At 50.8% G+C, this 60,948-nt stretch overlaps 1 protein-coding gene across 6 annotated transcripts; it reads left to right on the top strand.

Moving 5' to 3' along the window:
- The first annotated feature begins 862 nt into the window (after positions 1 to 862).
- AXIN2 (axin 2) lies at positions 863 to 37,515 on the top strand. Of its 6 annotated transcripts, XM_074608028.1 has the most exons (12): positions 863 to 3,825; positions 3,942 to 4,321; positions 13,081 to 14,019; positions 19,937 to 20,077; positions 25,664 to 25,766; positions 27,654 to 27,794; positions 27,999 to 28,495; positions 28,631 to 28,813; positions 29,098 to 29,316; positions 29,924 to 30,019; positions 31,222 to 31,389; positions 35,633 to 37,515. In XM_074608028.1, exons 3-12 carry the CDS (start codon positions 13,196 to 13,198, stop codon positions 35,757 to 35,759), a joined length of 2,499 nt encoding a protein of 832 aa, XP_074464129.1. In that variant the 5' UTR covers positions 863 to 3,825; positions 3,942 to 4,321; positions 13,081 to 13,195; the 3' UTR covers positions 35,760 to 37,515. The 6 variants fall into 6 exon arrangements, with proteins under 6 accessions (XP_074464129.1, XP_074464128.1, XP_074464127.1 ...); XM_074608027.1 differs by lacking the exons at positions 863 to 3,825; positions 3,942 to 4,321 and adding an exon at positions 11,674 to 11,953; XM_074608026.1 differs by lacking the exons at positions 863 to 3,825; positions 3,942 to 4,321 and adding an exon at positions 11,674 to 12,238.
- Positions 37,516 to 60,948: the final 23,433 nt, after the last annotated feature.

Here is a 60,948-nt window from a genome sequence, read left to right as displayed (position 1 = left end):
AGAAAACAACATGGAAAAAAAAATGTATCTATGTAATTCCAACTATCTTTATCCGTATTTAAACTTGCCTGCTGGGGTGGACGGGTAATTCTCCCTGAGTTGTATCAAACTATGTGGCTAATCATCTGTTTCTCTTTGGGCATTCGGAGGTGGCCCTTTCGTTGTCCGTGCATGAGGCATTTAAACACAAGAATTTGGCAATAGCACATGAAGGAACAGCCCTGACTCAGCTGGGAGGGGAGCCACGCGAGGTACACGTGAAAAATACACTTATAAACTGAAAACACAGGAACTAAAATCAAAATCATTAAAGCACACGAGAGTCCTCCCATCTCCAACCCCTGACAGTCATAGGAAAAATAGTCATCTGTAGACGTCGAGCTGTTTTACAGCCAAAGGCGTGTTGTCCCCCGCTGTCAGCGGGCTGTGCCCGTGGTCACCCCGGCCTGGCTTGGCCGGGGCAGCTCCTGGTGCCATCCCCGGTGCCACCCGTCCGGGGGCCGCGCGATGAATCAGCCCCAGGAATTGATCCAGGGTATAAATAACCTTTTTCTTTGTCTATTTTTTTGTATGTGTGTGCGGGGGAGGGTTATTTTTAACGGGCTGGGTTCCCTGAGCTAACGCGCAAAGCATCCGCAACGGAGGGGGTGGCCCAAGGAAACGGGCTGTCCCTGCTGCCAAAAACCACATCCCGGCTCCCCTCTGCTGCCACTTCAGGCTGGGGTCAAGGCTCCGAGCATCTCCAGGTAGTCAGGGAGAACCTCCCCAGCTGCTCCAGCCTCCCTAAAGTCACCAAGAGAAGAAAAATCGCTTGGATTTTTTTGTTTTTCTTACTGGTTTATAGTGGTGTACGGCAGGTTTTATGCTGGTGTAATCCTTTCCTCCTGACCTACACCAGCGCGATGGCAGAGAGAAGCGTTAGGCGGATTATTTTGGTTTTAGTGCGCTGCAGGACGAAGGGCTGGGTTTGAGTCCGGGATGTTTTGCGGGTCTCCGCTGCCGAAGGGGGTGTCCCAGTGGTCCTCCCACCCTTGCTCCAAGCCCCCTGACAGCTCCAGCTCGGGAACGGCAAAGCCAAAACATCAGCGGCTCCGAAGCACCGGGGCTTTATGAAACCTGCCGAAGGCGAGGGCTGGCGGCTGATTAACCCCGGGGATCTGGCCCACAGGTTTTTGTCGTTTCACTTGCAGCGAGGGATCAGCATTTCCAGTGTTGTCTGGTGTCAGGTGTATCACATAAGAGTCTCGTTATCTGTGTTCACTTCAATAGCAGATGTGAACGTGTATAAGCTTGTGGAAACGGCATACTTGTAAATGTATAAAATAACCTGGGTTTTAGCCTGCACTGATATTACATTCTTTATGAACTGAAATCAATTTAATATAAGCTGTTCTTTCTGTTCTCATGTTGGGTACGTACCTGTGTAATGAAAGAACAATGGTATATTGGTTAAATCTATGGAATTTATGTTATTGTCTGAAGTTATGGCTAGAATAATGAGCAGTTATTTCAGCATTTCTGTTGCACTTTTAATGAGTCTATTATCAGTTGCACAGACGGGGTGGATAAATGGGACCCAACGCTAACACATATGTTAGAAATGCCCAAGGCAAGCCCTGACTTGCAGGTCTGGATCTGTACAAAACGTGCTCAGAAATCGCTGCCTCCGTTGCCAGTTTGTTTCTGCCTCTGCCCACTGGAGCTGCCGCCCATTCCACGCCGTCCCGGGGCTGGGCATCCCGCCAGGATGTCCTCCACACCCGGTGGGAGCGTGGACATGGAGGTGCTCCTCAGCGTTGGCCATTGTCCCCAACTGGCTGCAGTGGGAGAGGCGTATCATGGCGTTGTCATGGCAGTGCTCTCGTTCAATTTAACCACCCGGCCACGCAAGTGGGGACCACAGCCCTCGCCACTGTGGCAAAGCTCTATTTCCATAGTGCCCTTTCTGAGCCAAACCCTTCCTGCATGATTCGGACGATAGGAGTCCTCTCCTTTCAGCCTGCAAGGGGTTTGCGTGGAAGCTCTCGTTTACACTAATGGGCATTACATGCACAGAGGTAAATAGACCCATAAATACATTGCTAACAAAATCCTCAGAACCAGTATTTTTTATCGAATTGAAATACCGCAGCAGCGTGGTTGTCCTGTAGCCCCCACAACCTGACTCCGCATTAGCCACGGGAGGATTCCAGCTTTTACTGCTTTCTAGGAGTTTTCGGAGCTTCCCCCCCGGTGGAAATGTTCCCATTACAAACCAAACTCATCGCAGGAAGAAGCAGCTGGGACTCAGGAGGTGACAGCAACCTCCCGTTCCCCTCCGTGCTTCCTGCCATGGCCACCATCCCCTACCAGGGGCTCCCGCTGCGTCATCGCTAATGACCTGATCTGCCTGTTTTATTAGAAGACCTTAGAGGGGGACATGGGACACGTGGGAGGGAACGTGCCGACCTTTTCCAGTGTAATAACAGCAAGCTCGGAACTGCTTTGGCCCCCAGAGGACCCTCTTGGGGATGGTTACGTCTTGTACAACCCCATGAGCTGGAAGGGCCCTCGGAGGAACAGGGGGACCGTGGGGAGTGGTCATCCGGGCAAATGGAAATGCTACGAAAAAGAAGTCAGTGGTGACGTGAAAGGGGCAGGAATATGCCCTCAGGGTAACAGGAGACTCAAATTAGATTTGTTCTCAAAGGGGGAAAAAAAAAAGGTGTCTTAATTTCAGCCACGCTGGGAAGAGAGGGAGAAGCCCAGAGCCTGGTTTCAGCGGCTGTGGTCGGGGACTGCAGAAGTGGGGATCTGGTCTGGTAGCACTTCGTTTTCTCCTGATTTTCAGTGATACAGCGAGGCTCACAGTCCCCCCAGTTTCTTATGGGGAGAAAGGATACCGGGTAGGTGATTTCCAGGCTTCTATGAAAGGATTAGAAAGCATAAGTAGCAAAAGGGGAAAAGATTAAAATAATATTTGGGTGGTCTGTCACACTGCATGATGATTTCTACTGCAAAGAAAAAATCATTAATGACTCTTAATGAAACGTATGTCCAAACAGCCATTTTTGGGGACTAGTCTGGAGAGAGATTGACCTCCGACTTCCTGAGCTTCCCTTACATTTAATAAAAAGGCAAAACAAATATGCCAATATTAATTGTTTAACTTTTCTTGAAAGGATTATGGTGGAGGCTCCCACAGTGGAAGAAAACACCTTTTCATACAACCGATAGGGCTTTGGCAGAGGAAGATCTACTAAAAAAAAACAGGAAAATTAGATAAATTGGGAGAAGGGAGAGCGGCACAACCTGATACTAGATGAAATGGTCCCAAAAATTGACGCTTTGTGCTCCTTGGGCAGAAAGGCCCCGATGGACCCAGTGCCACGACGCCCGGGTAAAACTCCCACGCAGCGTTTGTTTGAGAGCAGGGCGGCCCCACGGTAAAAAATAACGTTTCTGGGTGTTGCTGCCCCTCCGGAGGACAAGGGCTGGCAGCCGGGTGGATGTTGTACCCCAAAAGCACAACGAATTTTTTTCTGGTTCTAAGTTCTAGAAAATTCTGTCAAGAACTGTGTCAGTGCTGCTGTTGGGGAGCGCCAGGTCCTACAGCACGAATCCCGGCGGCCACTCGTTGCTGGTTTGAACGAGGGCGTACGCGAGAGGCAACTTCTGGGGCTTTTCCTCTGGTCCAAGGAGCGAGGCAGAGCTTAGCACTCAGGCCGTCCCCATCCCCCCGCCAGCGGTGGCTTTCGCGAAGGAGAAATCCAACCAAACGGAATTTGTTGTCTTTTGGGGGACTGTGCTGATTTCCCCTACACGATGGGAAGTCCCATGCCAGGTGTAGGTTCTTTTTTTTTTCTTTTTTTTTTTTAAATTAGCTATCCACCGTTTCCTCTTTTAACTAAAAATATCTGCCTTCTGGTTCCTCTCTGGTTATTGTCCCCTCTGTCCGATAGATACCGGGGATATTCTCAGCGCTGTATCCAGCGTCGAAGGGTCTCAGATACGGGACTTGGTCGTGCAACGCCGTGTACAGGAATCTCCAGCGACTTCGGGGGCCAGGTCTGCGGCTGAGCACCCAGTGGGCGACGTGGGGATGAGACTTTCTCCGTGCAAAGTCTCCTCCCTCCAGCCCCTATTTCCCACCTGGGAATACAGGCATCCTTAATAAAAGATAATGTTTCTTTCACGGCCCCGATACTGGTCCAGCTCGTGAGAGGCAGGGTGGAGACATCATCCCGCTCCTGACAGCACCGTGGAGGCTGGAGTTTCATACCCTTCGCTATCCCCCCTGATGCTGGGAATTGAATCGACAGGCAGAAACGGACCAAAACAGGTATAATTTTAGGGTAGTCAACTTTGACAGCGCGCCTAAAAATAACTGTGCATAAAGGGTTTTTTGCGTTTGTTTATTTTTTTTTTTTTTTTTCCCCCCTGGAAGTGAAGAGTTTTATTTGACTTTGTGATCTAAAAGTTTTCCAGTAGTCGGGAAAGCCTGTTCACCCGTACGCGTTGTCTCTCTCTCCTCCTGTTTTTTCCATTATCATCATCATCCTTTGAGGGCTGCGTGGATCGGGATAGTCAGGGTCCTGCCGTGTGGGGGGGATGCCCAGGGGGTCAAAGCCGCGCTGTGCCGGGCGAGCGAGCACCCGGCTGCGTGGGAAGGGTTAAACTTCGTGCCGCAGCTGCAAAGCCCAATTTCTTTATTTCCTGTTAATGACATTATTGCCTACATAAAACCATTGAAACATGTTTCTTTCATTTGTTTAATTTCAAATTCTGAGCACACTAGCTGGAAACTATGTTTAATAGTTAAACTCAAAACATTTGGATTTCCTTTCCTCGCTGAGATTTGCAGCGAGTACACTTCATACTTAGTTGAGTTTTTAAGCAACCATTTTTACACAGCTATAGAAGCCAGCCAGAAAACAAAAAGGATTATATTGCAGAATCAAATCACATCAGTTCAGGCTAGTAACACATCATATATTTCACTTCCTCCGCAGTCGTGCCAAGATACCACCAGGCCTGACTCGTTACCAAGCTGGCCACGTTCTCTTCCAGGGGCGTCCAGCCTCTGCAGAACGAGAGCCAGCACACCCCGCTTGCTCCGGGCACGCGGAAGGACTTCCCTGAGCGTGCATGGAAAAAATGTTCCCCTTTCCATGAAAATATAGGATGGAATCTACTTCAGGCCTTGCTAGCACTGACGCTTCCATCACCTCCCCGTGTTTCTCCTACGTCCTCCTGCTGGACCTCACCAGTGCCAGGTTCTTGCTTCCAAGCACTCCCTGGGTGAGGGTGAAGTGGGGGTGCAGAGGAGGCAGGGTGAGTGCACGTGTAGGTGGACCCGAACCACCTCAAATTCAAAGGGAAGTCCTTAAAGTCCTTAAATCGGAACCCGTTGGGCAGATAAAGATCCAAGCTGCCAGAGACACGTTGTCTGTTGATGCTTTTAGCGAACTGCCACAAACTCTGCAAGGGGCAGGGGGAATTTAGCCCTCTCAGGGTGATGGACGCCTACAAGCAGTTGTGTAAAGCTTGACTGCTTGCGTGGTGGAGTGTCTGAAAGTCACTTTGTAAGTGCTCACGCGATTACTGCATGGAGAGCCCCGATGAAAACTGGGCTTTAAACCGCTTTAGATTCAGATTCTCCTTGGCACGTGTATCCTATCTATGAAGCAAACCCAGAATCAATATTATGCCCAGCAGGAGCAGTGAGCAGAGATGGAGCAAGGAATGGGACTCTCTAAGGAGTTATCACCTGGGCCTCACAAGAGGGACACGCTCAGGGCCTCGCGTCACGGCTATGTCCCCGGTAGCCACAGCAGTGCTCGATTTTCCATCCGAAAAATCCGTACTTGACTAAAAAAATTCATTAGGGCTTAAACGTTACCTTCAAGGGCAAAATTTCAGCTCCATGGTTGCCCAGCAGACCCTAGCCGTGGGGTTTGCACCCCTTATTTCCATCCCAGTGGTGCCCATCCAGGCAAGCAGTTGCCCATCGGAGCAGTCTTGTAGAGCTGGTCTCCTACCAGCTCCTTACACGAGAAGCTAGCAGAGACGCAATGGCTCCTTCGTGCACAGTGAGGAAAGGGGTTGTGGAAAAAATGTCGTGGGAAGTTGGTCATAAATATCCTCATTCGCCTCTTTTGCCCCCACCCTCTTTCCAATCACTATTCCGTGCAGGTGAAGGAAGCAGTTCAGAAATGTTAATAGATAGCAAAGTGCTTATGTGTGTTTTATCAGCTCTCGTAGAACGGTTAATGCTGATACGGTGCCCCTTTTAAGTCTAAAAAATCTGGCCAAGCGTGTGCAGATAGCAGGGAGTGAGCTGAACAAAACATCAAGGAAAAAAGTCTGTAGGGGGGAATGGAAATGTTAAAAGGATTATAGGAAGAGAAAATGTATCAGACTTATCTGGCAATGCTCGGTAACAAAAGTATGTCGGTTTATGAAATGAACTTCAAAACCCATAAAACTAATTGTGTGTTTTCTTGTCTTATTTTTGAGTATCTCTGGCAGTGCTTTTTTTTCCCCACTGCAAAAGTGTATCTGCATGCGGATAATACTCTCTCCTTGCAGTATATAGAGAGGTTATACAGAGGATCGGTTTTATACCTCTTAAACTAATGATGTTAAAACAATTTATGAAAAAAAAAGGGGGGGGGCAGGGGGAGAAAGGAAGAATAACTTCAAAGGTTCACATGTGGGTTGCAAACCTCTCATGTCTTCTGTATACAGGGCCTTCCTCTTATTTTGATCAAGACTGTTCCCAGCACTTCTGTTGAAATACTCGCGAGCCTTTGATCTCGTTATCAACATGACCACCAGTGAGAGCACCGCCGCTCGCTGAGCGTGTGACAGGGCAGGTGACGTCAGGCCCCGGCTCTGACTAACGCCGCTTTTGGGTCGAGAGCGCGCTGTCGCGCGGGTCCTCCTTGGCCTGCGCTTATCACAGAGGGGTCTTTCCTGCCGGGAAAATGATTTATATCCCAAGACTCCTGCCCACCACGGCTGTGCATTTTGCCGAGGTGGGATGAGTAAATAGCGCTGCTCACCCTCCCCTTGCCTGGGGAAGGGATGGAGCGGGGAGCCGGGAGGGGACAGCTTGGAGGGGCTTGGGGGGGAATTGGCCCCATGTAGGGGTGGGCGAGAGGTGTGCACGGAGAGGAGGGAGCTCAGCGTGCTCCTTTCATCTTTCCTCCGTATTTTCCGTCTATGTCTGTGTGATCTCACTGTAGTTTTAGCAGAGGAAGCGCTTGTGAGTTGCATTAGTAAAACCAGTGTCCTCTGCCCTGAGCGGTGGGGGCCGGCCGGGCGGGGGGTGCCATCTCTCGGCATCCTCACTGCTTTGGTGTTGTCCACAAGGAAGGCGCTTCCCCGGCCCTCGGCATCTCCCTGCGCACAGCGGAGGACACCGACTTTGACCTCTGGTATAGGACTTGTAGTTCACGAAAAGCGCAAACTAAAATTCAGGCATTACTATTCTTATTATTTGCTGAGGCTGTTCGATTGGAGCGTGCTCCTCGTACCGCTGTCGTCGCCACAAGGCTGCATAGAGGGAAGAAGAGAGGAGCCCCGGCGTAGTCCTCAGAGCCTTAACTTCCCTGGCGCTTGACCTGGTTTTCTGCAGGAAGACAAACCACCTGGAGACGTCTCTCTTGGAGCAAGACACCAGCGAAACGTCAGCCTTGTGGGTAGAGGAGGCAGTGATGGAGCCGGGTCGGTTGGGTGCAGCTGGGGCAGGACGGGGCGTTGCGTTCCGAGCCCGGTGAGCGTGGGCTGGGGGCGATGCTCTGAGACCAGCACTCCAGTCCTTAATGGCTCCCACTGCTTTTTTCTTTCCGACATTTTTTTTATTACCTGCTCTAAAAAAGTTCCCCCCTCTCCCCCCGAAAAAAATAAAAAATTTCTTTATTTTGTAGCTTCACTGTGAAGTGACTCTTTTCATCTAAAGTTATTCCTTTTTGGTACCACGATCTGACTTCAAGCTTCTTTGCGCTGCCTGTGAACGTGCTACATTAAATAGCAGCAAGGAGGGGACGCGTCTGGCCTTTGCAGCGGCGCCGCGAGGGCACCGGCACGGCCGGGGGACGCTACTTTGTACAGCTCTTTGCAGTCATTTTCTCACACGTTTACTGAATTTTTATCTAAAATGCAGAAGGGCCAACAAATACAATATAAATAGTTAATTCTCCTTCTGTTCAGCCTGGGAATTCAGATTCAAGTTTAGACTGGAAAATCAGAAGGAAATTCAAAGATACTCTGCTTTCTTGATGACTGCAGCTGCTACCTGAACACAGAGATTCCCTGTAGATCTGCGAACAAGGACTTCCAGAAACTGATAAAGATGAAGAAAACTCTGGAAGACCTTCTTGTACCTGCCACCGCCTGCCTAGTTCATCGGATTGCTTTCAAATCTCAGGCACTACGTGACTCTTCCCTGTTGGCAGGAGGAGAAAATAGACTCCCTGACTGGACATGCCGAAAATGAACGGGGCCACCGCGGCTTTGGGGAGGACAAACCGCTCCACGGGCACTTCCACACAAAGCCACGTCCCCAGGGGCTTGCCCTCCTCTCATTTTGTTCCCAAAGCATCCCTTTTTGGTGACTGCCGTAAAGAGGAGGGTGGGCTAGGCAGGTCTTTGGGTGGGCTGCTCTTACGCACGCACGGTCCCAAAGGATGCGGTAAATGAAGAACCCGGCTCAGGAACTCCCAGGGCATCGGTGCAGGGCAGTGGTGTTGCACAACGGGACCTGCAGAAAACTAGCTGGTTAAATGCCATTTTTATGAAATATAATGAATGATACTTAATGAGATTTCCTTCCAAAGTGGAAAAGTCCAAGGCTTTCAGCCTCCATCATAATGGCTTAATTTTCTGCGCTATAGGAGTAAGTGGGGCTCAGCTTTTTATGCCAACATCGTTTCAAAGCAAGTTCAAGGTATCAGTACCAGGAGGTGATCAACCAGCTCCTGGTGGTTGGAGGTCCTGGGCTGGAGGTCTTCTCACCGTCACCATCGCAAGGGGCCCAGGGGACACAGGAAAGGATCCTTTTGTGTGGCTCAGTGGCATCTGGCACAGTGGCATGTCGATACTTGGCATCATCAGCAGCAAAACTAATAGTAATTCTCATAATCCGTAACTGCTTGTTGTGCCTAGAAATGGCTTTTACTGCTCAGCTCATGGCTTTGGCAGAAAGTTTGCTTCCCGTGCCCAGTGGTAGCCATTCCCAGGCCTGAAAACTGTGTAATTGGGCAGCAACAGCAAATTATTACACGTTATTTCATATTATTAGCCCAGGTTGACCAGTCCAGGCGCCCAGCAATATGCATGGTTAGCTCCTCGCCACTGTGCCGGGCGCTGGGATGCATCCAGCCACCCCAGAGCTGATGAAATCCCAGCTTCAAAGGGTGCCACGTCCAGGGCCACCGTGATGCGCAGCTTCACCGGTGTTTTGCTTGTCATCTCAGTGGAGACGGTGGTTTGAGCAGGGCCTCGAGGAGAGCAAGAAACGGGGAGCTCTTGAGCGCGGGGTGAAGCCGAGCACCGTGTTTAGCCGGGGTGCAAAGCCGTTGGTTTTTCAGTGGCGCACAAAGAGAAGGCGGCTTGGGTGGGAAGGGAGATGCGCGGGTTTGCGGCCGCGACTCTGCTTTCTGTCCTCCCATTTAGGATCAGGTCAAGCCCCTGGGGTTGGGGTTTCCCAGCGTGCTGAGGTCCCGTGCGCCCCGTCATTCCCTTGGGGTTTCACCGCAGGGTCCCCCCCTCGCTGCGGAGCCGCCGGGGGGCTGGCAGGGCAGGAGGGACCTGGGGAGGCTGGTGGGGACGAACCTTGGTGGCGGGAGCAGGGTCCGTCCTGGCTCTGTTTCCTGGGGCTGTGGGTGGTTTTGCCCGTGCTCGTGTGCCCCCACAGGGGGTGGTGGGGGGGCTGGTCCAGTGACGTGGGACATGGTTTAGTGGTGGCTTTGGCAGTGTTGGGTGGTTGGACTCGATCTTAAAGGTCGGTTCCCACCTAGACGATTCTGTGATGCACAACTTTGCTGTATTTCCCAGGAGATGCCGTAAATGATGTTCAGGCACCCACAAATGGAAGGTGCCATTTTTTTTGCCCTCTGGCATTGCCACATGCCCGGCCCTGCCCAGCCGCTGTCACCTCCCTGGCTCCTGCACACAGCAGACCCCACAATCGAGGGCAAGCGGGCTCATTTTCCAAAGCTTTTTCCTAGGAAAAAGTGGGATCGTGGGGTGCTGATCCTGGGGGACAGGAGACAGGGGTCTCCTGAGGTGGTGGTGGCCGCAGCGGTCCCTGCCCAGGGGCTTGAGGAGCGGGGGGACGGGTACAGGGGGTCTTCTGCTGACCTGTAGAAGTGCTTTCAAGAGCAGGGCTTGATCCCAAAGTCTTTGCTCGGGGATATGGCAGAGAGAATCCCCTTGGGGCCTCTGGAAGGACTTGCAATCTAGGGATTAATAATATAATAATGATCAAAACGAAGCAGAGCTCGACTTCAAAAGCTCGCCTTGCTCTGGCGTTACCCTCCACCCCGGTTTGAGCTCCGCGACGGCTCACCGAGCCCGGCCGCGTTCTCTGCGCTCCCGTCCGCGGGCAGCGGGGCCGGGGGGGCCGGGGTGGGCGATGCCAAGGCGGGGGGGCAGAGCCCAGCTCGGCCCCGCCGAGCCCCCCCCGGCCCCGTCCAGCCTCGGGGAGGAGGGCAGGAGGCGCCTTGGATCCGGAGGGCAGGTTTGGGGGCCAATCCCTAATTAAAACCTTTTGTGCGAAGTTAAAAAAACTCCATTCCGTGTCTGTTTAATATTTAACAGATGGGGGGGGAAGATGTGAACACAACTGCAGACGGCGTTTTGCTGGTGTGCCAGTTATATTGCAATCAGATATTGTTTAATTAGTATGCAGAGCGAAAACATGCCTTCGGATTATTATTAAAAAAAATAATTAATAATAATATGGGGACCCGCCCCGTTTTTTCCCTGGGATGAAAACTTTTCGCCAAGTTTTGATGCCTGGGAGTAACCTCCCGCTCTGCAGTACCCCGGCTGGCCAGGGCAAGAGGCTGCGCCGTGCCGGCGCGGAAGGGCGCGGAGCGGCGCGGAAGGGTGCGCCTGCCCCTTTAAGGCGGCGGCGGCGGGGCGGGGGGCGGTGGAGCGGCGGCTGCGATCGCTTCCCTTTGATAAGGTCCTGGCAACTCCGTAGCCGCTCCCGGGATGCCGAGAGGCGGGGGCAAAAATAAAAATAAAATAAAATAAACCCTCCCCAAATATATATATATATACAATTATTTTCCTCACGAGTGGGGAACCCCCACCCCACCACCCCCGGGTAGAAGCTTGCCCCCGCGCACTCCTTGCACTCCCCGCGGGCGAGAGCACCGGGCGGGGCAGGGGTTCCTCCCCCCCCCCCCCCCCCCCCAGTTTCTTCTTTTTTATTTTTTAATTTTTTTGGGCCTGTTTTTTTTTGGGTTTTTTTTTTTTTTTTTTTTTTTTTTTTCTGAGGGTGTGTGTGAGAGAGAGCGTGGCGGGCGGCGCGGAGCCGCGCTACCGCCCTTGCAGGACCGCTCCGCCGGCCTGCGCTTTGATGCGCGCAGCGCTGGCGGGGAGAGCCCGGGGGGGGGCGGGGAGGGGCGGGGGGAGGAGGAGGGAGGGGGAGGAGGCGGGGGAGGGACCAGCGCTTTTGTATTTAAAATAAATAAAATAAATAACCAGGGGAGGGAGAGGAGGGAGGCGCGGATCGGAGTGGGCTCCTTCCCTCGCAGCGCCCCCCCCTCCCGCCCCCCCCTTTCCCGATGCTCTCCGATGCGGTTGCACCGCCGGGGAGGAGGAGGAGAGGAGGAGGAGGAGGAGGAGGAGGAGGAGGAAGGACAGCGAGGGGCGCGGGGGGAGCGGGGCCAGCCTGCGCGCTGCCGGCGGCGGAGAGCGGCGGGGCCGCGGGCGCGCAGCGAGCTCCGGCTCCGCGGTGAGTGGCAACTTCGGGGGCAGCGGGCTGCTTTTTTTTTTTTTTTTTTAATACGGATTGTTTTAAAGATTTTTTTTTTTTTTTTTTTTGCCTTTGGTGTGCGCGCCGTGCGGTGCCCGCGCTGCGCGGGCGCGCTGCCGCCTCCGCGGGCGCGGCTGGGCTCGGCTCTTGCTCGGGGCTCGGAGGATCCAAGTCGCTCCGGACTTTTCCCCCCCCCTCTCTTTTTCCTCCCCCCGCCCCAGCTCCGACCTCTCTCCTCCCAGCCCGTCGCCATTTCTGGAGCAGGTTTTTTATTATTATTATTATTATTATTATATTATTATTATTTTGCACGCCGCTCCAGCGCCGGGAAGCCCGGCCCGCGGGGGTCGGCGCCGCCCGGGGGCTGCCCCCACCTCCGCCCCCCCTTTCGGTGCTTCTTTCTATTTGATTTCCCTCTTTCCGGAGCCGGGTTTGATGGCTCGGGGGGGGCGCGGAGGGGCGCGGAGCCGCCCGCCCGGCCCGGGATGCCCCGCTGTGCCCAGGTACGCGCCTTAACCCGCGCCCCCCTTGGTAATTTTTTTTTTTTTGGGGGGGGGTGGGGGGAGGTGGGTGTCCCTGCTTCAGCATCTGGTTTCCGCAGAGAAGCGCCCCAAAAAGCCCCCCGGGAGGGACGGGTGTGCGGGACCGGTCGCCCCCCGGCTGCGCGGTGCTGCTGGGGGCGCGCAACGTGCGCGCTGGAGGAGGGAGAGGGGCTGGGGGGGGTGCGGAATGGAAACCAGATGCCGGGGCAGGGACGGCCGGTGCTGCCGGGAGCTGTCGGGGGTGGGGGGGCAGCGATATTCCCCCCCCCCCCCCCGCTCCCCAACCCCGCTAAAAGTGCGCCGGGAGTTCAGCGGAGCGGATCCGATAGTCGCGATCGGGCTGGCGATAGAGCCGCGCTCCCTCTGCCCGGCCTTTCTCTCTCTCTCTCCCCCTTTCTTTTTTCTTCTCCTTTTTTTTTTTTTTTCCTTCCCCCTGAATGTGAAGAGTTGAAAAGCCTGTTTACTTTTTGTCTTTGATGTTGGGAGGATCTGGTTTTGATTAGATCAATACTCCTTTTTTCTCTTCTTCCCCCCCCCCGCCCTTTCTCCCCCCCCCCTTCGCAGAGAGGAGGCTCAGCCGATCCCCCGCTGACTGCAGGCAGCGGCAGGCAGAGGAGCAGGCAGCTCCCGCAGCAACCGGCAGCCCCTCTTCCCCTCCCCACGCCGGGGCTCCGGAGCCATGAGCAGCGCCGTGGTCCTCGCCCACCTCCCCGACCCCAGCAGCAGCTTCAGGGAAGACGCCCCCCGACCCCCTGTCCCGGGGGAGGAAGGAGAAGCGCCATGTCCCCAACTCGCCAACTCGTTTCTCCCCAAAAGCCAAAGCTTCAAGGCCATGCCGGTGCCTCCTGCCCCGCGGAGGAATGAGAACGGGCTCGGGGAGCCGGAAGGCAGCGCATCTCCAGACTCCCCCCTGGCCAGATGGACCAAATCCTTGCATTCCTTGTTGGGAGATCAAGATGGTGCCTATCTTTTTCGGACCTTCCTGGAAAGGGAAAAATGTGTGGATACCTTAGACTTCTGGTTCGCCTGCAATGGCTTCAGGCAGATGGACCTTAAGGATACCAAAACTTTAAGAGTAGCCAAAGCTATATACAAAAGGTACATCGAGAACAACAGCATCGTCTCCAAGCAGCTCAAGCCTGCTACCAAGACCTACATAAGGGATAGCATCAAGAAGCAGCAGATAGATTCGATCATGTTTGATCAGGCGCAGACTGAGATTCAGACTGTGATGGAGGAAAATGCTTACCAGATGTTTTTAACTTCTGATATATACCTCGAATATGTAAGGAGTGGAGGAGAGAATCCCGCTTACATGAACAGCAATGGACTGGGGAGCTTAAAAGTTGTCTGTGGCTATCTCCCGACCTTGAATGAAGAAGAGGAATGGAGCTGTGCAGACTTTAAAAACAAAATCTTGCCTTCGGTAGTTGGACTATCCAGCAAGACGTTGAGGGTTACGGCGAATGTCAGAGCTACGGAAACGATCGAGAACGGATACAGGTAAGGGAACCCCTGGAAATTGTGCTTTGTTTTAACTTTAAGGACTTTGGGAGGGCTTTTCGGGAGGCTGGTGGTGGGGCGTGCTGGGGAGCTGGCAGGGAGGACGGGCTTCCCGTGGGGCTGGGAGCACGGGAGCTTCCCTGCACCCCCAAACACTGGAATTTGGGGGGTGTTGGCTGGGTTTGGGGTTTTTTTCCCCTCTGTACAGAGGAAAACAAGATACTGTGGTGTTATGCCCTATTGGCTCTTTCAGTTCTCTTATAGATCAAAAACTTCATAGCAACTATGTCCTCCGGACATACGTTAATTGTTGGTTCAACTTTCAAACCTATTAAGAGGAGTAGTAGAGTGGATCATATAGACGCATGAATAATGTAACCTGCTAGTTCCCCAGCTCCACCATCAACCAGTGTTTAACTATGTTGGTTGTGTGGGAAGCAATTGTGCGGTCATGGAGGAGGAGATGTATGCACTTACTACATCAGACTCTGCAACTTGCACAAAATCTGCTTTTATTTTGACCGTGTGCCTGTGATGTACAGCCTCTCCCATCGCGTTGGGTGTTGGTATCGTGTCAAAGCCATTTAGGATGGCTTTGAGCCAATGCGTACAGGAGGATACTTCAAATTGGGTACTTAAGGTAATGGAGACATTCCAGGTAGAGGGTAGCAGTAGGTCCTTGGTGCTCTCCAGTAGATTTTTTTGGTGCTCTCTCGTTGGCCGTGTGCTTAAAGTTAAACTTTTTAAACTGCGGTTGTGTCTAGCGGCAGCTTGTGAGGATGTGGGGAGCGTTGTGTGGTGGCAGGGTTGTCTTGTGCCCTTGGCCTGAGGTGCATCTGTGTTGGCGAACCCTTCTCCTTTGTTGGAAATGGTGGTGGCACGGCAGTGCGAGGGTGCAGAAAGTAAGAGCCATCTCGAAGTGAAGGGGGGGATGGGAAAGAGAGTCTCTGATGAGCAAATGATGAGTTGTATAATCCTCTGAAAATGTATTCTTTCCTCTCCCCACCCTTGCCATAAATGTGGATTGTTGAATCAGGGCTGAGAGGAGAGGGCTCTGCTGGCAGATGGGTGCTCTCCTCTGCTGGCCCAGGAGGCTGGGGTTTGGTATGGTGAGTGTTTGACATCTCGTTTACAGGAATTTTGAGAGCGTGTCTGTGATTCATGGACATCAAAGGGCATCGGGCTTCTCCTGGGGAGGCTTTGGTGGAGGCGTCCTCCTCTCCTGCCCTGCGGAGAACTTCCAGCTGTGCCGGGCTTCCCAGTACCGGGAGCTGGGAGGGTCCTCTTGCCCGTGAGGGAGCTGTGGAGCCAGAGGCCTCTCTGGTCCGTTCCCTCTCCTGGAGGGGTGGTGGGCGTGGGTGCAGGCAGGAGGGATGTGCTTCGTCCGGCGTGGCCTCTGGACCTCTCCTGCTGGGGGCTGCACCGGGGGGGCACTCGCTGGCAGCTGGTCTGTGGAGGACTTGGGCTTTGGGATCCTCATCTCCTGCCTGAATGTTGCTGTCTGAGCATCTGCTGTTCTGCAGAACCTGGTTTGAACTGCTGCCCTTCGCTTGCTTTCCAGGAGGGGGATGTTTGATGCTTTTATCTCTCAGCCTTTGTTGGTATTCAGCGCTGGAAGGGTTTGGCTGTAATGTTCTACCAGAGCTGCAGGCCCTGCTAAAAACCCACATGTGCCTTGTCCAGGAGAGCTCTCGCAGAACGGTGGCTGCTTGCCTGATTAGTGCTGGGTTGGTTTTTTTTTCCCCTTTTCTTTTTTTTTTTCTTTTCTTTTTCGTCTGGGGATTAATGCAGCTTGCTCCTCACATGTCAGATCTACCCTCCTAGGACATTAGGTGGTGCATTTTGCTTTGATCACCTTCTGTTGAATTTCCAGGAGCTTTTGCTCTCCATGGGGCCAGGAGATCTCCATGCAAAGAGAGGGAGGTCAAGCTGAGATGCTTCTCAGTTCCTCCCCGAGCTATCCAGTTGTGAAGCCAGTTGTGCGTGCATGTGCTAGAAGCTGATGAGCATATGGATGGGTTATCTCTCATCACTCGGCAGTTAGGATTGCGTTTAGGATTGGAGCTGAAGCTCGCACAAAGTCTTTCCTGGTGAGTGGCCAAACCACACCTCCCTCCTCATGTGCGCGATGGAATTAAAGAATTTCTGCTCAGTGTGTTACGGTTTTGAAGCGCTCGTGCAGGCTCTCGCCACTCGTTTCGGTGGGTTTCAATGTGATTATACCAGCGCAAGCCGGGACACCTGATGGCAGGAGCAGAGCAATCTGGGGCCAGCCCAGTGTTTGGATGGGAGACCACCTGGAAATCCCAGGGCACGGAGTCACGGCCAAAAACACGGCAGACGGGAGACCGCAGAAACCGTACGAGTTGAAAGACTTCGGCCCCAGCATCAGTGATGGACGTGAACAGAAGTCAAGTGAAAACACAGTGTTTGCACCTGGCTGCAAAGCAGGCGTCTGCAGGCAAACTGCTGGTTGCCTATTGGGAGCCCTAATACAGGGTTTTGGGTTTTTTAAAATGTAGGACCTCCCTCTTGTCCTTCAAAGCGACTCCCCTCCCCTGTAGGTTGTGGTGTGGTTAAAACTGGCCTCCCCGCGCTGCGCTGGACCTGGCCCCGTGCTCCAGGAATTCCAGCTATTATTTATATGCACTTCTAAATTTATCACGCGCGACTTTGTGTACACAGAGCGGGCTTCTTCCTTTGCAGTGCCACTGGGTAACGTGGTTTTGTTCGGTCCAAGGTGGACTCATCTGCCTCCCATTAGGCTCTTAACATCAGCGGGAATGGCCTTGCTTTGGGAAGGCTGGGGCGTGCAGATGGCCTTCTGCCGGCTCCCAGCGCTTCCTGGCCTTTGAAAGGACCTGCCGGTGGAGCTCCTTGTGTGTGAAGTTATTGGAACCAAGTTTGGCTTCAATTATCAAAGTAAATGATGCCATTGTAAAGCTATGCTCCAAGCAGTGTTCTACAATTAGAGCATGGAAGCAGTGATTAACATAGTTTTGTTAAAATATACTTTATTTCCCCCCCCCAAGTCTGTGCATGCCTTTTGTTTTCTTTCTTTTTTTTTTTTTGTGTCTTTAAACCCATGATTGCCCAGTGATGTTTGTCCCAAGAAAATACTTAATGAGATTCGGTTTTGCCTCAAAATGCTCCTTGTAGATTTTCTTCTCTCTCTGTATAAATCTGTGGTTTGAACTGCCAGAGTGCGTTTGTTTCTAAGAAACGGAGTTTGACAATAAAAAAAAAAACCCCAAAACCAACCCACACTCTGAAATTGCACCCTCATAACAGGGGATGCAACCAAGACCCCCTGAAATTTTCATGGCATTATAAGACCTCTGGTGTGCCCATCGCCTAACATAGCGTAGAGAGAGTTACATGCTGTGTGTCATCGCATCAAGATAAGAATAGGCTGAGAAACATCAGACATTCTCCTTGAAGCTCCAGAGCAACTGCTACCTGACAGCTGAGAACACTTTGCATATTGAGTTTGGAGCCGGGGTGTGTTTGTGTGCGCAGCATCTGCGGCAGGAGACCACCGCTTTCCACTGGAATTTAAAACCCTCCCAGGCAACTTGATGCAGCTGGGTGCAATTACTCTAGTAAGGTGGTTAAATTAAAAAAAAAAAAAAAAATAGAAATGAAACATAGCAAAACAGCCCCCATTGGTTTTCTTAAAGGATGTGGGGCAGTATGTTGGAGGTGGAGTGGGGGGGCTGGCTTCAAAAATTTGGGATTTTTTTTTTTGGTCTGTGAGGTGTTGGTAGGTGAATCAGTGCTGCAGTCTAGTGCTCATGGGAAGATGAGTTAGTTCTGTCCACTTTCTCTAATTATATCTTTCTAAGTGCTGTGTTTGGACACACCTCCTCTCCCTGTGCCATATTCATACGGAGCCGCTGCCTCCGCCCCCACTCCAGCCTCTCCAGCAATCCCATCTGCTGGAGGAACATGGCAGATCAGCCACCAGGGGTGACACAGCCACCTCCCGGCAAGGTGGTGGTGCTGTGCTGGGGAGTATCCTGCACCCCTGGGCTGCCTGGTCCTCTCGGATGTGGTCCCAAGACCTGAGGTGGTTTCAAATGAAACAGTTACAAGAGCTGCATCCCTTACACAGTTGACCCAAAAGCCCACCAAGGATCCAGGAAGGGTCTCTTGGACTGCACATCCCCCTGGGTCAGAGTAGAAGACGACATGGTCTTTAGAGGAACTTTTTTTGTAGTAGTAGTCAAATAATTTTGCTTTCACCCACATGTGGAATTAATCTATCTTGGAAGATTTAACTTCTTTCCTGTGGCATTCCTTACTATCTCTCTTTTTTTTTTTTCCTTTTTTTTTTCCTTCTTCCCAGATATATATTTTTTAACGTCTTGATCTCCCCATCAGAAGTGCCTTGGCCTCCTTCGGAAAGGAATGCAGCCCCGGCTGGGCTGAATACCTGCCTGCAGCCAGCCCCGCGCCTCTCATACCAGAGAGGCCCATCTTCCCCACCATACTTCCCCCTCCTTTTTTTTTTTCTTGTTTTTCAAACTTTTTTTTTTTTTAAAAAAAAAAAAACTTAAGCCTTTGAGGAGGCTGGTGCTGGCGGAGCAGGAATGCGTGGCGGCACGGGGTGCCCCGGTGGGTTGTGAGGGATGGAGAGCAGGGCGGTGGGAGGACATCACTGCTCGCTTACACCCAGCTGGTCCCCTCCGACCCCCGGGGGGGGCGGCAGGGAGGTGGAAAGCCCATTAAAAAAACCTGCCCAGCCTGCTGGCACATTCCTTAGGCCCCCAAGTCCTGAGTAAGTGGCCCTAATTATTAAAATCAGCAGTCCTTATCAGATGACAAGGCCTTTTGCTTTGATATACAAAGGCAGAAGCTTAACAACCCCGTCTTTCCCTGGAAGAGGAACAAAATGTGCACCTTAACACTCTGCTTTCAAGCCTCCCTGCATAATCCCCTTATCGCCTGCTGAAGATATGTATATTGATCCTGGCTGGGAAGTTGGAGTAATGGGAGGTAGCGGGCAGGGGGACGCCCAGGTCCCCCCCATGCGGTGACCCTGCCACGCTCCGTCACAGCTCATGTCACTGCCCATGAATTTTTCATGCTTCTGCTCTTGGGTACTTGACTCAAGCATCCAGGCTGGGCTCTGGGTTTGCTTCTCCAAGTGAAGCCGAAGGTCTTGGTATCAGTAACCCACATGCCCATTAATACAACCTGCTGCTCCTGTCCTCATGTCCCCCATCCTCCGCTTCCCCACCCAATTCTACGCCCAAAAGTTGAACAAGTATGAGGTTCTCCTAAAAACTGGGCCTTTTTATTGCGTATTTTTATAATGCCAGGAAGATGACACCCATCTTTGTGAGGCCAAGCCTGAGACAGGGGATTTCAGCCCTGTCCATGCCTCCTCTGACACATGGTGGTCCTGCTCCAGTAGCTTCAGGCAGTTCTCTTGTTTTAGGCAACACAGATACCATATTGTGTATTCCCAAAGGGGCCCTAACTCCTGTCTTCAGAGTTGACTTAAGCATTTATTAGCTGGTGCCTCAATGGCTTTCAATGGGACTTGAGCTATGACCTGCATCTTTTGCCTGTTGATGCCAACAGCAAAACTCCTGCTGGCCTCAGCAGTGCAGCATCAAGCTTCAAGGACCAAGTTTTTGAAGGTATCAAAGCACCTAGAGGTGCTTCAAAGGACTTTCTAAAGTGTGCTTCCAATGTCAAAAGCAACATCTTTAAAGTTGGACTTCGGGTGCGTTTAGACAGAGCATGTCCTGGTTGCTGCTGGCCTGAGCAATGGATGGTTTGGTGCTTCTGGAAAGGTTGGGCAGCCAGTGTGCATGGTTCCCATAAGGAGAGTGCTACCATGAAACCTGTGTGCTTCCTCTAGCCCAAGACTGGCTGGTAACTGGATTTCTGTTTTGCCTGTCCCTAGGTCCTTCAAGAGGAACGATCCCGTTAACCCATACCATGTGAATTCAGGCTATGTTTTTGCCCCAGCAACCAGCGCAAACGATAGTGAAATATCCAGTGATGCCCTGACGGACGACTCCATGTCGATGACGGACAGCAGCGTGTAAGTACCTTGTGTCGGACGGGCCCTTTTGGGATGCGCCGTTGGTGACTCAGCTGCGCCGATGCACCGTGGGGGCTCACGGGAGTGATGGGTCTGGGGTCATCGCCCTGTTTCTGCTCGCCCTTGATCAGTGGCTGCCAAAACTGAGGTGTGCCCCCAAACCCAGAGGTGTCGCAGGGCATGGTGGCCTCGCTGCTCAGGCAGTCGCCGGAGGTATCGGATGGAGGAAAATGACGAATCCCTCTATTGCCATTTTGCAACTGCAGCTGAGCAGACGTGCTTTCCCCTGTGCTAATGGTGCTGCCTGACTAACCCAAGGAGCATATCTCCCCGAGCCTGTGTCTTAAGGCCAGGCTTCCTTAGCTAGTTATCAGTCATCAAAGAGGAGGAGATGACTTCCTGTAGGAAGTGCTTTCTGTAATTAAGGTTTGTCATTAATGTCAGAATGTACATTCATAGGGCCGGTGACCTGAAGGGGCAAATAGCTGCTCATCTAGTGTGGCTGGGGCAGTCTTCAAAGAGCCATTTGAATGGAGCTGCATGGATCAGGTCTGGGTGTTTCGGGCGCGTAGAGATGAGAGGCGATGCTGTGGCTGAGCCCAGGAATTGCAGGATCTGTCTTTTCCTCCTGGCTCTGCTGAGAAGTGTGCAACTGGGAGCAAGTCCTTTCACCGTTCTTCCTCGGTTTGCTTTCCCCAGCGGGAGAGAAATGGTGCTTTTGTGTCTTGTAGGGGAGACAGTAAGGCTCACTTAGTGCTCTTAAGGAGCGTTTTTTTCCACTGGGCAGAAGGCAGATGTTGCCGTTTGTGTTTCATGAGCCTCACTTAAGTACAAGTGGGTAGAAAAGCCCACCTGTAAACAGGGTGCCGCAGTCCTGGTCTTCATCTCGTGGGTGAAACTTCTCCAGTGTCTCTGTCGGACGTGTCCGGCGATTGCTGTGTACTCTGCAGAGGTTTGCATGCTGGGTTTTTAAAGTCAATAGTGCTGCGTGATGCACTACGGAAAACAGGATTTACCAAAAATCCTTGATGTGTAAACAAAAGCTTTTTTTTTTTTTTTTTTAATGCACATGTGTGTTTTGAACTGATATTATGGAAAAAAATAGTTTGTTGTCCCACCAGATTCCCTTATTGAACAATATTGGCATTAAATAAAAGAGCTGAATCATAGGGTGACTTCTTTATTTCTTCTTACTGGCTCTGGTTGTATGTGATCATGTGTCAACAGAGCATTCATTGGGTTAGTCATTTCTGGACCAGTGTAGGGTCACTTGGGATTCACAGGGCTAGGATTATACCCTCTCTTCACAGCAATGCCAATTGTAGGCCTTATACAGATGAGAGCACTGAGTGAGAAATAAAGTGCATGGTGGATGAAAGGCTTAACTGAATCGCTTTCAGCCCATTGTTAGTCCAGGGGAGCTTAGCGGGGATGAGAGGGCAGCAGCCCGCTTTGAAATTTGCTTGAACAAGTGAATAGGAGCTCCCCATAAAGCAGCGCGTGAAAGGAGCCTGCCTGTTTTTTCCTGCCGTAACAATAGCCCGCGCAGGCTGGGAGAGTTTGGGGAAGCTTGGCTGATTAAACTGCCCGCAGCTCCAGGTTGGGGGGCGGCAGGGAGGGCTTTTTGTGGGGGGGGGGTTGTGGGCAGCGGGATGGCGGAGGTTGGAGGAATATTTCCTGCTGCAGAACCGGTCCCCCGGGCATCCCCGCAGCCACGCTCCCTCCGTCCGTCCACGGAGCCGGCGGGTTGTTGGGTGTTTTTGGAAGCGGGAGAGGTAAATTGGCAGTTTTGGAGGCTGGGCTTAAAGTTAAGGCTGATGTGAAACTTCCTTTGCAGAGGCGAAGGGCTGCTGCCAAGATTGCAGTAAAACATGGGGGATTTTTTTTTTTTTTTTTTTTGCCTTTTCCTGGCACCTGGCTCTGCTGGTGCCGAAGAGGCTGGGAAGGTGTTCGGGCACAAACCCCCTGTGCTGCCATGGGCTGAGCCCCCGCGCTCGTCTGCCTGCCAGGTTTTACCCCCCCTTCCACAGAGGACCCGGGTTTATTCCGTTTTCGTCAGTGCGAATGCAAATGAGTTCTTTTGGCTTATATTGGTATCAACTGAAGAGGAAAAACTTGTTCTGGAAAAGTCTGTCAGACATAGCAGTAAAGTGAGGGTTTTTTTTAAAAAATAAATCTAAATCTGGACTGTGCTGGAATTGGGAGAGGTCTACAAATAATGCCCAATCTGCCTTTTTTTTTCTTATTATTATAGATGCCAGGGATCAGTCTGTGCTGATATATTTTGTAATAGCCACAAAGCATCATGCAAATTTATATTTCCATTACTTGATTGGGGGGGGGAGGAAAGGGGTTTTTTTTTTATTTGCTTATATCTTATTTATGGATTTACTTTGGACACAGGGGAATGCTGCTGAGCAAACTTCAAATATTACCTTATCTTACAAACCAGGCTTTTGATGTTGGCAAGATCAGAGGCTTGTTTCAGAGCCGTTGCCAAATGAAGATGGGAGTGAATGCATATGCGCATGAGTCTGATATTTCAAAGCAGCAGTAAAACTACATTCAGGTTAGGTCAGGCACATCTGAGTCAAAAGGCTAAGATAATTGGCTCAGCTTAAATGGCAGCTGACTGGGTAGAAGACTTCAAACTAGTGTTTCCCCCAGAAACAGATTGGCTTAGCCCCAGCCTGGTTAGCTGAAATGTTTATAATTAAACTCTACTATTTAGTGCCTAAACTCTGTAGCTCTTCAGCCCGCAGCTTTTAGTAGCCAAGAAAGTGAGTGCGAATGTTTGCTGCTGGAGCAAGGGGAGAGGTGGCACCTGGAGAGCTGGGGTTGACCTTGTCCTGCCCCAAAACCCCTGGCCCAGCTCAGCCTTTTCATTTCAAAGGCACCTTCTCCTGGTCGGGGGGGAAAGTGCTTCAGCATCAGTATCTCTTGCCCCTGTATCCCGCCCCCTGTATCTCTTGCCTGGCTCCAGCTCCGTCCATCTGTCCCTCCTGCAGTCAGGGATCACCCGTTGGTCACCCCTTCAACCCTGGCGTTGTCCGTTTTCCCCGTTTTATGCGGAAGGCCCAGGTTTAGACAGCACTCGTCAGCGTGGCTGTAAAAGTCCCTCCCCGTTCCCCAGGCTGATTTTCCCGAGCTGCTCCGTAGCTTTCCCATCCCAGTGAAATAACTCTTCTTTTTAAAAAATCTTTTTTTTTTTTTTTTTTTTTAATTCTGCATGTTGTTACAAGTTGTCAGACTCCTGAGAAGGCAGGGCTGTAGAAGCAGGGAGCGGGAGGTTTGATGTGGGGCTCTCCAGTGCAGCCGGAGGAGTTTTAGGGGGAAGGAGCAGCTTTGGCACCGGCCTGAATGCGGGCAAATCTTAAATAAAGTGAAGAGCCCTGCTCTTGGGTCAGCGTTGCTTTTCCTTCTCCTTTTCAAGCCACCCCGGCTGGGAACGGCGCGAGTCCCCATTCCTGCTCCATAGGCTGCCCAGGACTGTCCCTTTGGCCAGAGATGGTCCCCCAGAGCGGGGAGCTCGGGGACACCCCACAAGGAGAGGTGCTCACAGCTCGGTGGCCACAGCAGGGGAGCTGGGGACAGCATCTCGCCCTTGCAGACCTGGAGGGAGGTGGGGAGAGCAGGAGGGCTGTGGGGCTCCCTGTTGTCCCTTGGTCATGTCCGTGGGTGCCTCGTGTTGAACGCACAGACCTTCATCTGCCTCCCTGCTCTTCCCCATCTGGCCTCTTGGACTGCCATTTATAGAGGACACCTCCTCTTTAATTGAATATGTTAACGGGATTAGTCCCGTATGTATGCATGCATGTAATGTGCTCATGCTTGCATTTTTACTGCCTTTAAAATGCTTATTTTGCTCCTTATTCGCTATATTGAAGGTCTTCCCTAAGAGACCCTTATCTCAGTAAGCCGCAGCGAACAAATGCTTCTCTGAAGGTACAGATGATTTGGTTTTCACCTTAGATTTGCTTTTCCCCCATCCTCCCCCAAAGCTAAGGCATGTCATGTGCCCCAAGCCCTGTTGCCTCATGGGTTTGTGGAGCAGAAATGATTGGTGGCCACCAGCGGCTGCAGTCAGTGGCCGTGGCCATCTGTGATGGCAGTGGGTGCTGGGCTGCTTCCCCAGAAAGCGCTCCAGGGCCCTGTGTTGTGCAATAGGGACATTAGGACAATTAGCTCCTTTCACTTGTAGTGCACATTCATGGACCGTGTCTAGAGGAGGCTGATGTTCATCTTGTGACATCAAGGACTTTCTCTGCGGTCCCAGCGTGCTCTCTGTTATTGTAAAGATATTTCCAAGTTTGTTAAGATGAAGTTGTTCCAATCTTTCACTCCAAAGTGAAAGATTGCAGCTTAATCTTGCTCATTAAAACAATTTAATGGCAACTGAATGCTTTGACCAAGACCTTTACAAAGCCCGTGTGATAGCGTGCTTCAAACCTTGAGCGTGGAGCAATGGCATGTAGTCATCCTCCTCAAGGGGAGGGACCTGGTGTCTCCAGGAAGGCCTTCCCTTGTGCCTTGTCTCTGGCTGGGTGTCCAAAACATGTCGGTGCGTGTCCACCACCACTGTGGCCACAGGAGGTGGCATGAAGGGGCACCGTGCCATGTCAGCTCCTCTGGCAGCAGCGTGGGGCCACCGCTGTCTGCTCGGCCGCCGCCGTTCCTCCTTGGGCAGGAGCTATTTTCTCCGCTCAGGAGATGAGTCAGGTGTGGGGGCAGGTGGATGAAAGGGATGGGACCGGAGATCAAGGTTATTCAGCCAGTCTGAGGGAAGGGGTGGAATTAGACATTCAGGATCTCCAGGCATGCTCTTCCGGCTGTCCCCACTGTCTGTAGAAGGCCCTTTAATCCTAACTGAGGTAATTTTTTGCGTGGCCGGATGAAAACACCCTGTGTTGCCTCGAGCGGGCTGTGCAGGGGGCTGTTCCCACCGGTGCTCCTCGCCTGGTGTCTTCTCATGGCTTCCTGGCCGTGACCTGACGTGGCCAAGGGGAGCAACGTCGTGCCTGGAGGGTACGGACTGGCTTTGCCCGTGCCTTGCGGTGGCCTGCCTGTGCCAGCCAGCCTCAGGGCAGGAGAAACGTCCCAGATCTTAAGTAGGGAGCAGCCTTTTGGTGGCCATCCATCTGCAGCCTCTTCCTTCTTGTTTCCACCGTGCCAACACTCCGTGGGTGTTCCAGAGGTTGAGGAAAGTTGTGGTCTTAAGAGAGTGTTATTCGGTGGTGAAAAAGCAACAAAAATAAAGGGCAGAAGCAGAAACCTAGCATTGGAAAGGCCCTTCTGTAAGATGCCTCAGAAGTGAAGCTGATGGGATCTTTGGGCGGCTTCCCATGCGGAGTTCCTTTCAGCTTGCTTTTCAGCTTTTGCTTAATTGCTGCACATCCATGTAGATGGTGACACAGGCACTTGCCAGGCCGCCAGATGTTTGAGGCTTCAGGTGACATCCAGAGGGCTCAGCACCTCTAGGAACGTGGACCTGTGGCGTGCCTGGGTGGTTTCAGAGGTGGTGGAGAAGCGTCTTGGTTAGAGCATGGGGAGAGCCCCGACTGATGGTGACCTCTCTTCCGTGTGCAGAGATGGGATCCCCCCGTACAGAATTGGGAGCAAGAAGCAGCTCCAGCGGGAAATGCATCGGAGCGTCAAGGCCAACGGTCAAGTTTCTCTACCTCATTTTCCGGTAAGTTCAGGTGGGAGCTGCAGGGTCTGTGTTGACCATGGGAAATGCTGGGACTGGGGATGGGCACACGTGGAGGGAAGGGAGCAGGGGAGGGGGGCGTTTCCATCCCTACATGACGCCAGAGAAGAGATGCTGCTGCTTGATGTTGGGCAGGAGCCACGTGCTCTCTGCATCCTTGCAAAAACCTGCTTGTGTACAGTCACATTTTGGTCCTTCCCTGACAACGAGGTGCTAATTAGGGCTTTTCAGTGGCACTGGAGTTGTCCTCTTGGTCCACGTCCAGGCAGAGATACCCCGGTTGGGTCTAGTGAGAGCCTTGTCTCTGGCCACCACCCTGACACCTCTGCTGGTGCCGAGCAGACCGGGGCTTGGCCTCGTGCACATCGCTGGTGGCCTTCGAAAGCACACCGTCTGTAAGCTGGTGGGAAGCAGGATCTCCCAAAAGAGAGACGTTTGCAGCAGATACGTGCTTTGCTTTGAGGGGATCTGATTCGCGGTGTTGCCGTGCTCTCGAAAATTAACTCGCTGACGTGCTAATTCAGTTGACTTGCAGACTCCCGATTCCTGCAGTGAATAAACTGTTTACACAGACAAGTATAAACTTATCTTGTCTTGAGATTAATATGCTAAAATTCCTCTTTCTGCTGTCTTAAGCAGCAAGAAACCATAGATGATATTTCTGGTGGAGGGTGGGGGTGGTTTGTGTGGTTTTTCTTTTTGGTATTTTTTTCCCCCTTCCTCCATAAAGAAAGTTCTATAGCCTGAGCTTGTAAATTAGATTATTTTGTCCCAGGGCGTGCAAATCGACTTTCTCTGTAAGGCAGTGCTTTGATCAGGGACTGAATAGAGCCAGCTTGTGTAAGAGTGACAATTTCCAGCAGAGTGGCCTTTTTCTACCCTCACATCATTTCTGGAGCTAAGTGGTTGCCGGAGAGAGGCCCCACCTCATCTGGTGGGTAGTATGTGAAAGAGTTGGCAGTTCGGCTTTCTGCTTTCGGGGGGGGGAAGAGAGAGGGCGAGTGGGGGCGAGGAGTGGGGTGCGTGGGGGTGGCAGGAGGGAGGGCAGAGCCGGGTGGGTGGTTTCTTTTTCCTCTTCTTTTTTCCTCCCCTTTTCCTGCCATGTTTGCTTCTTTTGGCAGAAATTCGTGTTTTGCCTTTTTATATTCTGCACTTGATTTGGAGATGTTCCCTTTTTCCCTTGATAGATCTGCTTGAGGCAGCCAAGCTCAGCAGTGTAGCACCGCTAGCCTGCAGCAGCTTTCTTCATTTTCTGTACAAAGAGATGGAGGGGGGGGAAGAGATCTAGGACACTGTTGAGACAACACTACCTCAAAGGTGCCCAGTGTGTAGCCAGGAAATAAATTACCAGCACTTCTCTGATCTGCAACCGTTTGACTTCTTTTTTTTTTTTTCTTCTTTTTTTTTTCTCCTTTCCCTTTTTCTCCCCCATCTTATTTTTTTTAATTTCCAACTCCTTTCTGTTTATACTCACTTTATTCCTTGAGTTAAAGTCTCTCCCTCCCACCTCAGAGGTTTTTTTTTTTTTTTTTTTTTTTTGATGTTTGACAACAGTCTTTGAAGATTTTCTACTTCAGAGTAGCTACTGATGGGCTGGTTGTACTACAGAGAGAACAAGCGGGGTTCCTCAGAGTGCGACCAACTGCTCCTGCCGAAGGCAAACGCTGGTGGGGAGGATGTCACTCCATGAGGCCACAGCACTAGCTCATAAAAATCCAGAGCAGACCATGCCTAGTTGCGGTCGTCTTTTCATCCAAACATGGAGACACAACAAGCGTAGCGGGGCTGGCGATGCCGCTCCGGCTAAGCGCCCGTGCCCCGCGCCGCCCGCTAAACATGCCTTGTGCCTTCTGTCCCCGCTCCTTGTAGAGGACCCACCGTCTTCCCAAGGAGATGACCCCGGTGGAGCCGGCTGCCTTCGCCGCGGAGCTCATTTCCCGGCTGGAGAAGCTGAAGCAGGAGCAGGAAACCATGGACAGTCTGGAGGAGAGGCTGCAGCAAATCAAGGAGGTAGGAGGATTAACCCTCCCGGGGCCGGGCAGGGCTGGCTGCTTGCTGTCTGCCTGGGCGGGGGGAGTGGGAAGGGGCCGTATCCTGCCCACGGGGAGGAACGTGTTTCGATCGCACTGCGGTTTGCGAGCCCATAGTGGGGGGGATGTCCTCGCCAGCGCCCCGTCCTCTTGCATTTATTTCTCGCCATCGCTTGGCCGGCAGGACGAGGAGAAGGAGGGCTCGGAGCTCCCCGCCAGCCTGCAGAGCAGTCGGGAGATGGTGAACCCCCAGCACCCGCAGCACCCGCTCTCGCTCCTGCCCTCCGGCAGCTACGAGGAGGACCCCCAGGCCATCCTGGACGAGCATCTCTCCCGCGTGCTGAAGACCCCCGGCTGCCAATCGCCCGGCATGGGCCGGCACAGCCCCCGCGCCCGCTCCCCCGACCGCCTGCCAACCAGCAAGCTGCCACCCGGCGTGGCCTCGCCGGCCACGTGCGCCTTGGTGGGTAAGGGATTCATCACCAAGCAGACCACCAAGCACGTCCACCACCACTACATCCACCACCACACCGTGCCCAAGACGAAGGAGCAGATCGAAGCGGAGGCGGCTCAGCGGGTGCAGTGCTGCTGCCCGGCGGGCAGCGACTACTACTGCTACCCCAAGTGCAAGGGCCACCCGAAAAGCACGGACCCCCCTCTCCCTCCGCTGGAGCCCTTCGGGTAAGTCACGAGCATCTCCATCGCACCCACCCCAAACCATCGCCCCGTCATCCCCCTGCAAGGGGGCTGGTGGGGACAGCCCCGCGGCGGCCCAGGGGGGCTAACGGCGGGCTCCTGTCCCCTTCTCGCCATCAGCAGGACGGGGACGCTGCCGAAGAGGCCGGGCAGAGGAGCGGAGAGCGTCGCCCTGCCGGCTGGGGACGGGGGGCTGCCCGGCCCCGGCGGGGTGCAGCTCCCGGGGGGCGAGGCGGACCGGGCACAGAACGTCTGGCAGTGGATGCTGGAGAGCGAGAGACAAAATAAGCACAAGCCCCATAGGTAAATATGCAGCTGTCTACAGCAATATCGCTCCCGGTAAATATTTATATATTACATGGGCTGTCTATTTTTACAATCGCTAAAAACAAATGAGACTCTTTGCTCCTCCGGTTTAATATAAAAGCTGTTCCGCAGAACCAGAAAAACCACAAAAATGTCATGTTTTTGGCAATAAACCTCCTTTCATGTTATGACAGACTTTTGAGAGGGAGCGAGCAGAATAGGAGCTGCTATTAAAGTCATATTTTCCAGCTTTTCTAACCCGACTTCTTCCCCTCCCCAAGCACACAAAGCACAAAGAAGGCCTACAGCTCCGACTTCGCCAAGGGGGCCCCCGGCCGCCACCACCCCTGGGGGACCGGCAGCCACCCGCGCGGGGCGCAGCCCGCCCACCCCTTCGTCCAGGACCCCGCCATGCCCCCGCTCACCCCACCCAACACCCTGGCGCAGCTGGAGGAAGCGTGCCGCCGGCTCGCCGAGGTCTCCAAGCCACAGAAGCAACGGTAACGTCGGCGGGAGGGACGGTCCCGGGGCGGCGGTGGGGTCTGGGGGGCAGCAGGGGCAGGAGAGGTTTGCTGGGGGCTCGTTGAGCTCATCTTTGGCCAACGCTCGGGCTGATGGTGGGCAAGGCGGTGGGTGAACGTGGGTGTCCTCCCCATCTAGGTAGAGGGTCAGCCGTGGGGCCGGACCGCGGGGGACGCGTGACGGCACGGCTTGGCCCAGTCCCAAGGATGAGCCTCCTTATTCCAACCCCACCCCACCTCGGCGCAAATAGTTTGAATCCTAGACTATTACTTCCACTCTTTTGATGGCTGTAATTTGCCCATTTTTCCTCTGGGACGGACTCCAGCTACATACCAAGTACAGAATTGGACTGGTTATCGTTCATTTGGGTATGGAAGGATAAATTAGCCCACAGCATTTTTAATTCTTCCTTTGATTGTTTACAACATGTGAGGGTTGATACAAAGAGCGAACTTAACGACCCACAGGAGACTTCAATTAAGAAGATTGTATTTCAACAATTTTTTTAAAGTTGGTTTTTTTTTTTTTTCCCTCTTTCTTTTTTTTCCCCTTCTTCCCCACTTGCCCTCCCCCTCGCCACTTCAGATGTTCAACCTCAAATCAGCAGAGGGATCGAAACCACTCCGCTGCCGTTCAGGGGGGAAACTCCCCTTTCTGCAATGCAAGTCTAACGACAGAAGAGTGAGTATTGCACGCACAGAAAAGGATTGGGACATATATATCTCTCTCTCTCTCTCTCATAATTATATTTTCATTAAATGGATTCCGCTTTGAAAAGAGAGGAAGTTCTTATATCTGAAATTTCGTCTTTCGAACATTCTTCTTAAAGAACGAACAAAACATTTTCAAATCTTGTCTCTGGCTCTTTTTAACTCGCATTCCTGTAAAGTGGACAAAGATTGGATTAGTCTAATTACAGGATGGTTCTTTTAACAAGAAATCTGCTACAGAGAGGTCTAAAATGGCCTAAATAATTAAAGTTTTCTTTCTTACCCTCTTCATCTTAAGCAATGAGTAATGTTTGAAGTCCAGACTGAGCCACCTGACTAGAGCCTTTCATTTTTAATTGGTTGACCTTAAGTCCACCAGCTGTCTTTGCTAGCAGCTTTTTTTCTGAAGCCACTCTACAAAGACTTAGAACAAATTAGGAAGACTAAATTACTGCGGACTAACACTTTGTGACCTTTTGACATGCCAAGTGTACATTGCCTCAGAAGCAGTTGTAGATTTGGCCGCTTGGTACTCACTAGAGCGTTGCCATTTTGCTGGGTAATATTGTTTTAATTATTCTTTAAGAGGGGTTTCTTGGTGCAAATGGTGAGATCCAGTTAGTTTTATCCTCGCCGGGGAAAAATGAGATTACCTGTGTGCTTCAGGTGCAGAATCTGGCGGTGGTTTCGCTTTGTTAGCTGTTGGTGGTTGCAGGTGGTTTTGTGCATGAGAAGAAAGCTTGGCAGATGCTTTGTGTGAAGGCAGATGAAACGAGCCTTTTAAAAGCGGAGGTGCCCAACACTGGGGCTGGCCAGGTGGAGGTTAGCCCGTGGTGAGCCCTACGCGCGCTCGCCTGCCCCGCGGTCCTGCCTGATGCCTCCAGGTCCATCTGGCCTCCATCCCTCGGTTCTCCCGTCCCTAAGGTGGGACGAGCTCTCTGCTGCCCGTGGCGTTCCCACCATCGCAGCGCGCAGGAGCTGTCGTGGGAGCCCAGCGGAGGGCTGTGCAAACGCAGCGTGACAAACGGGCGGCGAGTACAGGAATATCTGACTTTTTGGGTCACACCCAGCGTTACGTGTGGCAGAAACACTGCTGGATTGAGTGCGGTGAAACGGCTTGTTGGCGAATGGAAAAATAGAGGGGTTTGTGTGTGTGTGTCTTCTGTTTTTCAGTCACAAAGAGCCAAAGAAACTGCCAGTTGTTCACACCTCTCAGTCGAGTGAGTTGGTTGTCACCTATTTTTTTTGCGGAGAAGAAATTCCCTACAGGAGGATGCTAAAGGCCCAGAGCCTGACACTTGGGCACTTTAAGGAACAGCTGAGCAAAAAGGGAAATTACAGGTAAGAATCCGTGATCTGTTTGTTCTTTAGTATGTTCTAATGAGTCAAAAGAATCGGCAGATCTTTTGCAGGTACACATTTACCTCACTTTTCAGAGGCTGTAGATCTTCTTATGCCCTTCCCACTCGATCCAAGAGCCACTTGGAGATGGAGAAAGGGGCCCTGTGGGGCCACCTCCTCTCCTGCTCCCTCCCCAGCCTCCTCCCCCAGTTGCACAAGGATGCAGGCTGGCAGTTGTGCTCCAGCCCTTGTCCAGAAAGTTTGGATACCAGGAAAAGCTGGGATGGCCTTGCAGCAAAGGCACGGAGCGGTGGGGTTCAGTTTCCAAACTGGGGTCAGCGTTCATCTTGGTGCTGGCCTCCTGCTTTGCCTACTTTTTTTCTTTTTTTTTTTTTCCTTTTTTTTTTTCCTTTTTATTCATTTTTAATTGGGTTTTTTTGCAATGGTGTTGCCGTAAATGCGGGAAGCGACAGGTTGGGGTGTTGCATCTGAGTGGATGTGTAGCTGAGACGCAGAGAGCTCACTTTTCACTTCATCAGGGAAAAAAACCTCTGCCCCGCAGGGAAGGCTCCACCAGCGGTACCAAGTTCCTCCTCAGGAGCGCCAGCAAACCCTGCCGGTCTGGTTTGCAGGGCCCAGCTCCCAGTGTAACCAGTTTGCTGCTTCCCCTGCTCTGCTGGTTCCCATGGCAGTAGCTTCATGTCGGCTCTTTTTGCTGTACGTTCCCAGTGGATCTGGGCGCTGGTGGGATCATCTGTTGGCCACTTCTCCTGCAGGGTGAGCAGGAGAGGGAAGCTCTGGCTTTTGAGTTTTGAATTTGCGCTGAATTTGGTGCTTCTTCAAAGAGCCAGAAGGCTTGCCCTGGAACCAGCAGCCTCCGACTGAACCTCCAAACGGTCATTTGGGTTTGGTATGAGGACTTTCCAGCTGGTGCTCCATCACTGGCGTGTCTTTAGCTTTGGAAAGTTCACGTGTGCAGCTCAGAGGTGGGTGAGCCAAGGGTGCTCTCAGGCTGGGGGATGCCGAGCTGGGGTCCGTCTATGGCTGTTGCGCAGTGGGGCTGGAGTACTGCCAGTCCATCCCCCAAACCACCTTTGCAGCCCGCCCAGCTGCCATCAGATGGCAGCAACCTGCAAGTACACCCAACCTGGCCAACCTCCAGGAGAGGTCCCTGGGCTTCTTGCCCCCTTGTGCCGTTTTCCAGCCCCTAAAGCCTCTCCCGGCTCCTCCGGCTGATGCAGCGTCCTGCCCCAGTTTCCCTCACCTCATCACTGGTCTGCCACTGCTCAGTGGCTGTGTAGTTGTCGCCCCGCCCCCCCCAAAAAAAACCCCACCTTTTTTTTGTTTGTTTGTTTGTTTTCTATGACATTTGTGCGTGATGCCCAAGTGCAGGATTAGGCTCCTAAAAAACCTCTGTGGCCTGAAAGTCCCTCCAGGTGCAATTATTTGTGCCTTGTCAGACTGTAATTACTTTGGAAAATGTTTTTAAGTGACTGACAAGGATGAAACAACGTTTTGCTTAGATCTCACCCCTTTACACCTGGGTAAAGACAATACAGAAATTTATAAAAGGAACTTGGGTACGTGCCCAGTATTTTATCTTGCACAGACACAAGGTGAAACTAATTACACAAATGTGTGTACCTCCAGGGAATCATTTTGATCTAAGCTTTGACTTTTGGCTGGACTTTGAGTGAAACTGCGGGTGACCTTCAGGGAAGAGGTCCGCAGTGCCCGGAGTAGCGTGTGTGTTACGGGGAGGCACTAACTAGGCTGCTTTGGTCACATCTGGCATTGATTTCTTTTTAAGGCACATTTAATAAGCATGTCTTTGAAGCCGTTGCCTTTCATTTAATGCACAAAGACATGCAGAAATGCTCCGCTCTCCAAATTCTTTATTGATTGGATCAGTTCGCGAGGCGGGTACCTCGGGCTCCCGCGATGCCCGAGCCGCGCGGCCGGTCCTGCTGTGGGGCAACCGCCGGGACATTGCCCCTTTGCTTGCCTTACGCTGCCCCCCACAAAAAAAAAAAAGGAGAAGGAATTAAGCAGTGATTTAATACTGATGGCGTTAACAAAAAACAAACATGCAGGCACAAAAAAACTGGGTGGTGTCGGGTAATCTGAAGATGGCAGCGGTTCAAAACAGAGCTGTAACGCCAGGCCTGCTCGCCTCGATTGGTGCCAGATGTCCCAAAAAAAATTAAAAAAAAAAAAAGAAAAAAAAAGAGCAAAGCTTGCCACATAAAATATGTTTCAATGGAAAGCCCATTTCTGAGCAAATAAGAGCAGAGTGACTTGTTTGAAGATGTCGTAGGGGAGAATTTAGGGGTTTTCTTTTTTTGCTTTGCCTCCTCTTTTTTATTTTTTTTCCCCTTTTTCTCTGTGAAATAAGGTTGTAATTATGTAAAAGGTCATAGCGTGTTTTCTCAAATAAAAATTTTGTAAACACAGCCAGCGCTTGGGCTTGTGGAGGAAGTTATTGGGAAGAGCGGCTGTTATCTGGAGAGGGGCGGAGAATGGGAAAGGGAAGAGAAAGTTCTTTGTAATTCATTCAAACTTTCCTTGGGTTTCTTTGGTTTTGTTTCAAGGCTGCTGGCCTGGGGAATTGCGGCCTTGACCTGCAGCGTGAAAGTTGGTGGGAGCTGGGCCGTTGACTTCAATGAGCGCAGGCTCTGAAGGACTTAAATAAGATGTTTTTCCCTTGCTGAGCCATTAAAGACGCAACATGTGTCAGTTCAGCTTGGAATGACTTTACAAAAATAAATCCTAATTGTGCCTTGACTAAACGGAGCTGGTTCCATCTCTTTGACTAAATGGCCAGCTTTTATCCCCCAACCAAAATAATTTTAATGTACCCTAAGAATAAATAGATTTGCAAGCCGTTGTTACTGACTATTTTAAAAATGTGTAATAGAGCAGTCAACTAAAAGAAAATTATCAAATTGTATCTTTCACTTTTAATAGTAAAAGTGAGCTTAATTTGATCTCCTTTCCCATCCTAAAAAAATAATAACTGCAAACCCCCTTTCCCCTAACAAACATCTGCCCACCCCAGTTGTCTGGAAACTGCAGGGGAGGGGTGTGGCAGGGGTTAGGTTTGGGGTTGTTTTTTTTATATATATATTTTTCTTTGTAATCCATCTGATGGAGGTTTTTCCATCCCTGGCGGTGGGATGGCAGAGGCCTTTTCCAAGGGAGCAGGCATGTCCGAGGAGGTGTGCGGCGGCAGACGGACAGGCTCCCTAAATGCTACCCCTCTGAATGGAAGCCCTTCATTTGTGCATATGCAATTAAGCAGCCTTAGAAGGAAGAAAGCTCCAAACGGGATAAAAGGAACCTTTAATCAAGAAGCTGAACGGTCTAATTCAGGATAATAGAGGGGTCCTTGCTGTTTGACACAGGAGGGGTGGGGGTGCGTTTTGTCTCGGGGAGCGTTGGCTTCGTGATCCGAGGACCCGGAGCCAAAGAGCAGGAGCGCGGGACGCTGCCGCCTGACCTCCCGGTGTCCCGTCCCGCCGGCCGCACCGGTGCTGCCCCGCGCCTCCGGCCGCTGGGAAGCCTCGGGAAACAAATACGGGAGTTTCTGTCACTTAAAATGGGTACGTGAATGAGGCGTTTGGGTGTTTCCAATGTGAGGCTCCCGCGTTGGTTTTTTATTTTATTTCTTTAGTAGGAGTATCGCAGAGTTTCAGCTTCTGCGTTGCAGGAAGCTGGGATGGTTTTCTTTTAATCCGTCCGTATGCCTAAAAAGCCTCTCCTTTTAATAACAGTTGCTAATTTTAATGTCGGGCTTCAGCTTTGAAACAAGAAAACACATGAAAGAAAGAAGGTGGGGAGAGAGGGGAACCTTAAGAATGCTTTGCTTTGAAATTCTGTTTATTTGTTTTTTAAATAAGATATTTGACCAGAAATCATCGCGCTTTCTAATTTTCTTTACGGCTGAGGATATCCACTGCCAACGCGTATAATGTACTCACTGTGGAAGCTCTTGTCACCCCTGAGGAGCGCGCGCAGCCCCGCTCCCTCCGTCCCATCACCGTCCCTGCAGCTCCAGGGGTGCTTTCACGTTGCTGGACCTGAGCATCCCTGAGGTTTTTCCAGGCCACGCTGGGCGCTGGAGGAGCATCCTAGGAGGGAGAGATGGGAAATGTTGTGGTTAAAAGAACTGCCAAAGCATCCTTTTGCTTTACCTTTTGATTATTTTTTTTTTTAAACTGTGTTTTAATTCTCGTTACCACAGATACTACTTCAAAAAAGCAAGCGACGAGTTTGACTGCGGTGCAGTGTTTGAAGAGATTTGGGAAGACGAAACCATCCTGCCGATGTACGAAGGAAGGATTCTTGGGAAAGTGGAAAGGATCGATTGATGGCATCTGTGTTTCTTGAGAAAAGTTAAGCTAGAAAAGTCTTTGGACACACAACAGTAGTGATGACAAGGAAAAAAAAAAAAACAAAAAAACAAAACTCTGAAGGAAAGTTTTGAACCAATGAAGAAAAAAAGTGAAGTCTATGAAGACTTTGCTGAATTAGCCTTAGAGGAAAAAAAAATGGCATTTATTATTCATGAGTTGGGTACTGAGATGATAAAAACCCTGAACTATTTATTAAAAACATGACCACTGTTGGCTATTGGAGATGCAGACCGTGTTTGAGAGACTTCCATACATAATATATGATTTCCTGGGGATCTGAAATCTATGGACTAAGAGAAACTGTGTATAGCTTACCTTAACAGTAATCCTTATTGATATTTATTGAACAGTCTGTTTTCCCTTAAGTCCAGTTTTTGGATATGCTGCTTTAACAATGGAGAAGAGAGGGGCTGGGAAGTGGGGTGATGGGAGGAAGAATTATTTTATTTTTTTATATTGTTCCCACTATCTAAAATTTAGGAGTTTGGCTATGAGTGCATTCGTGATTTTTTTTTATTTTTTTTTCGAAGGGGGAGGAGGGAAGGAGTGACGTTGTGCCCAGTATTTCTCTGACTGAAGATAAAAACTTTTCTAAAGAAATAATAATAATAAAAGCCGAAATAAAAATACTGTCCTACCATTCATCTAGAGACCGGTGCATTTTAATCGATGCTGCTCTAATTTGAAATAAAGGTCTTAAGCGTTAAGTACGTTAGAGGCAATAGAACAACAGCAACTTGTTGCTTTGTCCATGGATTTCTGCGGTGTGGGGTTTTTTTTTGCTTTGCTGCTGCCGGCGGTGTCCAAGGCAGAGCAAAACCCTGAGCCTGGGAGAGCTGTAGAAGAAGCCATCCAGTTCCCGTTCCCCTCCTTAGCACACCCAAAGGACACGTTGCAAAAGCCAGGTTAAAAAAAAAAAAAAAAGAGAAAAAAAAAAAAGCCCGTACGTATTCCACATAGCTAGCTGATGTTGTGTGTAGCCATTCTACTTCGAGGGTAGCACGACTTCTGTTTCAGTGACGTGGAACTACCATGGGGCGTATTTTCAGCTCGGCGTGGAGCGCGTGATTCCTTGTGTGGTGGTTTGTTGGTTGGGTTGTGGTTGTTTGGGTGGGTTTTTTTTGTTTTTGTTTTTTTTTTTTAATTTTTTTTTTGGCCTTCCCGTCACAAGCCTCAGGAGAGGCCGTGGGAGATGGGGGCGAAGGCTCTCCGCGAGCCCCGGCAGAGCTCGGTGCGTGCGTGCGCGTGTGGGGACGGAGCGGCCCTTTCCCGAGAGAGAGACCTTGCATTTCTACGGTTGGGTTTTGTGTTGATTAAGTTAATCTGTGCATTCTGTTTGCCATTGCTACTTTGTGTAAGTCTGTATATATTGTAGAAAAAGGTATGGTGAAAAATATTAATACACTATCTCTAGTGTTTTTAAAATTTAATCAGTACAGTACCTGTGCCTGCATGGTGTTACGAGACCATGCGTCGCCCTATATTCAGGGTTCAAGCTTTCCCTTGTTTGTTTAAGGGGTTTATGTATAAATATATTTTATGCCTTTTATTACAAGTCCTGTACTCATGACTTTTGCCATGGCATTTTGTTCTACTTATACTGTAAATTATGCATTATAAAGAGTTTCATTTAAAAAAAAATTACTTGGTACAATAATTATTGTAATTAAGAGATGTAGCCTTTATTAAAATTTTATATTTTTCAAATTAATATTGTCTGACTTTTTTTTTTCACCCTTAATGCCTTAAAAGGTTTGTTGCTTTTTTCCCTCATGGATGGTGGTAGCTGGAAACACCAGCTGACCCTAGTGCTGCTGGGAAGCGGTTGGAGCTGAAGTAGGCAAGGCAAGGGCTGGGGCTGCACTTTGGTGCAATAATTAAACCATTTACAGCTCCTTCAGGTAATTCGGCTGCAAATCCAGCGTAGTCTGCACTGCCCAGCCTCCCTGCTGGGCAGAGACGGGGCTGGTCCGGGAGCGAGGGCTTTCTCTTGCTCTCGGTGGGACGATGAAGCCAGGGTGTGATGTCCAAAGGGACGTGGTGGTCCCGCTGCTGGAGGGATGGCCAAAGCCATGGCCCATGGGAGGGCTTCATCGCTAGATGATGGAGGGTGGTCCACGGCCATGGAGTGGGGACTGCTCACCTGTGTCACCTGCCGGAGCAAAACCCGGCTTTGTAAGGTCCTGGCTAACGTGGCTGCCTTGGCCAAGGTGAACTGGGGAGAGATTTGATGGAAGAACAGGACAAACACCAGGGAGCTCTTTCCTCTCACCCGTATGTCTGGTACAAAACCTATTTTATAGCTGAACAAGCTTAATTTGTTCCTGAGGGAAGCTGCCCATACCAGGGATGGATTTGTCTCCCAGCTGTCGCCCAGACCTTCCCCGGCTCAAGCGAGTAACCCTGGGAAAGCAATTGTGGAAAGGCTTTTGGTCTGTCCTGTTGGTAACCAAAGCCAGCCTCTTTTCTTTTGCTAGACCAATGGCACCAAATAGTTTTTTTTTTTTTCCTCCTCTCTCCACCCTATTTTTTCTATGAGGTTTTAAATTATCTGGGTTATTTTGTGTGTGTGAGAAGACTTCATTTAAAACATCAGTAAAACTTCTCTCAAAGGGCTCAACTTCACACCGAGTACACAGAGCTCGGGACTGAATCCTGCAGTTCAAGGGAGCTGCAGGCAGTTTTACACATTTAAATGGATGGTGCCTTGTTTTAAAAAAAAAAAACATCTGAAGTTCATGGGGTTCATCTTAATTGATAAGCTGGACATAACGGATGGGTGTAAGGAGACTTCAACAACATAGGGGAAGAAAGATAGATTTTTTCCCCCTCTCTCTCTTTTTTTAGTCTACCATCAAAGATGGGGAACTTAGCACTACATCGTAGTATTATTTTTCTTCTGCTATTAAAATGAATCACACTGTGCTTAATTCTTCTTGGGAAGATGAATGTGTTTGAGGCAGCTTGAAGCCATTCAGTGCCTCACAAGCCTTTGCATCTTTCTATCAATGTTCCAAAATACTCACCTCTGTTTTTTGGATGTCTGTAGAAACAAAATATAAAATGGCTTCAAATACATGGCAGGCTGTTTAGCAGAGATGAAAGGGTATTTGAATAGTCTTTTAAAAATGAATGAAAAGTGAATACTCTCTTCTGTTTCAATTATAAGTGGGACATGGAGCTCGTTAGACACAACCTTAATATGTGACACTCTGAAAATGTTCACCTACCTTCAGCGTTTCAGAAACATTTTGTTTTTTAGCTTTTCTCGGGATAAAGATCGTGATTACAGGTCTGGCTTGTCAGCTGCTAAATGGAGAGGCAGCGTGGGAAAGTTCTACTGTTACAGCTTAAAAAGTGTAACATCCAACCAATTTTTTTTTTTTTTTTAAGTGGTACAGAAGATGGGGAGGGAGCAAGAACCTTCTTTTGACCCAAGTATCTTTTTTAGTTTAGCTTAGCTTTCGTTTAGGTTATCAGGTCTAATGAAAGCTATGTAAACTCATGCTGGAAAAAGAAGTGTCTGCAGAGCTTCTTGCAGCATTACGGTACTTATGAAAATGTCCCGGTTTGGGTCCTTCCAGAGGAGGGACCCAAAGTGTCCCAATTTGGGTCCTTCCAGAGGACAGACGTCGATAGCAAAGCCAAAGCAAACCTGAGCAGTGCTCCCGAAGGTCGCTGCGAGCGAGCCCTAACCGCTCCACACACTTAAATCACGCTAATACTTAACACTTAGAGCATTTTTTCATCTTCAAAGCGAGCTGGAATCGTTCATTAAGCCCCACAACACCCACGGAGGTAGGTAAACCTGCCCGCGTCAGACCGTCACCCGGCGGATAATTGGCGGCATGGACGGGGCGAGCGACGGCCGGCGGAGCTTCAAAGCTGCGTCTCCGCTCCGCAGGCTGGGTCACGGTCCAACAAAAACACCGGCCTTGGTTACTGCACAATTAAAATGTGTTGATGGACCTTTAACGGTCCTCGGGAGCGTTCGGGCTACAGAGCCCGGAGGGAGCAGCGGGCTGCGAATCATGAGCATCCATTGCCTAGAGGCTTTTTTTGGGAAAAAAGCCCCACTTTGCCAAGTGTTTCACAGATGGGATTTGTTGGGAGCATGTAGAGATGAGCAATGGCCTCGCTCAATCCCAAATAAAGGCTGGAAGCGGTGGGGAGTGGGGCTGGGCTGGGGGAGGCAGCCATGGGGTCAGCTCTCCTCCCGGCGATGAGTGGGGACAAGGACCCTGGAAATAAGCGTTTTTCTTTCCTTGGCAAAATATAGGCTGCATTTGGATGCAAAATGCATCCCAGCCCTTGCTGGCAGGCGGGTAGGTCACAGCAGATACGAGTGACATATTTTGTTCTTCTCTCTCTACCCTGTTTGGCATTGCCGGGCTCAAAGGATGCAAAGCACCTGAGCCGGCATCCACAAAACGTACGAGGCTGCCCCTAAAATCATGAGCTTAGAATAAATAAAAAAAAAAAATGAAAAAAAATTACCAGCCCCCTCTCGTTGTGATTTCTGCCTCTGGTTTTTCAATTCCCAGCATTTGGTGCAAGAGCAGGGGGCAATTACAGTGTCAGTGCTGGAAACCGGTGGTGACTGAGGGGGCCGACGCACGTGCGCTGGCACGTCCTCGTGGGGCAGCTGGAAGAGGTTTGTGCCTCGGGAAGCGGTGCCCCAGCCCGGCGGCAGGGCGGACAAGCATCCCTGATGCTTCAACCTGCATCCAACGGTGGTCCCAATTGCTAAAACCAACTCAAGTCTCTGAAATTCCACTCCCCCTGGAAGCGGGGGGTGGGAGAGGGATGCTGTCTGCCTCCCGCAGCACTGGGGACCGTTGGCAGCGGAGACGGGCACCGGGCAGCAATAATTTGGCGACCCTTTCTCCAGGAAACCAAAGCACAGAGTAAGGGACCTGCCACCATCCCGCAGCCCCTCTGTGCCATCAGAGGGCACAGAAGGCTCCCATCCTTCACAACACACCGTTTGTAGCATCCCAAGCACATCAACTCCGTCCATACCCTTCCACGGCTCTTCTGCAAACCCGTTTCTCAGATGGTAAGACAAAGACCCCGAAACAGTGACATTCCCCCTTCCCTTCACGAACGTAACGACAGAGTACAGACTACGTGTTATTTTTAACGGCGCCGGTATCGGGGAGGGTGCTTTGCATTGGTGAAATCCCATGAAAACTCTTTCCTCCTTTTCCTGGGTGCCGGCATCAGCAGTGCTGCCGGTTCCCCCCAGCCTCTCCCGAGTCTCCCTGGGGTTGTTTTGTCCCCTCCTCTCAGGGAGTTTATTCCCTCTAAGCCCGTGAGTCAGCCCTGCGCCGCCTGGGCTGGAGCATCTGCCATTTCACACTCTGCTTGGCTCCTATTGGCAATTTCATTCCCTTCCTCTTTCACCTTCCATTAACCTTGTGTTCCTCAAACACCTTCATCCAACTACTCCACTCCAGTAGCAACCTCAGATTAATTAAAAAGGAAAAAAGAAAGGAACGCTCAGTCTTTAAACGAGGTTCCTATCCCGTGGCTTTCAAATGCTCTCTCTTAATCACAGAGCCCAGAAAACACCCACACAGAGGAGGCTGGAGAATTATTTAAGGCAAATCATCTTCCTTCCCCTTCTGAAAAAAGATCAGACTAGTTCTGGGTGGTGAAAGCAGCCCTGGTTCAGGTCCTCTCCATTCTTCCCAGCAACGTCCCCGATTCCTGCCTGCAGCCCTGCCCAGCCTCCTGGCACGGCCCCGCGCACGCGCTCCGTCCCCCCCTTCCCTTCGTTAGCATGTTACTAACCAGAATGAAGAGTCCCGAGCTGAATTTTTCTAACATTTAAACCATGGCATGCCATATATTTTAGCCTCTCTTTTAAATTAAACGAGTGTTGTGATGCGTTTAATCTTCAGGGAGCATTGAACCCTTGTAGCGAGAGAGGAGGTTAATTTTGGACACCAGATCTAGGTGATAGCATAATTTCAGACAATTTTGGCTGACCTCCCTGGGCAATGCCCTTCATCTCTTTCATAAGAAGATCTATTTTTAGGGAAGAAGGCCCATTAATTCTTGCCTTCCTTAATTCAGCGCTTGACTTGCTAAGATTTGACAGGTAGATCTTTTTTTTTTTATTATTATTATTATTATTTTATTTTTTTAAAAGAAAACAGAAACACCCTCTGGGAATTCTGGCTTTCAACATTTGTCTTGGGCCCTGCAGGAGTCTGGAACATCTCTGAACCCTACAGTTCGTCCTGCTTTGAAACAACCGCCTCGTCATTCCTAATGCACGTCGCTGGCGCTGCCTCCTCATCTGCAGTCGCAGCACTCCCGGCTCCCCGCTCCCGCTCCCGCTGCCCCAGCAGCTCTCCTTGCCTTCCCCTTCTCCTCCCCGTCTGCTGTGCCAGCTCAAAGCGAGCTCTCATCCCCCCAAAAGCCTTCAAAAGTCAGAGGATAAACGGGATGCGTGGCTGGGATGCTCCTACCTTGGCTCATCCCTTTCCTCCCTCTTGCAGAGCTGCTTCTTATGAGGCCAGGCTGAGAGAGCTGGGGGGGTTCAGCCTGGAGAAGAGAAGGCTCCGGGGAGACCTTCCAGCCCCTTCCAGTCCCGAAAGCGGCTCCAGGAAAGCTGGGGAGGGACTCGGGATCAGGGAGGGGAGCCATGGGACGAGGGGGAACAGTTTTACACTGAAAGAGGGCAGATTTAGATGAGATCTGAGGAAGAAATTCTTGGCTGTGAGGGCGGTGAGCCCCTGGCCCAGGCTGCCCAGAGAAGCTGTGGCTGCCCCATCCCTGGAGGGGTTCAAGGCCAGGTTGGACGGGGCTTGGAGCAACCTGGGCTGGTGGGAGGTGTCCCTGGAAGGTCTTTAAGGTCCCTTCTGACCCAAACCATCCTATGATTCCTGGAGAAGCGCCGCAGCCTCAGCATCATCCCTGCCAGGGACCCCAGCTGACCCTCAAGATCCCATCCAGCCTTAAAATACGAACAGCGAGGAGTCCAGCAAAAACTCTCCAACCCTTCAAAGCATTTGCAGGTGGCTGCAGTGGCCTGGCAGAGCTTGGAGCAAAAGATTTGTGCCTTTTCCAATGCTCTTGTTTCCTAAAATCCTTACATCTCTAAAGGTCGCCTGTAGCCCTACAAACACAACATCCTTCCCAACTGTTTCACAGCAAGCTGCTCGCCGAAGTGTCTCTCCTCTACAAGTTAAAACGTTAAAGGATTACGCGGCAGGTGAGGGGCCTTTGCCTTCAGAGACCAACCAACCACCAAACCAACCTCCCACCAGCCCCGGCAGGACGGGGGTGAAGGGCAGGGTTTGGGGACCAGACACCGCTCCCGGGACTGATGCTGTAAAACCAGCCGGTACCCAAAGGTGATTTGGGAATAATGAGGGGGCAGCTGATGGAGCGCCTAGGTGGGGAGCACGGCTGGGGAGGGGTTAAATCCTGCCCAGTGTTGTTGCCATGCAAAATCCAGGCAAAGCACCAGAGTTTTGCATTGAGATTCAAATGCCCAGATCAAAGCAGAGCTCCAGGAAGGAAGAGCCAATTTAGGTTGGAACCAGAGAAAACTTTCTCAGCTAACTTCTGGGAAGTGAAACAACCAGGTTTCAGAAAGCTTCCATCAAAAGGCTACCTTGAAGGGAGACGAGTTTCCGCAGGAGCGGAGGTGGCCCTTTCCCCTCCCCTCCCAGCCAAGGAATTATTGGACAAGGGATCGCAACACACCCCATTACAATACCCGCCCCGCTCTTTTGAAGCTGTCACCAAAATGCCCTTGTTCTTCCTTATCCATCCAGAAAAGGATGAGCTTGAGTCCTGCCAACCACAGCCCAGCGCTGGTGTCCCCGTGCCACCCGGCACGGGCGGCATTTGCGTCCCGGCGATCCCCGCAGCCGCCGCGCTGCACGGAGCCAAACACCCAAAGCCTGCAGAGACAGCTCGTATCCAAATTGGGCTTCATGGCCTTTTGGGATGGCCGCCGGCCCATAACTCAACATTTGATGAAGTCGCCAAAATACTATTTCCAACTTTTTCTTCCTTACTGTTTATTCCAAAGCAAACAAACAAATGAAAAAAAAAAAAAAAGTTTGAGAGTTTAGCTTTGTTAATTTATGACTCTCTGCTCTGTCCTTCCTCCTCCGGGATTCACCGCCCTGACCTTGGTTACGCCGGGAGGAGGAGGGCGAGCTCGTACCTTGTCTGCGTGACAGGTTGCCAAAGCAGGGAGAAAGTGTCTACTCACTTATTCCAGTGGCATGTAGTGCTTTTGTGTTTCGAGTCTTTTGTAGATTTGCAATGCCTTTAAAAACCCTTGCAACTGTCCAACATGGGGTGTTTAATTACCAGGTAAAAGAATTTTTTTTAGACTCCATTTAATTATTTGATTGCACAGTAACCAAAGAGTGTAAGAGGGCTGTAGCCAGAAGGCACTTCAAAGCAATGCCTTGATGTTTCTTAGTGGGCATTAATGGTTTCTGAAGGCAGGAGATTGTTTAAAAAAAATATTAAAACCCTCCTCATGATCCCGCCAGCAATCTCAAAAAAATGCATAAACACTGGAATCCTCTGCCAGGGAGGAAAAAAAGAGTTCAAAGGGATCTGAGAGTTTTCATGTAAAGTTTAGAGTTTAAGGCGTGACTGTTGGCTACGGAGCCCCACTGTTTGAACTCTTGTTTATTAAAAACAGTTTCCCAGCATTTCACAGGGTTCAGAAAGACAACAGTAAAGTGCAGCCTTTTTCACAGCGCAGTGTTTAAAGGCTCCATTGATTTCTACCTATATGTTTTATCTTTTCTCTTTTTTTTTTTTGATCAAATGCTGAAGTTTTGCACAATATCCGAGAGCAGGCTGAGCTGGGTCTGGGGAGGAGAGAACCGCTCTGGAATAAGGGTTTGACTTTATGTTTTGAAATACTTTTTAACAGTTCCCTCCAGACTCTTCAGTGCCCCAGCAGGCTGGATGACAGCAGCAGCAGTATTAGGAAATGACAACTTGGTTGGCCCCAAACTCCAACTGCCTTTTTTGATATTATCGCCAACCCTCCAGCCTTTATCTGAGCCCGAGCTCTCAATCCACGTCCAGCCAAACAATCGACCACTCGGAAAAGAAAAGTGGTTTGTTGTTTGTTGTTTTCTTTTTTTTTTTTTCCCCTAGGGTGGGAGATAATCTTTCAGCCTGTCTTGTCTGGGCAGGCATCTTATTTTTGACGAGCCCACCACCACACCGAGAGTGGTCTCATTCTTTCCTGGGCTTGTATGTCTCCCTTTCCCTGTGGCTTCAGCCAACTTCATTTGCTTGAAAAAATCCTACTTTTTGAAGTCAAGGTTGTTTTATTTTATCCAGCAAAGAAGCGAAAGGGAGCCTGCAGCACGTTGCGGCTTGCTCCTGTTGGCCATGGCTTTGAGAGGTGGGCTTTGAAGGGACCCGCTGCACGGTTTGCAGCCAGATGCAACGATTCCTGCAAGGGCAAGGAGAAGAGCACAGGGACACACTGGGAAAAATCCTGGGCTGTCCTGGGAAAAAAAGCTTACAGCTGAGTGTTTTAGCAAGTTCTTAAGTCTAACTGGAGAGATCTGAAGATAACAGAGCTCAGAGCCGCCCCGGCTTTGCCTTTAACAACAGAGGCTATCATCCATCCAGTGCAGGTCTAGAAGTATTGCCAGAAGACATTATAAAAGGCACATTAGGAGCAGAATTAAAGTAAACATAAAGCAAAACAAACAGAAACATCTGCTGAGCAGGTAGCCTGAGAACAAACTCCTCATTAAGGCTGTTCTCCAGGCTGAATCCTCAGCTCCAAGTCACCGGGGCGCTGCCAGGTGACACCGGCCGAGGTTCTGACGCAGGAGAGAAAGAGCTAATAATAGCGTCGTGTCAAAGCCCGGCTTTGCCTTGCACAAACACAGCAGAGGGAAGGGAAAATAGGAATTGTAGGAAACAAACAGGGTTTTGTTTGAGTCTCCGGGCTCGGTCCTGCCAGACTCCTCCGCAAACGTGGCTGGGAGCTAGCGAGAGACCATTGATGCTCCGGAGAACGTCTCCGTGATCAGGGGGCTGCAGGAGGGGGAGGATGGAGAGGGGATTTCTAGTATTCCCTGGAGGGAGATGGGTGTGTGCAATCGAGTCGGGCAGGGTGAGGTGAGATCAGGCCCCGGGCATTTAAACGGCACTCAGGATTTTGCACCAGAGGAATCGCATCCAAACCCGAGGACAAGAAACACTGTCCTCTTGGATGAGGACATGCTCAGTAAGAGGGACCGCAAGTGAAAATGTCTCACGCGCTTTACAGTTCTGGAGATGAACTCAAATTTTAAATACAGCAGGGAAAGAAACTGAAGAAAAAACCCACAAAAAAACTCTAAAAAGGAAGGAGCACCAATTTTTTTTCACTAAGCAGCTGGTGGCAGAGCGCTGCTCCAAGGATGCTGCGACCGACTGCCGAGCGCAGTGACAGCGGCAGGGCGGAGGTTATTCTCCTCTTCGCAGTGAAAATCTCCTCCTTCCAAACTCCAGGGATTGATGGAAAATATGAACTTAATTTTGGGTTCTGTTTTCCTTAAATCGGCACAGTTCCAGTAAAATCAGATTAAAATACCTCCAGTTCCTGATGTTTGGGGATATTTAAAGTCAGATCAAAGCACTTTTAACCAGTCCTTTTGGTAGCACGTTTGATGAGAAACACAGGTGCACTAATATATGAAGCTAGCAGCCGGGCTGATTTAAATGCTGCCTTGCAATCCTGCTTCTGATCCCCTTAAATATCAGCTGGGGGCGGGGGGGAAGGACTGGATGGATGATGTTTTAATAGAAGACTACTTTTTTTTTTTTTTTTCTGGATGCAATTTGAGCTGCTTCACTTTCTGCATGAAAACTTTAACTTGCCTTTTTTTTTTTCTTCTTTTTTTTCTTTAATAATTACAAGGAGAAAGAGACTGTCAGACAGCAGAGAGGCATAGAAAGGCGGAGAGTGAAGTGATTTACAGGCCATAATCTTTCAAGTGCAAGATGTCGGCCCGTGCTTGCAGGGAACCAAACACGAGCTCCTCGTCCCATGCACAGAGACCCGCAGGTCTGACCCTGAGACGCACACGATTTTTGGATAGTTTTGGTGCATGGATGCAGAATTAGCCGGCGCTGGGGGCTCTGTGGGGCTGAATCCTGCCCTGTGGGTCTGGGCAGGCGAGGGCCCGGGGCGGGGGTGGGCTCAGCCCCTCGGCAGGGACGGGGAATGCTCCCCAGCGCTCTCTTCGCAGGGGAGTTTTTCAGGGATTTCCCCAGAGGCATTTACCTGGGGAATTTTTTTTGCAGATTAGAGAACAAAAGCAAACCCAACCGTGCTCAGGGAATGGGAAGGGGGTTTTGATAATTTAGATAACTCTCTGCAGAGTTAACCCAAACCCAAGCAGTGCTGGTGGTGCAGGACGCACAGCGGAGCTGTGCAGGAGCACGGATCCTCCCCCCGGTATTTTGGATACCAGCATCTCCCAGGGATGCTGAGATGACACCTTTTGGAAGAAGGCTTGGTTGTCCTGCCTCCAAACAACACCTGCTCCGCTCAAAACACACCCTGCTACCCCAAAACGAAGGCGGGTTGAATTTAACCGTTTGACAACACCCATTAAAAGTTGTTACTGTTATAATTCGGGAAAACCAGTGTGTCCCTTACAAAGGGTTCAGCCCTGTTTGTTGACAAACGACGTGACCCCAGCAATTCATCCCCAGTGGGACAGGATGGGAAGTACTATAGGATTTTCTCTGCTGGGAGCTTTCAAGTTTTATTGTGTGCAATTAAAATGCAGATGAATAACGTAGTAAAATAATAAAATGCTCCTCATAAAAGTGCCCCAGCGAAACAAAACTGTCAAAACACAAGAGAGAAAAAAGAAAAAAAAAAACCAACAAAAGAGCAAACATCGCTTCCTCTCAAAAAATCACAAAAGTTTAAACAAACTCATTGTTATCAGGGGACGGCAGTCAGTGGTTTAGTTACAGCTTCCCACCTGCCCCACCACAGCTCCCCGAAAAGCAGCTGGGGCTCGCAGCGGCGTGTGCCCCATAGCCCTGCAAGAGACGGGCCGCCAGGTCCCCAGCCCCGCTTGCCCCTGGGACATCTCAAGGCCAGCACCACCCCGGCTGCACCGTGCCGCTGTCCCCACTGCCGTCCCCATCTCCACACCCAGGCGGCACTGCCTTGTGTCGGAGAGACGCACAGGGACACCGTCCTGCCCCGAGTCACGAGCCTGCCTGGACCAATTGCTTTGGCTAGTGTGCAACTACAAATGGCCCCTCAGATCTGTGAACTTTTTGTCCCTTTTGCAGCCAACTCACATGACAAATGCAATCGAAACCTCGCTGGCACTGCATGACTGGGGAATTGCTGCATTTGTGTAAGATATATTGTTTTAACCGAGCCACTGTCAAGTTATTTAATAATAAGAGACATAAAAAAAGCCAGGCTTAGACCGTCAACTCAAGAGCTGGGCAGTCAGAAGACGCCAGATTTGTGACTCCTGCTGAAACTGAACGTGCGCACGGAGGAGAATAAAGCCAGGACACTGGCTGCCATGGAGCCCGGGCTGGATGCGACCGTGGCGGGGTGGTACAACGCCTGGCACACGGTGGGGACACATCACTGTCCCCTCCCTGGCAAATCCCCTCCTGCAGGTCCCTCCGTCCTTCCCCCAGACTCCACCTGGACTTTTACGTGAACAGATTTCACCCTGTGGTTTAAAGCGCTGTAAAACCTTAATAATAATAATAAAAAAGCTATGTTTCTCCTGTGATAAGTTACAGGGCTGAACGGCAAAAAAAGGCCAATAACAGAGAAGAAAAATAAACAAGAAGCACAGCCCGGACATCAAGAGGGAAATCGGATACTAAAGCTGAGTGGCAGCAGCTGCTTTGCAGCGCTCTCCTGGTGGCTTTGAGTCCTACAGCTGAGTCCTGCTCCAGGAAACCCCAGCACAATTTGGATAACGTACCTGGGCTTTGCATGTAAGGTAGCTGATCTGGCAGCGAAGTACAGAAAAACCCAGAATTGAGAGCGCTTGAAGGGGATACGCTGCTGGGAGGTAAAACGTTACTCCAGTGGGTGTTTGAATACTCTCAGTCGATGCTATGGCATATTTCGGGTGGGTATCAGCCATCAGAAGACCATCACGACTAGACTTTATCTTGCATTAGCTTCACCCCCGGGGCTCAGAGCTCCCCTGGCGCAGCTTATTAGAGCAGGTCCCAATTCTGCACATAATCAACCATTAATGCCGAGACGCAGGTATCGGCAGGGTCACGGCCTTGCACAAAACCCCGGGTTTGGCAGTTGCTCCTCTGTCTCGTACAGCCTCGAGCTCTGAGCAGTGGCACGGGCACAATCCATGGGAGTCAAGGGCACCAAGACACCTCGGGACACCCCCAAGGGCCGCCAGACACCCCGTAAAGTCCTGTGGTCGGCACAGCCAGTTTGCAACCCTATTGCTGCTTAAACTCCTCTGTCACATCAGCCACTGCCACCTGCCATTCCCAAACCCCAGAGGCAGCTCTCCCCTTTTACACCACTTAAGGATTTACTCCTTTTGGAGCATTTCAGAGCAGCTCCCGGCTTCCTCAGTGGCTCCTGCGCTTACAGTTGTGATTTTTCCCCTCTTTCATATGGTCATTGAACTCCCGTTATCTCCCTGAATTAATATTAATGGCTTCCTTTAAGCTCTTCCTTTAGCTCTCGCTCTTTCCAACAACTTTTTGATGATTCCGATTCTCCCAGACTCCTTTCTTCCCCCATCCTCACGCTGCTTGTCTGCCTCTAATCCGCAGCGTTTCCCCGAGATAGCATCGGGGGCACTTGCCGGGCGGGTGCCGCGTGGGGGCTGCGCGCGGGGGACACGGAGCACGGCGGGTCTGGGCGATGCCCTCGGGACTGCGGGTGGGACGAGGGGTTGGGAGCGATGCGGGGACAACACTGGGGCCGTGTCAGGGCACCCACTGAAGACGCAAGGAGCAGAAGTGAAGCCAGCTCGGCCAAGTCCCGCCTGCCCAGGATTCGGCCCTACACAGCTAAAGAGAGGGAGATGAAACTGCTTGACAGATAACCAGACTATCTAGGCTTGTTTTTAACATGGAAGATGTAGTGCTTCACTTTAAAGTCGGGGGGGGGCAAGGAGGAGAAAGTCTTTTATCTGTGTTTCTTAATAGGCAAGACAAGTATGAGAAGCCAAACGCAGCTCATCCCACATGGTGCCGGCTGTCAGGACATCAGAGTTTGCAGCCGAACATCACACAAGAGAAAGGGCAGGAGGAACCGCCACCGCCGAGCCCAGCTTTCCCCCGAGACCTTCCGCCACTGCCACATCTCATCGCATCGTTTCTTCCCCAATCTCTGGGTTCGAGGGCAAGAAGGCCACTCATGGACACCTTTTCAAAGCAGCTTTTCTAGACTTTTCGTAAGTGAAGGTAAGCTCAAGTGTACGTTTCTCAGGGGTGGTTGCAATGAAACACCAAAGCTGCTATTTTTGCACAGCACTGGGGTCAGGAGCTGCTGCCACAGGAGAAGGCACCAAGTGATGAATGTTATTCCCTTTCCCCGTGTCCCTCTCAAGTACGGCAAAAATATCGCAATCAGATTGGGAAATCGTCTTAAGCAGGTTGTTCTGCCCCATAATAAAGTCTGTAGAGGCCTTTCCAGCTTCCAGGGGGTCTCTGTGTCGCACGGGCCCTGCCTGCATTTCTCAGCAGCCCCAGAGGTACATGGAGACAGACGCTGTGGCGGGGCCCGACCTGCTCCTGAATTCTGCCTTTCCCCTCTCCCCCAAAACGCGCTCATCCCATGGACCACTTACACAGCATCTCACAGAGAGCAGCTGGTACCCAAACCCCACTGGGCGGCCAGTTTGGGGATGCCTGCGGGCTCCCTCGCCACTGGAAAGGGACAGCTGACATTAGGCACTGCCAAGCTCTTGGGTGACCGAGCTGGGCTCTGAATTTTGTCCAAGATGACACAGAAACAGATTTTTTTTTTTTTTTTTTTGAAAGCATTGAGCAATACCCAAGCATGTACAAATCAAGACTTCTGCAAAACGCTGGCTTGAGCTGACTTTCTGGGATGGAAACGGAGGGTGCCGACATGTTTGGTCCCAGTTTCCTAGGCTTAGCAATGCTTTTAACCCTGCGCCCCTGCCTGAGCTGCCGCCTTTCACCCTGCCTCCCGCCGAGGGCTCTCTGCCGATGCTGTTGCACAGAAATGCCAAAAACAGGGACCGCATGAACAGGCTCCGGGGAGATGTCCAGACACAGCTGCTCTCTCCCTGCACAGCCCAAGGGGGACGCGGCGGTGCCCATCCAGGTTACTGCATTAGTCTAAATCCATCCTTTCACCGCTCTAAAGCGTTTGCTTAAGGCAGAGCCTTCTCTGGGGTCCAGGATCTCTTTCTTGCATTTTATGAGGTTTTTTCCTAATTATGGAATCTCTTTCAATCTAGACCTCCTTTGATCATGGCTGGCCCCAGAGAGAAGTCGTCTTGTCTGGATCGACAGAGAGAAGAAAGAGATGATAGGCAGAAGTGACCTGCCCGGGATGACTAAGAAAATATGCGGCAAAGCAAAGATTTGAACACAAGCTTTGCACAGCCACAGCTTTAGAGAGAAACGGCGGGACAAACCTTCCTCCCAGCTTGTGATCAATCACCACATCCTTCCAGGTAAACCACATTTCCAATGGGAACTAGAGGTGAGCAATCAGTTAGCACTTTCTGCAGCTATTTTGCTCTCCCAGTACAAGTGGGATGAGAACGGGCCATTTCTGGGACCATTTCTGATGCAATCTGAGCATCCAAAGGGAATTTCTGAGCCATGATGTGTTACTGCTGCAGGAGAAAGCCATCCCAGTCAACCAGAGCAGAGGAGACCCCGCTCGGATTCAGCTGATGGATCACAAAGGACTTCCTATAAAACTCTGTTAAATGAGATTTCTTCAGAAAAAAAAAGCTATTTTCAGTGCCACTCTGATTATTTGCCCTCTGTTGTCTTCCATAAAGGATACTGTGAAGTTAATGATCCAGCCGTGGAATTTTAAATAGCTGCTTCATGACTAACAACATGTGCTCCGGATCAGCTCGAGCCTGTATTTACATATTTCCCATGATAAGTCAACATATGGTTCTTGTTTGTAACGTGGAGTTGCTCTCTTCATATTATTACCACTTTTTTTTTTTTTCCCCTTTTCACAATTACAGGGGAAAAACCTTTTCTTATAATTATTGTTAGAAAGGCACCGTACCAATAAGAAGCTATTAGGGTAACTAGAAGCCTGTTAATTGCTTTGTTTTGGTTCCACTGGACCCTGAGCGGGTTTGTCACGCAGGGGCGTGGGGCTGCGCTCACGAGCGCCGTTGGATGCCCGGGGTCAGCTCTCTCCCCGTCACACCACGAGTCGGGGTTTCACAACCCTCCATGACAGCTTGGCAATGGCACTCGCTGGGAAACTCGCACTAATGGTTTGAATTTCTTCCCTTTTGAATTTGCAGTTTTAAGTACGTAGATAATTTGTACAATTGTTGGGGTTATTTTTTTTCCCCTCTTCCCCCTCTATTTCCCTCCCCGCATCAAAGCGTCCATTAATGGCTGGCTATAAACATCCTAACTGCTCTCATGGCACAGCTGGAATTGCAGGAACTGGTGTTTTCCAAACTCCCGTGTCGTTTTCCCCATGCTCCGCTCCCCGACTCCCCTCTAACGATTCGAGTCCTGAGGCTTCAGCTATTTCCTTTGGGAGATTATTCCACATGGAAATGGGCTCTAGCCATGAAGAAATTTTTCCTTCAACCCAGTCACAAAGATTATTTCCTTTATTTAATCTTATTACTCCCACTTGAATCGGGCTAAATAATTCCCATCCTCCCTGGGTATTTACACCCCTCTCGTACTTGCAGACAGATACCGTGTCCCACCCTTAGTCATCGTTTTGCCAAGCTAAACATATGTAACTCTTTTAATCCTTCCTCATAAATCAGCCCAGCCCTTTCATCGTTTTTATTGCTCTTCTCTGAATCCCATCCAATTTGTTGACATTGTTCTGCTCTTTAGGTGCTTGGAGGATGGATATTCCAGGTGAAATTTCCCTGCTCACATGTTACAAGGCTCATTAACGCAACCTTCCTCTCCGATTACCTGCACGCAGTTCGCAGGACTGAGGATTGATGCTGCAACCTCTACCGAGAGGAAAAAGGACTTAGTGATACCGCTCGGGCTAACGAACGAGTGATCGCGGGTCAAGCCCCTGTAAACCTCAGTTATAACCTGCTTGAGAAGGTGTGGTGGTTGGTTCATCCCATGGAGGTCACATGTGCAACACGACTGTCGGAGGGCGATCCTGCGGATGGGGCTGCGTTAGGGGATGGATTTTGCTCAGCAATATTTGATGCTGCAGAGAAGCCAGGCAAGAATTTGGACACCCCCCACACACACTCTTCAAAAACCCACCTAATCCCTACTGGGGGCAGCTGTGGGCAGCGCAAGCGCGTGCAGGATCAGCCCCATCCCATCCACTGGCAAGTCCTTCCTGCACATCTCACACGATGGTGCCGGCAAGTGCAAACGTGCAGCCGCGCTCTGGCCCACAGCTGCGAGCGGGGCATGGAGAAATAACCAGCATTCCCATAAAAACGTGCTGTAAACTCAGTGCAACAAAGCAAAGCACGCACTCACGCCTGTGCCGCGTACGGAGAGCCAAGGGGCCCGTCTGCCTAAATCAGGGAGCGACTGCGGCATTTTGGGGCCAAATAGAAGGAGTGATGAGCCCTGCACGGCTCGGCCTGAACAGGGGAGATGCTGGGCTGACACATGGGTCACTCCGGATTCACGCTGGTTTAACTGGCATTTAGTAATTAGCCTGTTCACAGTACGAGTGTCCTCTGGAAGGAATTATAAGCGCAGCTCAGCCTCCCCTGAGATGCATAGGGAGTTTAACGTTATTTATGGGTTACTTGTATTCCACTAACAGCGACTTTGGGGATTGACACAGGGGCGTCCCTGGGGTGAGGGGAGGCAGCCCAAGAGCCTCGACTGTTTTCCCCTTCCCCGGCTACACAGTCAGCATCCCCGGTCTCTTCTCCTGCTCCCCATCCATGGCTCCTGGTGAGGCTGTTGGGGACAGCTTTGACCCCCGTCCCCCCGCAGACCTCGCTGGCGCAGAGCCGGGGGTGGCTGCTCCCCGATCCCAGCCTCACACACCCATCGCCCTCATCACCCTTGGGGTGTTCCATGCCTCTTCCCCCTAAAAACCCTGCTCCATGGGGTAGGAAGGGCTCGTGCAGACTGGGGACAAAGCTGCCTCCAGTGCAGCCGTCCCTGGGGAGGCCTCTGCTTGTGCTCAGCCCCCAGCGCATCTGAAGGTGCACCCGGCCAACGCTCCTTTTTCTGGGGACGTGCTGGAAGGGGACGGTGCCTCCCTGTGAATCCAGGGAATGGGAAAATCAGTTCACAGCTGGTGGCTCAGAGAGACTGTTGGGTTTTTTTAAAAGACTCCATGATGGGTTTGGCACCAAAACCTAATTTGCTGATTTAAACTTTGCAAGGGGCTCAGCAGTGGCGCATCATGGGGGGAGCCCCATCCCTCTGACACGCCGTCGGGAGGTGAGATCCTGCCCCATTTATGGTCCCGCTGCCTTTTGCCCCTCTGACGGGAACCCGCACCCAAGGCCCTTCAAGCTCCAGAGCCCCAAGGCCTCCTGCTGTAAAGTGAGCTGCCTTCAATACGAAGTTAATTCTCTTTAGGTCTCAACGATGCCACTATTCATAACAAATAGTCCACGATAATAAATACCTCGGTGAGATCAAAAGAACCTTGAACAGCCTTAATAAAAAAATAAAGAAGAAAATCAGGGAAGTGCAATTGGGCTCTGTTCTCCACCACTTATCTTCTCTCCTCTTTGCGGAAGGTGACGGCTACGTAACTTTTACATTTCAAAGATCCACGTCTCATTGTACGTGGAGGAGGCAGGCTGAGTGCTTTGTGTTTTCCATAGTTCTGTCCAGTGGTTGTCCCACTAACCAGCCTCCTGCCAAGGGAAAGGGTTTTCTCCCTTCCCCTGCTGACAGCACTTTCGCTTTGAAAGCGAGAGTTGACTGCTTCTTAATTAGTGCCGTCATGAGCTGGTCACTAAGGGCTGGGAGTCTCGCGAAGGAGCTGGGCTATTCACTCCTGGGGATGCGAATCCAGCCCAGCCGCAGCTGCTACTGCCGGCAGCTCCCGGGGACTCTCCTAATGGCCCGATTTATACCATGAAACATGTCTCAGAAGCCTTGCAAATAAACGCGGTGCGCTTTATAAAAAGCGCAGAGATTGATATGTTATAAAAGAGAGTTTCCTTTCAGACCCCAGGTATCCCGAGGTGCTTTACAAAATAACGTTAGGGGTCTGCCAGCTCCGATTTTGCCCTTGCGATCCTGCTCGCGATGCCGCTCACCCAAATACTGCTCAACCACACAAAGAAAAGTCATCAAACTCTGAAGAATACGTATAGCCTATTTGCAGAGGAACATGGGAAATTATTACTATCACTAGTATTTGTGTTTATTACAAAAGCGCCTAAAAAGAGTCCCAGGCCAGGTGGTGCACTGCGGGATGTGCTACACGAACCGGAGCAAACAATGGGACCATCAAATGACAGCAGTGTCACCTCCAGCCCCGTGCTCCGGCACCCTCCTGTTTCACCCATAAAGTACTCACTGTACCTTTTATTAAGCAATTCCACCAGTCAGCACACCTTTCACAACCAGACCGGTTGACGAGCCTAATGCTTTGTAAAAATCCTACTTTTTTTTCCTTAAACAATATTTTGTCTTGAAAGTATTAGCAGCAAATAAAGATGGAGACTTTTTGACCAGACTACATTGCAGTCAGCATCTCTCCATCTCCCACAGTGCAGATTCCCGTCTGATTGCTGGGCTCACAAACATGCATATTTTCCTTTGTGTGTTGGTTTGAATCCACACAAAATACGGGATAAATTTCCTTTGAAGAAAGTGGGAAAGCAGTATGGCAACAAGCCTAGGTAGGTATTGAGTTACTTTCTGTAATTCATATTTTCTCTAATGAGAGCCTTGCAAGAAAGATATTCCTCTGGCCGCCCTTCAAGTCAGACAGGTAGAGCAACGAGCACACCAGACAGGTATATGTAATCTAGAGATGGCTTTGAACCAGCTCCCAGGATACGAGCACTCCTGAACTTTTAAGGCATTTAGATCCAAATCTGGATCCGTGCTTTGTGGTTGACCATTTGTCCCACTCCCCCGCCGCGTTATGTGTATACGTATCGGGGGTTTTTTGCAACAACGACCCAGATCAAAACACGAGGCATCAACAGCTTTCGACTTCGAGGCAATTGTTGGCATCTTGGTTTTCTGACTTACATTTGTAAAAATGATAGGACTTCCACAAACGTGCCTAGCATATGGCTTGCAGCGTTTTCCTGACAATATTACTTCATTTTGCAGATTAGCCCAGCTAAAAACAGAAAATAAAATAAAATGCAGGAATACAATAGGAACACATGTAGTAGGAGCAATAGCTTGTGTGATCCCTGTGCCAGAGCACTTTATCAAATCCTGGGGTTCTTTTTGTGCTAGGATCAGCACAGCAACTTCCTAGTGCTGGAGACATCCTCCAATGTGAGACTGGAGACGAGACAAGGAACCTGAACAAAAACAGGAATCCCGGACATTAGGTTGATACCTTCCCGGGAAAATCAGAATTTCAATGAATTTATCAGGAGGTTTTCAGGCCAGGAGGGAGGGTAATAAAGACACAGAGCTCAGGGCAAAGCAGGTCCCCAAATGCAGCCCAATAACTTGCAGGCCTCAGGTGGGAGCAATTCTTTGAATCTTTTAACGACGTTCAAATTTACGACTCCACTGAGTTATTGCAGATACTTTGGGTAGGTTCTGCCCGTGTCACCACACCTGCCCGCGCTAGCCATGGCATCGCTTTCTGCTCCGTGGCTGAATAAGCTTCCAAATGTCCCGCCCCGAACATTTCTATGAACTAAAACAATTAGTTCCCATGAATTCATCGTGGATGCAACTTTGAAGTTTTCCTTTTGTGAGCATCAGGGTCATTAAGAGTCATTCGTTGCAGCGACTGCAGGAAAGGAGTCGGGATTCGGAGAGGTAAGGACAGCCGAGGAGTCAAGGTGTAATTTGTAAACCTGATAATCAGCTTAGAAGAAAGTGTCCCTCAGGATTTCGTGGCATCGCTTGTGATGTTTTCACAGTATGCATTACCAGAGTGGACAACGGAATCTCTAAAATCTTTTAGGTCTTTTATCTCTACAGCTACATTTTCAACAGGCTTTAAAAATACGAGACCTTTCATTAATTTTCTCTCTCCATGAGAGAAGCACCCATGAAACTGCAAGCTAAATTTGGCCCTTGAGCTCAATTTGGTGGCTTTCACAACCTGGAAAGCCCAGGCTGTGCTAACAGGGGAAAAAGAAATGTCTTGGAAGAGGAACTTTTCCTTCTTTTGAAGTCAGAATGGATTTGCAAGGGTCTTATGTGATGAGGGGACAGTTTTAAGTAGAGGGGATATGTGTATAATTTTAACCATGTAAACAGTCCTTTGCAGCCTGGGAATCTTCAGACTTTCCAAGGCTTTAAGAAGTTGGCACTGCATACTTGTTAAAATCAGTTTAACCACTTGCCAAGAGGTTTAAAGAAAGACGACACCTATTTTGCATGAATAGTAATATTACTCTGATGAATTTAGTTATACTAATGGGAGAGCTTAAAGAATATGCTCCTGCCCATGATGGATTTTTTAAGGCAAATAATAAGGTTCTGGAGGGTGTAACCTAAAATAGACATTTCATAAAAGATTCATCCTTGAACAAAAATGTCATGAAAGCATGAAATGAAAAATAGACGACAATCAGAATTCCTCTTGAAGTGCTTTGTAGTAATTATTTTAAAAAATCCTCACAAAAGACTCTTTTCAATCGCAGAATAGCAAGTGAGGTCTGTATGGTTCAAGGCCAAATAATTTCTGCCATGGAAAAAACAGCGTCAGTTCTTCAGTTCTGATGTAAGGTATTTTAAATGGGCACGAGCTTCAATTATCGCTTTCTTTTCCCCAGCTTCTGTGGGACATGAATTGCCCACAGATAAACCCCCTGCTCTGCAAAGTGATGACCAACATCATTTGCAGCTCTAATGCTCCTCATTCCACAGCGGCAGGGAGTATCACAGCCTTCGGATGCAGGTCGGGGGCTTGTGGCACCACGTGTGGGACCGGAGACCCCTCTTTGCCAGTCTCCAGGTGCTCCAGTCGTACTGGTAGATGGAGCCTGCTCCCGGGTGACTTAGAATAGACCAGGTTGGACCCTTTCCTCTCTCCTGCCTCCTTTGTGTCCTGCTTGTACCCCACAGACCGCAAAACCAGCTCTTTGCTCTTCCAGCACATGGCTGGAGGGCGAGAGGTGGCCACGGAGCAGGGGAAGTGCTGCACTTCCAGCCCTTGTCCCCCTCATTGCCACAAGAAGGCGGCCATGAAAACAGCATCTCCCCAGCTCTGGAGAGGGGTGTCATGGAGAGAAAGATGGGACCAGCACAGATGGCTGCACACCATGGTCATATCAAGAGCTGTGATCAGATGGGCACCTACTGACAGCACAACTGATACTGTCTTTAGCTATCACCTTAAATTACTACCACGGTGGAAACACATCACCACTGTTGTGGCTCTAGATGAAGACGTTATCCTATGATGGAGTTGCACCTTTAAGTCATTCAGGTTGTACGCATGGTCTGGAAAGTGTCGGCAACAAGAGAATCAGCCAGGATTCATCCCATATCAAAACAATGCTGCTGATCCGTGCAACCACGAGGCAGGTACACACCACTTTCCTACCACAGGTCTTAACGGTGGCTCAAGCGGAAGCTGATGGGAGCGACACGTGTATGAGCAAACCCTCAAGTATCTCCAAAAGCCCAACTGCCAGTGGAGCCTACTGCGCTTCCCCTTGGAAACAGGCCCGTTCCTGCCTGTTTGGGGATTTTTGTAGTGATGCCCAAGCAGCACAAATGGGTGAGAATGAGCCAGGAGCCCGCTGGCACCTTGGCGGGTGCTCACCAGTGCCTCGGCGTGCAGGGTCCTGCTCGGCGGGGAGTGACGGCGAAGGGCAGAACAAGCCAGGCTTGGCTGCCGTCATCTCCCACCCATCCTTCCCCAACACCCAGGGCTATTTCGCACTGTCTGAGCTCACCACACTTTCATCTCTTTATTTTCCTTTCTCGTGTCTCGTGCAGGAAAAGGCATTTCCCGAGCTGCCAAAACCCAGCCTTGCTCTGCCGGCGGGTGCCGGATGAGACCTCTGCACCGCGGGGACCGAGCATAGAGCAGCGATTTCCCAGCTCCTCAGCAGGGAAGAGCTGTTTGCCCATCCATGGCACGACCCATTCCCAACCCGGAGCGTGTCCGTGCCTCCACTGAGCACCGAGACGTGCTGGCCGCTGGCAAGTGGCTGTTCCCCTCCGTTTGTGGGGGTCTCTTGGCAGTTCAGGATCGGTCCCCAGGGAGAAGAGGAGCGGGCAGGGCAAGACAAAGGGTTGACATCGCTTATTGTATGTACAAATGTTGGTGTTTTTTAATGTATGCAGCTGCACTCCAAGCTACGCTGTGCCTGCCTCGCCCGGAGGAGCCGGACTTACTCCCCAGCATCCCCGAAACACGGGTGACAGGGGCGTCATTCTTCACTCAAACAATAGCGACTTGTTCACGGCGCGATACCAGGCTGGTAAAACTCTGAATTTTCAAGTGTGTTTGAGTTGGGGCTTAGCTAAACAAAACTCGTTTTCTAAGGCCGGCCAAGGGATTCTCACAAGCTGTACGCCTCTGCGGCCCCAGCGCAGCCCTGCTCCCTGCCGTCCTTTCCCCCAGCATCCTTTCCCCTCTCTCCTCTTGTTTGTGCTGTTCACCCCTTTGGCAATTCTAATTTTGCACTGAAAATCCTCCTGGTCCTTCTTAAACCTAGGGCTGACCCGCATTTAAGACCGTGGTGTTTGAAGCAGAACCTATTCCCCACCAGAAGATTTTAATTTTAAGCTAACTGCTGCGCTTTGTTTCCAAATGCCTTATTTAAAATTGCTTCAATGTGTAGCTTTCCGAAAAATTATTCTCCCTTTTCTGAGGCTTTTCTGGCTTTGGATTTTTCCCCTCCTGATTTTCAGGACTTCTCTTTCTTCTTTCCCCGAGGAAATACTACCCCCCGAACCAGATCTCCTGCAAAATGCCTCTGGACTTTCCCGCAGATGCGTAACCTCTCTGTGCCTCAGTTTACATAGGTGTAAACACCCAGGGAACATCATTTCCCTGCCTCAAAGAAGTACGGTGAAACTTAATTAAACTAATGCCTACAAAGGGATCCCGTGTCCTCAGGTGGACAATCTATATGGAAAACGCACTTCTAAGGGAGCACTATAAGCTCTTCAAGATGAAGCTGTAACACCAGGAGATCACAGGGACTTGGCTGCGCTCCTCCTCCTCCAGCACCAGCACGGTCTGTGCATCTGTTTCCCCCGAGGGACTTGTTCGGAGCCTGCGGAGGGAGAGCACCGAGGGAAGCCCGCTCTCGCCCCCTGGCATGCTCCCTGGCAGGGGACGCGGGACCGAGCAGCGGTGGCAGCGCATGGGTGGCAGAGGGTCTGGGCCTGGCTTTGGAGGAGCTCCTGGGCTGGTGCTGGGGGGCACCAACAGCGTGCGCAGTGGACGCAGGGTCTCCCCTTCCTCCAAAGCCCCTTCAAAGACCTTGGAAATGAATGAAACGCGGTGTTCCCGCGGTGTGACAGTGAGAGGAGAAGCGCTTACGATCAAGGAGGAGCAAGAGGCGGGGGAAGCAGCGAGGTGCTCAGCCTGGGCTTGAGGCGACGAGGGAAGCTGTGGGACGGCGCAAGTCCTGGACCGGGGACCGTGCTGGAGGCTGAACCCCGCGAAGAGGGGACACGAACCGCCGCGTGGCGCGAGCCTTGCCTGGGGGCTGTGCCGTACCCGCAGCCCAGCGCAGCCGAGCACCCACGGGCAGCAGCCGCACCGGGGCATGGGGCAGAGCGGCCACGCCTGGCACCGGTGCCTCGGTCCGCACTGAGCATCGCGGCGGGGGACAGC

Source organism: Larus michahellis, chromosome 14 (genome assembly GCF_964199755.1).
Source record: "Larus michahellis chromosome 14, bLarMic1.1, whole genome shotgun sequence".
In the NCBI taxonomy this organism is placed as follows: domain Eukaryota; kingdom Metazoa; phylum Chordata; class Aves; order Charadriiformes; family Laridae; genus Larus; species Larus michahellis.
This window is presented reverse-complemented; position numbering and strand designations above follow the sequence as displayed.

Excerpts from the sequence above, each read along its gene's own strand:
- AXIN2 (XM_074608028.1), top strand. The coding sequence starts at position 13,196 with ATGAGCAGCGCCGTGGTCCTCGCCCACCTCCCCGACCCCAGCAGCAGC. Across the intron at positions 20,078-25,663 it reads TCGATGACGGACAGCAGCGT|AGATGGGATCCCCCCGTACA; the intron begins GTAAGTACCTTG and ends TTCCGTGTGCAG. Across the intron at positions 29,317-29,923 it reads TCCAAGCCACAGAAGCAACG|ATGTTCAACCTCAAATCAGC; the intron begins GTAACGTCGGCG and ends TCGCCACTTCAG.